Source organism: Magnolia sinica, chromosome 10 (genome assembly GCF_029962835.1).
Source record: "Magnolia sinica isolate HGM2019 chromosome 10, MsV1, whole genome shotgun sequence".
NCBI lineage: Eukaryota > Viridiplantae > Streptophyta > Magnoliopsida > Magnoliales > Magnoliaceae > Magnolia > Magnolia sinica.
In genome coordinates, this window is record NC_080582.1 from 82,295,487 (window position 1) to 82,367,575 (window position 72,089).

The 72,089-nt window shown below is 41.6% G+C and overlaps 4 protein-coding genes across 4 annotated transcripts; all 4 read right to left on the reverse strand.

Moving 5' to 3' along the window:
* Positions 1 to 29,130: 29,130 nt before the first annotated feature.
* Positions 29,131 to 46,218, reverse strand: LOC131217167 (protein YIP4a-like). The gene is made up of 4 exons (XM_058211964.1): positions 45,858 to 46,218; positions 43,441 to 43,922; positions 30,296 to 30,370; positions 29,131 to 29,569 (listed from the first exon to the last, which is right to left on the reverse strand). The coding sequence occupies exons 1-4, from the start codon at positions 46,045 to 46,047 to the stop codon at positions 29,309 to 29,311; spliced, it is 1,008 nt and encodes a 335-aa protein (XP_058067947.1). The 5' UTR covers positions 46,048 to 46,218; the 3' UTR covers positions 29,131 to 29,308.
* Positions 46,219 to 48,831: 2,613 nt separating this feature from the next.
* On the reverse strand, positions 48,832 to 49,825 carry LOC131257569 (uncharacterized). Its single transcript, XM_058258355.1, has one exon. It carries the CDS (start codon positions 49,771 to 49,773, stop codon positions 48,832 to 48,834), a length of 942 nt encoding a protein of 313 aa, XP_058114338.1. The 5' UTR covers positions 49,774 to 49,825.
* Positions 49,826 to 59,275: 9,450 nt separating this feature from the next.
* On the reverse strand, positions 59,276 to 60,501 carry LOC131257570 (beta-1,3-galactosyltransferase pvg3-like). The gene has a single exon (XM_058258356.1). It carries the CDS (start codon positions 60,325 to 60,327, stop codon positions 59,365 to 59,367), a length of 963 nt encoding a protein of 320 aa, XP_058114339.1. The 5' UTR covers positions 60,328 to 60,501; the 3' UTR covers positions 59,276 to 59,364.
* Positions 60,502 to 69,769: 9,268 nt separating this feature from the next.
* Positions 69,770 to 70,783, reverse strand: LOC131217168 (uncharacterized). The gene has a single exon (XM_058211965.1). It carries the CDS (start codon positions 70,734 to 70,736, stop codon positions 69,798 to 69,800), a length of 939 nt encoding a protein of 312 aa, XP_058067948.1. The 5' UTR covers positions 70,737 to 70,783; the 3' UTR covers positions 69,770 to 69,797.
* Positions 70,784 to 72,089: the final 1,306 nt, after the last annotated feature.

Genomic DNA, 72,089 nt, shown 5'->3' on the forward strand with positions numbered 1-72,089 from the left:
TGTTTCCTGAAAAAATTAGCACTGTGGACGAGTCCGTACTATGCCTTTATTTTTCATCGTCTGAGGAGTATCTCACCAAAGTGGATTTTTAGGGTAAGGAGGTAGGTTTTTTTACGAAAATACCCCTACCTATTAGGGTAAAGCAGCTGGAAAGAGCAGGGGTATTTTCATTTTTTTGGATTCATCCGTACGAATAGTAGTCTAGTTTGATAATTAAGGTTTTTTTGGGTCGAATGAAAAAAGATAGGTAGTACATCGAGTCTATACTAAAAAAGTACCCTTGTTTCCTGCAGTCTAGCCCACCTAGTCTTTGGGATTGGATGTACAATAGTTAATGTGGGCCCCACAACACCCCGTACCAACCCTAGTTGTGGTGGCACTAGTACCATGGAGGTATTGGTGGTGCTCCTTCAATCCAGAAGGCATATATTCCCATGAACGTGTCGCGAGTATGCTAAATGATGAGGTGCTCCTTCTCCCATTGTACCAACAACAATGGTCCTGGGGTGCGAATTTCATCCAAGAAAAGGTCAATTTCCAATAGGGTTGTACATCGAGCCAAGTCAAGTCGTGGTGTGCTAAGCTTGGCTTGACTCGTCTGTACTTTTCTCGAGCTTGAGTTCAGCTTTGAGCTTACCATTGGAGCTTGGCTTGCTTGCCAAACCTTTTGAGTTAACCTCGAGGTGAGCTTTTGGATCGAGTCGAGCCTGCTCCTAAATCGACCCAACCTGTATCCGACTCGACCCAGCAACCCAACCCAACCCAACCACCCGACCTAAATGACCCAACCCAACTCCCAAATTAAATATTCAATATATATATATATATATATATATATATATATATATATATATATATATATATATATATATATATTGTAGACACCCCACCCAGGCTATCATAAACAAGGACAATACGGACCATGATCAACAACCCGAACCCGAAACCCCAATCCAAACTGTACCCGAACCCGAAACCTCAATCCAAACCATACCCAAACCCGAAATCTCAATCCAAACCGTACCCAAACCCGAAACCCTAATCCAAACCGTACCTGAACCCGAAACCCCAATCCAAATCGTACCCGAACCCGAAACCCTAATCCAAGCCATTAGAACTTCCCAAACCCAGCCTAAAAACCCCAAATCTAGGACCTATTCGAGCCAAGACAACCTAGTAATATACTCGGCCGAGCAAAAAACCTGAAAAAAGGACCGCCGAACAAACCAACACGCCACACAAGGACCATACGTGCGGGCCCGAGCCCGGCCCGAGCGGTAGTTGGACTACTACTGGCAATAGTTTGACTACCGCCAGCGGTACTCTGATTACCGCCTCTCGCCGGACGCGTGTGTCCTCCGAGCAATAGTTGTCCCTTAGCCTGAAAGTCAACTTTCCTCTAAATTTACCCCTCTAGGGTTTACTATTTACCGTTTTACTAGCCTCAAGAGCCAATGGGAGCGTGCCACGTGGCACTCCTCTCTCCTTAACCAATCACGAGCCTCTATTACACCATTTTAACCCTTACCTACCCCCTATTTATCATAGAGTCATTGGAGAAGGCTATAAATAGCCCTCTCCTCTTCTCATTTCCACACAACACAAACACAACAACAACTCATCCAAGAGAGAGTGGGAGAGAAAGAGGGTGAGGGAGAGAGTGAAGGAGAGGGAAGGAGCTCTCAAGCCTCCATAGTTTTGATCTTTTAAGCCATCCCCTAGCCTCCCTCTTGACCCCTTCCACCTCTTTAGCCTTGCCCAGTTCGGTCATGGTCCGGTCCATGTGATGAATTATACGAGTTCAAAGCCAAGGATCCAATTATTTCATACATAGTCATGACATTTATTCCCTTCTCAACCCCCATGCTTCTCTAGATTTCTAGTGAACGTATGCTTTGTGACTTATCGTACATCGAATTCTATTACACCAGAAATTCTTAGAGATCTAGTCCACCTTTATTTACCTTTGCTGCATGAGCATCATTACATCCGCCTTATAGACACGTCGTTGGACGTATACTATGTAGCTTGCCAAAATTTGGGATCTTGCTATATCAGAAATCCGCGTATGTGCCTAGTCCCATCTCGACCGCAGCATCCATCGCCCCTTGAGATTGTTTTACCACACTAAGTAGAGACCATACATTTTGTGTGGGCAAAGAGGGTGCCTAACACCTTCCCTCTTTGTAACCGAGGTCCCTTACCCGGAATCCTAGATCGCAGGCCAGGAGTCAATCTAAGGTAGGAGAACCTTCAGATTTCTCCAACATTACATATTCCGCGAGTTCTAACCGACTGCAGGATTTTGAGATTAATTAGCTAGTGGCGACTTCAACATTCACAAATCAGCCTAATCACCCCCACCACCAAAACCAAACATCCAAATCAGCGTGGGCGCCGATTTTCAATGTCTACAGAATGACGACTCCACTGGGGATATGCTAGAGCACACTAGCTGAGACCCGACTCGAAAACGTGCGGTATTCCAATCTCAAGTAACATTCATCACTGCATTCATGAAAAAAAAAACATTTTTGGCTTACACTTGTTTGGGCATCAATCCTAGCCACGACCACTCAATCTCATGCAGTTATGATTGCCCATGAAGAAGAGCCGGCAGCTCTACCAGCTCCTGAAGCATCAGCATCAGCACCGATACCGGCACCGGCGCCGACATCTCCAACAACTCCAACAGATTTACCAGCTACTATAGCGATAAATGAGATGGCCCAAAATCTTAAAACATTGCAGGAGCTATTACTTCGCCTGGTACCAGGCGCCATACCAAACATGCAGGCAACACAACCCAGTGTGCAAAATAGCTCAATCCAACAAACTCCTCTTACTTTCTCTCTCATTCCTCCAGTAAATCATGTTCTTCCTCTTCATGCAGAATCAACCCAACATATAAACGGGAGCAACCCTCCCGCACATCTTCCTCCTAATAGGAGATCCAATCAATTCCATGGGGCGAAACCCCTATCGACTAGTCCCTCCAAAATTGAAGAGTTCCGAGAGCAATTGCAAGATATGCAGAGGAAGCTAGGAAAGCAGCATGGGGTGGATCTCCCATCGACCAAGTTCAGGGATCTTTGTCCCTTCCCTGATCAATGGTACCTCAAGACTTTGAGGTACCAAAATTCAAAAGATATAATGGTACAGGGTGTCCTGTGGACCATTTAAGAGTATTTTGTGGAGATCTTAATATTATGGCAGGTAATGACGGAGCATTGATCTGTTTGTTTCAAAAATCCTTAAAAGGTGATGTGTTAGATTGGTACACGTAATTAAACTACCATCAAATTAAAACTTGAGAACAACTTTCTCAAGCTTTCATTGATCGTTTTATATACAATCTTAATGTAGCACCTAAAAGGGCGTATCTTGCTGCCTTAAGGTAGAGGAATGATGAGTCATTATCAACTTATGTTGAACGGTGGTGGGCCATAACCGCTAGAATGAAAACACCCATTGATGACGATGAACAAATCTACATGATCATCCACTCGGCAAACCCGAGTATCTCTAGATACCTTGTTTCGTATCCATATGCCAACTTTACCCAACTCATTTGTGCCGGGGAACGAGTCGAAGCCGGAATAAGGGCTGGGACAATCTCCCCCTGGTGGCCTCATCAGGCCTCGCCAGTACAACAGATAGTGGAAGGAAGGCTTACTGGATACAAGAATGGTAACAGAAATGTTCCTGACCTCCATCCAACAGAAGAAGACAATCTTGTCGCCTCTACCCAAGGTGCTCAATTCGCTCCTCAAGAGGGACAATGGCAACAACAACAGCAAAGGAAGATTCCTCAGTACCCCAATCATGGCCAACAGATGAGGATGGCCCGGGAACCTAAGAAGTTTACACCGATAGCCCAAACTTACAGTGAGATACTAGCCACGCTAGTCTAAAGATAAATACTTACACCGCTATTGCCTAGGCTCCCCCCAAACCCTCTGCCACCAAATTATAATGAAAATGAGTACTATGCATACCACCAATCCTGAGGCCACACAACGAACTGTTGTTTCACCTTGAAACATGTGGTCTAAGATCTGATTGACAACCAAACAATTGTGGTTACCTCTCTTGTTGTTGCCACCACCAATTACACCCTCCAGAATCCCCTGCCACCGTATCAAGTATGCCCCAGTTCATCAGGAACCCCTACTAACAATATCAGTTAAGGAGAGTCAATCCAGTCCAATGCATCCATTCAATCACTGCCAGCCTAATAACAATACCCCCAAATCTACAAGGGGCACATCCTGCCAGTCCAATCCATTCGCTCTCAAATATGCAACGGGCATCTCCAGTCAGTCCAATCTCCATGCCCTTAGAGTCACCCCCAATCAATCTAATCCATACATCCTCTGTCTCGCAAGGGGCATCATCTGCCTATCTGACCCTTGCTCTAACTGTCATGCTCCAAGAAAATGCCCCTTCCTCGATCAACATACCGCATACCCTAACAAAATCAGGGCCCAGCTTCAATCATGCGGTGACTTTCTAGGAAGGACATCCTGCTACTCAAAGGGATTTGCCTAGCTTTACTCGGTCTTTAATCCTTCAAGAGAAGAGTCTAGAGAGAGTGGTTCCCACCTCTAAGAGAAAGGTCGAGGAAGAGATTAACGTCGAGATCTTGATTAGCCCCAAAGCATCAACCATCACTTTTCAGGTATTTGACATCACAACTTCATTTCATCTCCTCCCTGATCGGTCTTAAATCCATAGAGTCAAGGCTCTCTCTTCAACTCTTCGCCAAAAGGTCAAGTACATGTTCAGGGACAAGGCGCTGGCCATTCTGGATGATCCCGAACAAACCTTTCTGATAAAATCCATACAAAGACTGGAAAAATACAAACATCAGCCACACCCATAATACATCATAAGAAGAATTTAAATGGCCGCCTTCAACCTTCACTCTTACTTTTGGGCTCATGTTAGTTCGAATGTGAACTAAAACCTTAGGTTTCAACTGTGAGTGAAATTATTATTGATACATCCTATGATGTGCTCCATTTGGGCTTTTGATTTGCCTATTTTTATTCGTACTAAAAAATAATATATATATATATATATATATGTGTGTGTGTGTGTGTGTGTGTGTGTGGGCGCGCGCGCATGCGCGTGTGTGTGTGGAAAAGGTTCTATGCAGTCAAGCTCATAGGAACTTCCCATGAGGTCGAGCTGTGCGGGCCCCACCGTGATGCGTGTCGACCATCTACCCCATCAGTCAGATGCACCATTCCATGGTGGGCCTACGGCTTAATAATCAAGTCAATCTGTGACTTGTGTGGGGCCACACCACATACAAAAGTTGAGAGAGGTTGCCCTCCATTAAAACATTTATAATCATTTGTTGGGCCCACCAAGATGTGGTTCACAAATCCAGCCCATCCATTATGTGTGTCCCACTTGGATGAGGGGTCACACCAAGTTTCAGATGCATCCAAATTTCAGGTGGGCCCCACCAAATGCTTTTATACATTTTAGGCATGTCTTCACGTGATTTTAGATGGTATGGCCCACGTGGCTGATTTTTGGGAACCCATAATTTAAATGGGACCCATCAAATGCATGGTGTTGATGGTCAACACGCATCAGTGGTGGGGCCCACACAGCTTTACCTCATGGAAAGTTATATACACACGTCGCATGGAGTCCTTGCTTGTACTGATTTTCGTCCAAGGCCAGTCGCTATCTCCTTTCAATATTTATATGCAATCCAACTCATTGATAAGACACTAAAATTAAGGTAAAATATAAATATCAATCACATCCATGACATTGTGGGCCAGGAGAAGATTTTAATGGCGGGCGTTCAATCTTTTAGGGTCACGTTCATTCAAATACTCAAAACTGATGCTGACTCACTTGGCCTTTTTGGAGCCGAGTCATGACTTGACTGAGTCCACTCAAGTCACCACATTCTCATTTCAGACACTGCGATGGCATGATGCCAAACTGAATTAGACTCGAAATAATTCCTAGTTGACTCAGACGAGCCAAATCGGACTCGAACATGTGATTGATCCACCTCAAGGTTGTCCCACCATAGATGCACCATGCCCCAAAACACTTGTGATGCGTTTGGTTACACCACATATCATGAAATTTCATGATAAATGTGTAATTTGGTACAAAATGTTATGAAATTGCATGATATTTGGTACAGCCAAACACACTCAGCTACCAAAGTTGGTACACCCTTTTCATATTTCTCTTTTCACTCGATCCATAGGCCACAAATCCAAAGTTCAAGATTGTCACGTCAAGAAGATTTTGGAGCACTTTGGCGCAGCAAACTAATGGTCTAGATTTGCCGGCCGGCCCATAATCAGAACTGAAAATCATGCACGATTTCTCAAAAAAGTTATGCCTATTATAGGCAAACGGCACTTTTTAGAGGGTTATTTGATACTCTGGGAAAGTAGTACGGTTGATACACAGGCACTCTATGTTGTACACGTCGCACACAATTCATCAAGTTGAACCTGATAAACTGAGGGATGAACAGTAGCCATGTTACAGTCCTAAAATCCAAATGGTCATACAATATTCCTAACTAAAATAGGACCCTTGGATAAGAGTAGAAACTAGAAACGACCGCGAAGTAGGAAGCTATCACAGGGGAGGACGCGGCTTCGGTGGATCCCTAACTGTGGGGCCCACTTTGATTTTTGTACCTAGCATTCACACCGTCCATCCGTTTTGACAGCTCATTTTAGGGCATGAGCCCAAAACTGAAGTAAATTCAATTCTCAGGTAGACCAAATCACAGGAAACAGTGGTGATTGAATCCTCAACATTGAAAAATTCTTGAGGCCTACAGAAATGTTTATTTCCCATCCAACCTTTTTATAAGGTCACAAAGACCTGGATGAAGGTCTCACACAAATATAAGCTTGATCCAAAACTTTTGTGGCCCACAACAAGTTTTTAATGGTCAATCACCATTGTTTCCTGTGGTATGCTCCAAATGAGATTTTTATCTCCTTATTTTTTGGATTATCCACTAAAATGAGATGTAAAAACGGTTGGATGGCGTGGATGTAAGGAACATACATCACAGTGGACCACATAGTCAGGGATCCTACCCACCTCGGCGGATCCGGGGATCCACCGAAGCCATGCCCATGGTACCAAGCTACTGTGGGGCCCAAGACAACTGTACATCAGATCCACTCAGTCCATTAGATGTGAAGTTAGATTATGAGTCTTGAGTAAAAAAATCAGTCAGAACGGAAACTCGGGTGGGCCATACGGTAAGGAAAAGTTGGGAGGGGTTGCCCTACTAATAAAACCTTTCCCGGCCCAAATTTTGTATGTATGCCATCTAATCCATTCATCAGAGGCTCCCCAATAGGATGAATGGACACACCTAAAAACCAGGACATTCAAAACTCAGGTGGGCCACACCATGTGAATTCAAAAGTCTGAGGCATGATTTTACATTGTTTCCTGAAAAATAAGCACGGTGGACGAGGCCGTACTATGCCTTTTTTTTTCGTCGTCTGAAGAGTATCTCACCCAAGTAGATTTTTAAGGTACGGAAGTATGTTTTTTTATGAAAATACCCCTGCTTGTTAGGGTCAAGTAGCTGGAAAGAGCAGGGGTATTTTCATCTTTTTGGATTCGTCCGTACGAATAGTAGTCTAGTTTGGTAATTAAAGTTTTTTCGGGTCGAATGAAAAAAGATAAGTAGTACGTCGGGGCTATACGAAAAATACCCTTATTTCCTGCAGTTTGGCCTACCTAATCTTTGGGATTGGATGTACAATAGTTAATGTGAGCCCCACAACACCCCGTTCCAACCCTAGTTGTGGTGACACTAGTACCATGGAGGTATTGGTGGTGCTCCTTCAATCTAGAAGGCATATATTCCCATGAATGCGTTGCGAGTATGCTAAATGGTAAGGTGCTCCTTCTCCCATTGTACCAACAAAAATGGTCCTGGTGTACGAATTTCATCCAAGAAAAGGTCAATTTCCAATAGGGTTGTACATCAAGCCAAGTCGAGTCGTGGTGTGCTAAGCTTGGTTTGACTCGTCCATACTTTTCTCGAGCTTGAGTTCAGCTTTTAGCTTACCATTGGAGCTTCGCTTGCTTGCCAAACCTTTCGAGTTAACCTCAAGGCGAGCTTTTGGATCAAGTCGAGCCTGCTCCTCAATCGACCCAACCTGTATTCGACTCAACTCAACAACCCGACCCAACCCACACTCGATTCAACCCAGCCACCCAACCTAAATGACCCAACCCAACTCTCAAATTAAATATTCAATATATATATATATATATATATATATATATATATATATATATATATATATATATATATTGTAGACACCCCACCCAGGCTATCATAAACAAGAACAATACAGATCATGATTAACAACCCGAACCCGAAACCCCAATCCAAACCGTACCCGAACCTGAAACCCTAATTCAAATCGTACCCGAACCCGAAACCCCAATCCAAACCGTACCCAAACTCGAAACCCTAATCTAAACCATGCCCAAACCCGAAACCCCAATCCAAACCGTACCCGAACCCGAAACCCTAATGCAAGCCATTAGAACTTCCCAAACCCAGCCTAAAAACCCCAAATCTAGGACCCATTCGAGCCAAGACAACCTCAAAATACACCCGACCAAGCCAAAAACCCAAAAAAAGGACCACCGGACAAACCAACATGCCACACGAGGACCACACATGCGGGCCCGAGCCTGAGCCCGAGCCCAGCCCAGGCGGTAGTTGGACTACTGCCGACGATAGTTTGACTACCGCCGGCGGTACTCTGATTACCGCATCTCGCCGGACGCGTGTGTCCTCCAAGCAATAGTTGTCCCTTAGCTCAAAAGTCAACTTTCCTCTGAATTTACCTCTCTAGGATTTACTATTTACCATTTTTCTAGCCTCAAGAGCCAATGGGAGCATGCCACATGGCACTTCTCTCTCCTTAGTCAATCACAAGCCTCCATTACACCATTTTAACCCTTACCTACCCCCTATTTACCATAGAGTCATTGAAGAAGGCTATAAATAGCCCTCTCCTCTTCTCATTTTCACACAACACAAACACAACAACAACTCATCCAAGAGAGAGTGGGAGAGAAAGAGGGTGAGGGAGAGAGTGAAGGAGAGGGAAGGAGCTCCCAAGCCTCCATAATTCTGATCTTTTAAACCATCCCCTAGCCTCCCTCTTGACCCCTTCCACCTCTTTAGCCTTGCCCAGTTCGGTCATGGTCCGGTCCATGTGATGAATTATACGAGTTCAAAGGCAAGGATCCAATTATTTCATACATAGTCATGACATTTATTCCCTTCTCAACTCCCCTGCTTCTCTAAATCTCTAGTGAACGTATGCTTTGTGACTTGTCGCGCATCGGATCCTATCACATCAGAAATTTCTAATGATGTAGTCCACATTTATTTACCTTTATCGCATGAGCATCATTACATCCGCCTTCTAGACACGCCGTTGGACGTATGCTCTGTAGCTTGCTGAAATCTTGGATCTTGCTACATCAGAAATTCGCGTATGTACCTAGTCCCATCTCGACCACAGCATTCATCGCCCCTTGAGATTGTTTTACCACACTAAGTAAAGACCGTACATTTTGTACGGGCAAGAGGGTGCCTAACACCTTCTCTCTTTGTAACTGAGGTCCCTTATCCGGAATCCCGGATCGCAGACCAGGAGTCAATCTAAGGTAGGAGAGCCTTCGGATTTCTCCAACATTACATATTCCGCGAGTTCTAGCCGACTGTAGGATTTTGAGATTAATTGGCTAGTGGCGACTCTAACATTCACAAATCAGCCTGATCACCCCCACCACCAAAACCAAACATCCAAATCAGTGTGGGCGCCAATTTTCAGTGTCTACAAAATGGTGACTCCACTGGGGATATGCTAGAGCACACTAACTGAGACCCGACTCGAAAACGTGTGGTATTCCAATCTCAAGGGACATTCATCACTGCATTCACGAAAACAAATATATATATATATATATATATATATATCTGGCTTACACTTGTTTGGGCATCAATCCTAGCCACGACCACTCAATCCCATGCAACTATAACTACCCATGAAGAAGAGTCGGCAGCTCTGCCAGCTCCTGAAGCATCAGCATCAGCACCGGTACCGGCACCGACGCCGACACCTCCAGCAACTCCAACAGATTTGCCAGCTACTGTAGCGATAAATGAGATGGTCCAAAATCTCAAAACATTACAGGAGCTATTACTTCACCTGGTACCAGGCGTCATACCAAACGTGCATGCAACACAACCTAATGTGCAAAACAGCTCAATCCAGCAAACTCCTCTTACTTTCTCTCTCATTCCTCCAGTAAATCATGGTCTCCCTCTTCATGTAGAATCAGTCCAACATATAAACGGAAGCAACCCTCCCGCACATCTTCCTCCTAATAGGAGATCCAATCAATTCCAAGGAGCAAAACCCCTGTCGACCGGTCCCTCCGAAATTGAAAAGTTCCGAGAGCAATTACAAGATATGCAGAGGAAGCTACGAAAGCAGCATGGGGTGGATCTCCCATCCACCAAGTTTAGGGATCTTTGTCCCTTCCCTGATGCAATGGTACTTTTGTGGAGAGCTTAATACTATGACAGGTAATGACGGAGTATTGATCCGTTTGTTTCAAAAATCCTTGAAATGCGATGCGTTAAATTGGTACACATCATTAAACTACCATCAAATTAAAACTTGGGAATAACTTTCTCAAGCTTTCATTGATCGTTTTGTGTACAATCTTAATGTAGCGCCCAAAAGGGCGGATCTTGCTGCCTTAAGGCAGAGGAATGATGAGTCATTATCAACGGATGTTGAACGGTGGCGGGCCATGACCGCTAGAATGAAAACACCCATTGATGACAAGGAGTAAATCTACATGATCATCCACTCGGCAAACCCGGGTGCCTCTGGATACCTTGTTTTGTATCCATATGCTAACTTTACCCAACTCATTCGTGTCGGGGAACAAGTCGAAGCCGGAATAAGGGCTGGGACAATCTCCCCCTGGTGGCCTCATCAAGCCTCCTCAGTACAACGAATAGTGGAAGGAAGGCTTACTGGATACGAGAATGGTAACAGAAGTGTTCCTGACCTCCATCCAACAGAAGAAGACAATCTTGTTGCCTCTACCCAAGGTGCTCAATTCGCTCCTCAAGAGGGATAATGGCAACAACAACAGCAAAGGAAGATTCTTCAGTACCCCAATCATGGTCAACAGATGAGGATGGCCCGAGAACCTAGGCAGTTTACACCGATAGCTCAAACTTACAGTAAGATACTAGTCACACTAGTCCAAAGGCAAATACTTACACCGCTACTGCGTAGGATCCCCCCAAACCCTCTGCCACCAGATTATAATGAGAATGAGTACTGTGCATACCACCAATCCTGAGGTCACACAACGAACCGTTGTTTCACCTTAAAACATGTGGTCTAAGATCTGATTGACAACCAAACGATTGTGGTTACCTCTCCTGTTGTTGCCACCACCAATTACACCCTCCAGAATCCCCTGCCACCGTATCAAGTATGCCCCAGTTCATCAGGAACCCCTACTAACAATATCAGTCAAGGAGAGCCACCCCCGGTCAATCCAGTCCAATGCATCCATTCAATCACTGCCAGCCTAATAACAATACCTCCAAGTCTACAAGGGGCACATCCTACCAGTCTAATCCATTCGCTCTCAAATATGCAACGGGCATCTCTAGTCAGTCCAATCTCCATGCCCTTAGATCCATCCCCAATCAATCTAATCCATACATCATCTATCTCGCAAGGGGCATCATCTGCCTATCCGACCCTTGCTCCAACTGTCACACTCCAAGAAAATGCCCCTTCCTCGATCAACATACCGCATGCCCTAACAAAATCAGGGCCCAGCTTCAATCATGCGGTGACTTTCTAGGAAGGACATTCTGCTACTCAAAGGGATTTGCCTAGCTTTACTCAGTCTTTAATCCTTCAAGAGAAGAATCTAGGGAGAGTGGTTCCCACCTCTAGAAGAAAGGTCGAGGAAGAGATTAACGTCGAGATCTTAATTAGCCCCAAAGCATCAACCATCACTTTTCAGGTCTTTAACATCACAACTTCATTTTATCTCCTCCTTGATCAGTCTTGGATCCATAAAGTCAAGGCTCTCTCTTCAACTCTTCACCAAAAGACCAAGTACATGTTCAGGGACAAGGCACTAGCCATTCTAGATGGTTCCGAACAAACCTTTCTGATAAAATCCATACAAAGACTAGAAAAATACAAAAATCAGCCACATCCATAACATATCATAAGAAGACTTTAAATGGTCGCCTTCAATCTTCGCTCTTACTTTTGGGCTCATGTTAGTTCGAATGTGAACTAAAACCTTAGGTTTCAACTGTGAGTAAAATTATTATTAATACATCCTATGATGTGCTCCATTTAAGCTTTTGATTTGCCTATTTTTATTCGTACTAAAAAATTTTATATATATATATATATATATATATATGTGTGTGTGTGTGTGTGTGTGTGTGTGTGTGTGTGTGTGTGGGTCACTGTGTGGGCCCCACCGTGATGCATGTCGACCATCTACCCCATCAGTCAAATGCACCATTCCATGGTGAGCCTGGGGCTTAATAATCAAGTTAATCCGTGACTTGTGTGGGGCCACACCACATACAAAAGTTGAGAGAGATTACCCTCCATTAAAATATTTATAATCATTTGTTGGGCCCACCTAGATGTGGTTCACAAATCCAGCCCATCCATTATGTGTGTCCCACTTGGATGAGGGGTCATACCAAGTTTCAGATGCATCCAAGTTTCAGGTGGGCCCCACCATGTGCTTTTATACATTTTAGGCATGTCTTCACATGATTTTAAATGGTATGGCCCACCTGGCTGATTTTTGGGATATCCCATAATTTAAATGGGACCCATCAAATGTTGATGGTCGACACGACACCACAGTGGGGCCCACACAGCTTGACCTCATGGAAAGTTATATACACACACACGTCGCATAGTCCTTGCTTGTACTGATTTTCGTCTAAGGCCAGTCACTATCTCCTTTCAATATTTATATGCAATCCAACTCATTGATAAGACCCTAAAATTAAGGAAAAATATAAATATCAATCGCATCCATGACATTGTGGGCCATAAGAAGATTTTAATGGCGGGCGTTCAATCTTTTAGGGTCACGTTCATTCAAATATGAGCTATCAAAACTGATGCTGACTCACTTCGCCTTTTTTATCCGAGTCATGACTTGACTGAGTCCACTCAAGTCACCCCATTCTCATCTCAGACACTGTGATGGCATGATGCCAAACTGAATTAGACCCAAAATAATTCCTAGTTGACTCAGATGAGTCGAATCGGACTCGAACATGTGATTGATCCACCTCAAGGTTGTCCCACCGTAGATGTACCATCCCCCAAAACACTTGTGGTGCGTTTGGTTACACCATGTATCATGCAATTTCATAATAAATGTGTAATTTGGTGCGAAATGTTATGAAATTGCATGATATTTGGTGCAACCAAACACACTCAGCTACCAAAGTTGGTAAACCCCTTTCATATTTCTCTTTTCACTCGATCCATAGGCCATAAATCCAAAGTTCAAGATTGTCACGTCAAGAAGATTTTGGAGCATTTTGGCAAAGCAAACGAATGGTCTAGATTTGCCCATAATCAGAACTGAAAATCATGCACGATTTCTCAAAAAAGTTATGCCTTCTATAGGCAAACGGCACTTTTTAGAGGGTTATTTGATACTCTGGGAAAGTAGTACGGTTGATACACAGGCACTCTATGTTGTACACGTCGCACACAATTCATCAAGTTGAACCTGATAAACTGAGGAATGAACAGTAGCCATGTTACAGGCCTAAAATCCAAATGGTCATACAATCCTAACTAAAATAGGACCCTTGGATGAGAGTAGAAACTGGAAACGACCGCGAAGTAGGAAGCTATCACACGGTAGGACGTGGCTTCGGTGGATCCCTAGCTGTGGGGCCCACTTTGATTTTTGTACCTAGCATTCACACCGTGCATCCGTTTTGACAGCTCATTTTAGGTATGAGCCCAAAACTGAAGTAAATTCAATTCTCAGGTAGACCACATCACAGGAAACAGTGGTGATTGAATCCCCAACATTGAAAAATTCTTGGGGGCTACAGAAATGTTTATTTCCCATCCAACCTTTTTATAAGGTCACAAAGGCCTGGATGAAGGTCTCACACAAATATAAGCTTGATCCAAAACCTTTGTGGCCCACAACAAGTTTTTAATGGTCAATCACCACTGTTTCCTGTGGTATGCTCCAAATGAGATTTTTATCTCCTTATTTTTTGGATTATCCACTAAAATGAGATGTAAAAACGGTTGGACGGCGTGGATGTGAGGAACATACATCACAGTGGACCACATAGTCAGGGATCCTACCCACCGAAGCCATGCCCATGGTACCAGGCTACTGTGGGGCCCAAGACAACTGTACATCAGATCCACTCGGTCCATTAGATGTGAAGTTCGATTATGAGTATTGAGTAAAAAAATCAGCCAGAATGAAAACTCGGGTGGGCCATACGGTAAGGAAAAGTTGGGAGGGGTTGCCCCACTAATAAAACCTTTCCCACTGTCTGTGGGCCCAAATTTTTATGTGTATGCCATCTAATCCATTCATCAGAGGCTCCCCAATAGGATGAATGGACACACCTAAAAACCAGGATGTCCAAAACTCAGGTGGGCCACACCATGTGAATTCAAAGGTCTGAGGCATGATTTTACATTGTTTCCTGAAAAAATTAGCACGGTAGACGAGTCTGTACTATGCCCTTTTTTTCCTCGTCCAAGGACTATCTCACTAAAGTGGATTTTTAAGGTACGGATGTAGGTTTTTTTACGAAAATACTCCTACCTGTTAGGGTAAAGCAGCTGGAAAAGGCGAGGGTATTTTCATCTTTTTGGGTTCTCCATACGAATAGTAGTCTAGTTTGGTAATTTAGGTTTTTTTCGAATCGAATGAAAAAAGATAGGTAGTACGTCAGGTCTATACTAAAAAAGTACTCTTGTTTCCTGCAGTCTGTCCCACCTAGTCTTTAGGATTGGATGTACAGTAGTTAATGTGGGCCCCACAACACCTCGTACCAACCCATGTTGTGGTGGCACTAGTACCATGGAGGTGCTGGTGGTGCTCCTTCAATCTAGAAGGCATATATTCCCATGAACGTGTCGTAAGTATGCTAAATGGTAAGGTGCTCCTTCTCCCATTGTACCAACAAAAATGGTCTTAGGGTGCGAATTTCATCAAGCAAAGGTCAATTTCCAATAGGGTTGTACATTGAGCCAAGTCGAGTCGTGGTGTGCTAAGCTTGGCTTCACTTGTCCATACTTTTCTCGAGCTTGAGTTCGGCTTTGAGCTTACCATTGGAGCTTGGTTTGCTTGCCAAACCTTTCGAGTTAACCTCGAGGCGAGCTTTTGGATCGAGTCGAGCCTACTCCTAAATGGACCCAACTTATATCCGACTCAACCCAACAACCCACAACTGATTCAACATAGCCACCCGACCTAAATGACCCAACCCAACTCCCAAATTAAATATTCAATATATATATGTGTGTGTGTGTGTGTGTGTGTGTGGGGAGGCTCTATGCCGGGGAGCTCATGGGAACTTCCCATGAGCTCGAGCTGTGTAAGCCCCACCGTGATGCGTGTCCAACATCAACACCGTGCATTCGATGGGTCCCATTTAAATTATGGGATATACCAAAAATCAGCTATATACAGAACTCAGGTGGGCCATACCATCTAAAATCATGTGAAGACATGCCTAAAACATATAAAAACACTTACTGGGCCCCACCTAAAATTTAGATGTGTCTGAAACTTGGTTTGACCCCTCCTCCAAGTGGGACACACATAATGGATGGGCTGGATTTATGAACCACATATCGGTGGGTCCAACAAATGATTATGAATGTTTTAATGGAGAGTAACCCCTCTCAATTTTTGTGTGTGGTGTGTCCTACACGAGTCACAGATTGACTTGATTTTTAATCCCTAGGCCCATCATGGAATGGTGCATCTGATTAATGGGGTAGATGTTGGACACGCATCACGGTGGGGCCCACACAACTTGACCTCATGGGAAGTTCCCATGAATTCAACCGAATACACACACACACACGAGTCAAGTTAAGATTTATTGTGATCAAATTCGGCTTGTTTTCGAACCAACTTGAGTTGCATGAAGCTTGGCTCGCCTCGAATCTTGGTTCAAGCCAAATCAAGTCCAGTCGGGCCGAGGGAGCTTTTCAAGCTAGCTTGGCTCTTGTACAGCCCTAATTTCAAACCACTAGATGGTTTGACCTGAATATCTGTTGGATTTAATTAGGAGAATAATTAAAGAGGCTGGTTTGGTGCATGTTGGTGCACCAAATCAAGTACTCCATCAGGTTCCATCGATATGTGTTGTGGGACTGCAAGCCTTGATCTCGGGACTCACCTGATCCATTCCTTGATCCATTTTCATGAGCATCCATTTCAATGGATGGGACCCATCTCAACATTGGCGGACGCTGATTTTCGCAGGAAGTTCCTGGTCAGGGAAGGTAGGTGGGACCCACCATGTTTTTTGTGAAAAATCCACCTCGTCCATCAATTTTTCCATATCATTTTAGGACATGAGGACAAAAATCAGGTGAATACAAAACTCAAGTGAACCACACGATAGGAAACAGTAGGGACTGAAAGACCACCGTTGAAATATTCGTATAGCCACGAAAAATTTTGTATCACGCTAAGTTTTTTTGCGTTTTCACTGGGATGACCTTATAAACGGATTGGATGGCATATAAACATCAAGACGGAGCCCAGCAAGGTTTCAATATAGGCATTTCATTCCTCAGTTCTCCCTCGTATGGCCACCTTGAGTTTTGGATCAACAGCCCATATCTTAAAATGATATGGAAAAACGGATGGACGGGGTAGATTTTTCACAAAAACCACGGTGGCTTCACCTAGCTTTCCCATGCAGAAACTTCTATGAAAGGTTTTCAGGAAATCCTTATCCTTGGCTATGTGCATGCACATGCATAGTAATACTCATCCAATCCAGCCAGCTCATTTTAGGGCATGAGCCCAAAAATGTTGCAGATCTGAAGCTGATCAAGTGGACCACACCATAGGAAATGTTGAGAATTGAACACCTAACATTGAAAACTTCTCGACTATGTAAAAGTTTTGGATTAAGCTGATATTTGTGTATACCGTTGATACGTGTCAATGCCATCTCATGAATAGGTTGGATGATAGAATCACATCTCTGTGGCCGTACAAAGGTTTCAAATTTGAGCAGTCGATACCATTAACCCCTATTTCTGTGGTGTGGTCCACTCGATGACCTCTCAATTTTCCTCATATTTTGGCTATCGGTGACCTAAAGATTTTAATGGTACGGTAACCCTCTTGAATTTCATGCATTTGGACTTTGCTTTTGAGGGACGAAGGTATTTTCCTCTCAAACAAGCGCTTTAAAAGTAATTAATAGCTACTTTTCCCTATTTACAAATGTAATTGAAAAAACAAACATTCCTTAAAATTCATTCTTAGGAGTAGGGTTGTACATGGAGCTTACTCGAGTCGAGGTGGGCCAACCGTGGCTTGACTTGTCCGTGCTCTTCTCGAGCTCGAGTTCAAGCTCACTCTTGTGCTTAACATTGGAGCTTGGCTTGTTTGCCAAATCTTTCAAGGCGACCTCGAAGCAAGCTAGTGGATCGAGTTGAGATGAGCTTACCTCGAGTCGAAGTGAGCTTGCTTCCAACCCAACCCAATCCCTCCCGACCAAACCCAGCTCTAACCCGACTTTCAAATCAAAGATTCAAAATCCCAAATCTCAATTTTAGAATTTGGAGTTTTTCTATTTTAAAATAATTACATAAAACAATCAAAGAGTAGATTTTAGATAGAGATACTGTCACGTCTCGACATTCGGGTACTCGAATTCCAGGTTCGTGAGTTTTAATATATTAATATTAATTTATTACAATCCGCATGATTTAATCAAATTTAATAGATATTCAATGCCATCTAAAAAGAAAATACTGCTGAAATGTTTATTAAATTCAACTCTCTTGATAGTTTTTTTTTTTTTTTCTACATCAAAATTTGAAATTTAAATTAACCTAAATAAGAAAAACTTAATTGAATTTAAACTAAACCTAATTTTCTAGAAAAATAAAACTAATAATAGAGGCCCGCCTGCTCGTAGTATTCCAGCTTTGCACCTATGTATTTTTGTAGTAGGGTGAGCATAACAACCCAGTAGGGTCATTTCTTGCCCAAAATTTAACACGTTCAGATTATATCAAAATTTTATAAACAATAGAGAAAAATAGAATACAGATAATAAAAGAACATGAATTTAAGCAATAAAATTGTAAAATTGTGATGCATGTGATACTTTACATGAATTCTCATAAACAATATATATCATTTCATACAACACCGTACCCAAGTGGATGGCCACATTATGATAACGCCCACGCACCAATACCTTGTGGTGATAGACCCATTTATACATCTGACGTATGTCCACGCACACAATTGTACTCATACGTCGTACACAAAGGAGACTCCAAAGAATCCAATGGATTCTAAAGTCTTTCACCCAAGGGACATAATCGCCCTGTTTGCTGGCTTTAGGGTCTTACACCCAAGGGACACGATTACCCTATTTGCTTAGGTTACATCCAACATATAAAAAGTGATGCTCAATAAATGCTAGACATATATATAAGATAAATCATTGTTTCGCAATCGAAAATATCAACAATATAAATTTTTATTTCTAATTAATAATTCTATATATAATTTTGTTGAAAATTTAATAAGTAGAATATTTAAATAAAATATTATTTTTACTATTATTAAATTTAGAAATTACTGATTTAATAATATATAAGAAATTTAAATTCTAACTTTAATTAAATCAGAAATTTTTTTACTTAAATAATATTAAATATTAGCATAAAATATTTATTATTTTTATTCACTAAATTCTAAAATTTAAATTTTATTTTAATTATCACATAAACTTAACAATATATATATATATATATATATATATATATATATATATATATATATATATATATATATATATATATTTAGATATTAATATATATAAATTTAATAAATTTATATAAATAAAGTATTTTTACAATTTAAGGATTTATTTATATTTATTCACTAAATTCTAAAATTTAAATTTTATTTTAATTATCACATAAACTTAACAAATATATTTTTATTTATTTATATTTTTATGATATTAAATTAAAATTTAATAAATTTAATAAATTATACAAATAAAGTATTTTTACAATTTAAGAATTAATTTATATTTAAATTTAACTTTAGATTTAAATAAATCAAATTGTACTCTAATTTATTAAATAATTCCAAAGCTGTTGAATTTGATTATTTTAATAGCAAAATTTATTTAAATTATTAATTTCTAAAATAAATTAGATTATAATTTGATTGATTTAAATCTACAGTTAAATTTATATTTGAATATTAAATTAAAATTTAACTATGAATTAAACCGATTTAATTCAACAATTGTTTCAAGATATATTTTAAAATTTTAACAATTAAACTAAATAATTGAATAAATTTTAAATAAAAAGATCAATCACATAATAATTAATTTAAGCAATATTACTATTAAAATTTTGGAATAAAATAACATAACAATTAACTGAAAATGTTAAACTTAAAGTTAAGATCACCTAACTTAAAATTTTGATGATTCGGCCCCTACTCCAATCTCTTTCTCTTGATATACAGGGTTCTCTCTTTCTCTCTCTCTTGTCTCTCTCTCTATCTTTTTTTTTCTCTCTCTCTTTTTTTTTAAAGGAGTTGAGTAACGAAATGAAAGAGTGGGGAATGTGGACGGTTTTGATTGGTGGAAGGGTTCAGTGCCTATTACCATACGAAAAAGAATGAAGAAGGGAGAGAGTGGGTTGGTTGGCGGTGACGTGGACGTGCTTCCGCACCTCACTAGAGATAATTCATTCTTTTTTCATTTCTTTTTAAAAAAAATTATTTTTATATATGGTGGGTCCCACTAATGATGATATAAATCTACTCTGTCCATCATCTTGGCCTGGCCATGAGAGGACATGAGGCTAAAAATGAGGCTGATCCAAAACTCAAGCGGGCCAAACACAAGCAGACAGTGGGGTTGGTTCCCACAAAAAAAGGGTTGTTACAAATACATTACTGTAGAGAGAGAGAGAGAAAGAAAGAGAGAGAGAGAGAGAGAGAGAGAGAGAGAGAGAGATTTTGATAGTAGAGCTCGGGCAAAAGAGGGTTGGGTGTGACTAGGGGTGTACATCGAGTCGAGCTAGCCTCAGATCGACTCGGCTCGAACAGTGGCTAACCTCAGCTCAAACTCAGCTCAGCTTGGTTCTCGAGCCTGACTGGCCAGCTCGGGTCAGTTCGGTCAGCAGCTTTGGCTGAGTTCGAGCCAAGATCGAGCCGAGTTCGTCATTGAGGCATTTCCACAAACACCTGAACTGCAACTTCAAAATCTCACTGTTTTACAAACAAGGGCAATGATTTTACAGATATTTTTTCAAACACCTTCTAAGTAACATTTTTTTTTAAAAAAAAAGGTATTTGTTTCATGTACATACTTTCCTTACCACCAACGAAACCTTCCTTGCCACCAACCACATTTCGTTGAGGCATTTTATCAAACAGTTGGTGAGCAACATCGATGGCAAAGTAATCGAGTCATCGAACTAGTTGGATTCAATTCGAGTCAAGTCAAGCAAGGGCCTACTCGAACTCGGCTCGAACTCATTTTCGAGCTTAAAAAATCAGCTCGACTCGGCTCAAACTCAGCTTCGAACCGAGTCGAATTGATCTTTTTCGAGTCGAGTCGAGCAAGCTAACCGAGCTAGCTCGGTTCGTGTACACCCCTAGGTGCGACGGGATAGGTAAGAAAGGAACATGTAGGATAGGATAGGATATATATATATATATATATATATATATATATATATATATATATATATATATATGGAAAAGGTTCTATGCCGTCGAGCTCATGAAACTTCTCACAAGGTTGAGTTGTGTGGGCCCCATTGCGATGTGTGTTGAACATCAACACTATACATTCGATGGGTCCCCTTTAAATTATGGGATATCCAAAAAATCAGTCATATATAGAACTCAGGTGGGCCATACCATCTAAAATCATGTAAAGACATGCCTAAAACATTTAAAAGAACTTGATGTAGAGAGGGTCACGGACAGTTACATGGCCAAAATGGATCAGAAAAGGCTCGGTCGACGACAGAAGTGATCCAAACCGTCGGACCTTAAATCAGGCGTATCTCGCAATCCGGAATGAGTTATCGAACGTAAAATATATGATTTTGGGGTAGAACAAGCTACTTTAGCCACCCAACCCGGCCATGCTGGGTTGCGCAAGTCGGATTTGCGAAATACCATCAGATCGACGGTCGTTTCCTTATTTTAATTCCGTTTTTACTATAAATAGTAAGTTTTAGTTTCATTATAACTTTTCATCCGTTGGGATTTACGAGTTGTTCCCAACGCGAAAAGAGCTTAGAAAAATTAGGAGAATAGCTTGGCGAAGCCAAATAGGACACTATTTTTGGCCAAAAACCTTGCGCACTAGTAGACATCACGTTTATAAATAGTAAGTTTACTATTTATAGTAAGTCGCGAATTCTAGGAGTTTTAGTCATAGTTTGATTCTGATTTCTCTCGCATTGCTTGGTATCCCTATTTAAAGGGTTATGAACTCGTTTTTTTTTTCATTCATCAATCAATTTCAAATTTATTAGAATTTATTCCTATTTTCTTGCTTTCTTTCCTCGTGGGTTCGAGAAGTCTCTGTGAGGAGTCTAGAGAAGTTCTATGGATTTGGAATAGTTATCCTCTTGAGGAAGACAGTGCTCGACCTCACGTCCTTCCCTGCGTTAGAACTTGGTGGGGCTCACCTGAAATTTGGACGCGTCTGAAACTTGGTCTGACCCCTCATCCAAGTGGGACACACATAATGGATGGGCTGGATTCCACATCTCGCTGGGCCCAACAAATGATTATGAATGTTTTAATGGAAGGGTAACCCCTCTCAACTTTTGTTTGTGTGGCCCACACAAGTCACAAATTGACTTGAATTTTTAGCCTGAGGCCCACCATGGAATGGTGCATCTGACTGATGGTGTAGATGTTCAACACACATCACGGTGGGGTCCACACAGCTCAACCTCATGGGAAGTTCCCATGAGCTCCACCGCATAGAACCTTTTCCCGTATGTGTGTGTGTGTGTGTGTGTGTGTGTGTGTGTGTATTCCAGTCAAGCCGAGCTCGAGCTTCAAGCTCTACTCGACCTTAGCTCATTTTCAAAATGACTTGGATTATATGAAGCTTGGCTTGCACAATGGATGGTCCACATAAAAGGTAGACTATCCACATTGAAGGCGGGGCTCACACGGTGGACGATCCACATAAAAGGTGGGCCCCATGTGATGGATGACCCTGTATTAATTTGGGCCCACATATGGATTGTCCACATCAAAGGTCGACCCATAATGATAAAAAAAAAACACACATCCAAAATGGGCTGGTATGATGGACGGCCCACATCATAGATGGCCCATATTGAGGTGGTCCCACATGATGGGCAGTCCACATCAAAGGTTGGCCCTAATGATGAGTAGCCCATATTCAAGGCAGGCCCTGCATGATGGACAACCCACATCAAAGGTGGGGCCCACATGAAGGACAGTCCACATTAAAGGTGAGCTCCACCATGATGGGCAGTGAATATTGAAGGTGGGCCCCACATGATGGACAATAACATTGATGATGGGCCCTACTTGATAGATGACCAATATCAAAGGTAGGCCCTACATAATGAATGACCCACATCTAAGGAGGGTCTCCAATGATGGATATAACGTTCTGGATTTTCACTGTTTTGGATTTCTAGAAAATCCTTAAATTTTTTTATGTAATTAACTTATATTATTACTTACTGGCCATTAGCACTCAATGTTAGTTTATACATGGGTGGTACCAGTAAAGAACCGTACACAAGTCTGATTAATCAACTGCAGGAAGCCAACGAATCCGCCCGATCACTTAAACACCGAATTTAGCCACATGATTTGCTCACACAGAGCCCAAATTTAACCGACCTACCACTGATTAATCAAGACAATCGTAACTAAATTAAATGATCTACTCGAAGCCAAGTTAGATAGGGCCCGGATCTTCACTAAAAGACCAAATCAACCCCGTTACTCTTTGAGTCTAAAACCGACGGTTTAAAGTAATCATGACCAAATCTCCACTTTCGCTAGTTATAAATAAGCCACACTATGAACATAGTTAATCCAAACCCTAATCATTGCCCATGAGAAATCTCAATACCTAATTCATTCCATAAATGCCCCGATTTTCCGAACAAGCTCTAAACCGCTCATTAGTAGGTCACTATTCAAAACTATAGAATAATATCTGTCTTACTAGGCTCGATGTCCATCGGGAGAGTCGAACCTAGGTAGTGTCCAGAACCGCTCAACTTAAGCCGAGAAACGAGTGCATGAGAAGTGCAAATACCCTAAAGGAATAAGTTAAAACTTAAGTAAATTGAGTCGTCCACTCTTACGTAAAGTTGAGAATTTCGGACCATCGGTTTACAACCAAACTTCACACGTAGAGTAAAGATATTTCCTTACTCATATCCATATAGCAGCGGCCCAGATCGACCATCGGTGACCATTAAACAGACTTCTAATCATATCTGTCGATCGGCGCATCCAAATGGCGGGCCGATCATGTCCATACGTAGATCATCATTAGTGCTAACTATCTTACAGTGTATATCAATATATATACCCCATAGTGGGCCCAAGATGTTAGAAAAACTCTCCTATAGGGCTACTATAGTAAAAACTCAACCATTGAGGCTATTTACGCCAAATCTGGCACTATATAAGGGCCTCATTTGGGCGCCCCCTTCTCCCATACGAATTTTATGCCCTACCTTGGGTGAAGGAGAAGAGAAAGAGAAAGAGAGATGGAAAGAAAATGAAGAAAAAGATAAGGGAGAGGGTGATTGTATGAGTGAGGGAAATCTTGATACTTATAGGGTTGGTATTTCCTCAACCAAACCGGTGGCTACTACAAACCTCCACCAAATCCACCCATGCCAAGAATCGGAGGTAAGAATGATACATTTTCCCTTCAATTAAGTAACCTAGTGTAGATTTCTAGTTATTAATGTTGTTTTTCTTGATCTTGATTTAGGAATTGGTTGTTTTACCTAAATCCCCAAATCCTAAGTTTTCAAAGAATGAAAATCTCCTCTTAAGGTGCAGACCATTATCCTTTGGTGGCCAAGTACTAATTTTAGGCTAAATTTAATGATTTTGGATGCTAAATTAATGAACATACGAATTCTAAGGAAAAATCCTAAATTAGGAATCCATATGATGAGTACACCCAACATGCATGAAATGATAAATGGATTGTTTGATCGTTATTCTCAAATTGTTTGGGCGTGAGATTCGTGTTGTGTATACATTCTTGCATCTAACATCTTTGCATATTCTTCTATATTGTATGCTTGATTGTAATTTCCCACACTATGGATAATGTGTGATCTTTGCTTCTTAGGTAGTTCAACACCACCTGCACACATATCTAATTTATGCTATTAAAAGTAGTCACATGCATGTTAATATCCTAAAATCTTATGCTTGGATGTGTTGTATGTTTTATTCCTTTTGCACTTAAAGATAAACTCTTGACTGCTTAGAACATTATTAAATATAGCCCACCCTTTGGGTTAGTCAGAAATCTGAGATTTGTAAGGGTAGTCCCGTTAGTTGGGCTGCCTATGACTAGACTGACTGGTGCGGGCGGACACGAATGGGCGACAATGGTAGGACTACATGGGTTGCTTGCACCCAATGTCGTACATTACGTGTTCGCTTGAATTTGGGCGGTATACTTCACTAACTGACCAACCATGCTCGTTAACCATGTTTACTCATGCCTGTCTGGAACTTGGAACACCCCTCACCCACTGATGCCTACTAACAACAACAAGAAAATAATTTACAGTCTCGTGAGTTGGGCATGGTGGAATGAAACACTATGTCCGAGCTGTCGGCCTACGCTAGGGTGATGAGCCTCCCCGTAGTGACCGCGAGTGATCCCGCTTCCCAGCACTCCCCACGTGCTTGCAATCAGGGGTGAGGACTCCGATAGGATCAAGGATCGCGGGATCTTAGCCTCGCACGTTGAGGGGTCCTGGCTTCGCAAATGGATGAGGGCATTGATATCGTCGGGGTGTACCAATTTTCCCAACATGCTAGATGAATGGAATTAACTAAATACTCGGTTAACATTATTCATGCATCGCATTAGATAGGAATTGGTGACTCGGCAGTTGAGGTCGCAATGAGGGAGTTTTGGTCTTGCGTGACCGTGAGACGAAGTTGCTCGAGGGAGTGTTGTGGGTGAAGTCATGCATCATAAATAACTCATGCATGCGCATTAACAAAGACTAGTTAGTGATTTATGAATTTATGTTTTTTATTAAATCCATTATGAAATTGTTATTTGATGTAACTTATGACTAATGGGCACCCACTGAGTTAGCTACTCACTCCCACTCTGGGACGGTGTTTTAAAACACCAACCAGACCCTTTACTAGATGTAGGTGAGGCGGAGCTCGACGAGCCGAGCGAAGTAAGCATGGATGAGGAAGAGGAGCTTCCCTGCTTCCAGACTTTCGGCATATCCTTTTAGTCTTATTCGGGCTACCGCAGGGTATGGGTCAAGGCTCTGGTCACTTTGGGTCATGTATGAGTGGGACTAGTTCCCTATTTAGATTATTTGGAATTTGTGGTTTGGATATTTTTATATTTAGTAGCACTTGATATTGCTTTATGACTTACTTATGCTTCATGCCTTGCTAAACTCTCCATTATTTATGAGATCATCCAAATGTAATTAAATTTTGGAGCCCATTAGAACACCCGTAGCGCTTGGGAATTCGGGAGCCGAGTTCCTACACGGCCCCTAAAAACCCGAGGTATTACAATGGATGACCCACATCAAAGGTGGGACCCATACAATGATTGGTCTACATCAAAGGTTGGGGCCATATGATGGATGGTGGATATGAGGGGTATCAAACAAAACAAACTTGAGGGATAATTGCTTATGATGGTAGAAACCAAACATGCTTTTCCATTTTTTGATTAACAAGTATGTTCGTTACCAAATCTACTTATCTACTCGTCGACTGAATAAATAGAAATCAAGAAAAGATACTTATAAGATAAGTAGCTCACCAAAGTAATTTACCATCCAAACACCCCTTCGACGTATCTCTGTGATATTTTCAAAATCTCAGAGATTTCGGTCGCACATGGTTGTAAGTAACAGAACTTACTCTAATAGTCACGTGAGTCACGTGTAAATAACAGGCATTTAGAGGCCTGTTTGGGTGGAACTTCTAGCATATTAATGGCCACATGCAATGAGTTCAGTGAGGTTTTTGGCTTCATAACTAGCTTTGAATAGTGGAATTAATCCATAATTAATGTTGAATCAATGGCCATGAGGCCCTCTTGATCCTGGCCATTCATGATTTTTTATTTTTATTTTTTTAAATCTTATCAGAATTTCCAAAAATCATGAAATTAGTGCTCTTTTGTTGTTTCATGATTTACGGAAATTCCAGCAAGAACATAAATCTCAAAAATCACGAAATAATTTGATCAACTGCACTTGGATGAATCCAAACACAATCATTTTGGCAAGTGGTGGCCCACCAAATACCTTGTTCCAGCAATCACAAGCGTTCAAAACAGCTCACAGCACTTGGATATGTGCTTTCCACCGCTGATTAGTGGTCTCAAGCACTCAAACTGGATGGGTTGGGCCAGATCGAGCTATCCAAGCCCAACTGAAAATTAAAACCGGCGTGGGCCTATTACAGGCCATCCCATGACTATTATAGTCCATCTGAGCCCGAGCTCAGCCACTTGCCTTTGTGCAAGATCTGGGCCGTTCATTAAGTGTGACCTATCATACATGTGTATGACAAAAACGCCCTTGAAATCCTAAATGGGTGAGGCTGGACTGATGGGCGCCCTTGAAATCCTAAATGGGTGAGGCTGGACTGATGGGTTCATAAACAAAACCCAAGGCCAACCCATTTATTAAATGGGCTTAGGCTCGACCTTTGGTCCAGCATTCCAGCACATTCCAGCCCAAGCCAGCCCAAATCAAGCAAGTGGGGCCCAAAAGCACAGCGGGCTAATCCAGCCCTACCGCTCCATCGCGCACTTTTCTTTTGCTAGCTATCAATTGGCTAGACAGTAATTTCTACAGTGTGGCCCACTTGATGAGTAGATGGGGGCTGATTTTTGCATAAGGTGACCCTCATAGTGGGTGGACCATTAATTATGGTCCAACAGATTAGACTATAGATTTGATTATAAATTCACTTAAAATCCAACAAGTCACACTGGGCAAAGATGATCAGAGCCCATGCCCGGGCTGGCATGGGCCGTCTTGTGATATGGTCTGAGCATTTCTCAAGCAGACCAATCACAGGCTCAATTCATGATGGGATCTTACTGGGGCAGAGCTTGAAGATGCTTCAGCCCCAACTGGCCCGGTTCAAACCTAGCCAGGTCTTCTTACCCATGTTCGGTCAATTAATCTCAGAAACTATTACAGCTTTCCCCATATATCATCTGACCAAACAAACAAAAAGGATGCACCTTTGGGTCCCCCTAGCGAGCCCGGGGGGGTCCACCAAATGGGTCCCCCTAGCGAGCCGGGGGGTCCACCAAATGGGTCCCCCAGGTGAGCGGGTCCAGTGAAGATTCATCTTTTTTCTCAACAATTAGCCATCCCTTAACATATCATTTCACATTAAGTCAGCTCACAGACCATGTTAAAAACCAAAGGGAAGATATGCAGCTCATGTCACAAGAAAATGCAATGCTGCTTCCTCCTACAATACACAGGTTACAAAAGAGCAATGAGTGGAACCGTTTATCTGGTGGGCCATCACCTGGATAGGCCATTCCCCAAAGTTCAGTATGTTGGGCTGTGGCAGACATCCGATCGGTTTGACTAGTGGTCCGTATTCAACAACCATTGACTGATGACTCCTCTCAATTGGATCCGACTCATCCGAATCAACTCGAACTCAGTTGATTCTGAACTTAGCCAAGTCTCAACTCAACTCAGGACTGAACGAGTGGATCTGAGATTTTTTTATTATTTTTTTTTTTAAAAAAAAAAAAACCAAGCTCTCAACTGGATGGTCAGAATTGCATCAATTTTCAGCCTATAGGCCATCCATGGGATGGTCCACCAGATCAACAGTCCTAAGTACTCAATATGTTTGCCACACGCATGACACAAGGAGAAGGCAAGCCTTCTACAACTGTTTCAGGGAGTTCCTGCAATACAAAAACCCCTGAAGTGCCCACCGTGTTGTCCGTGTGAAATCCATGCCATCTATAGACGAAAGTCGAAAAATGAACCAGATCCAACACTTAAGTGAGCCACACCACAAAAAAAAAAGTGGTTATGAACACCCACCATTGAAACCTTATTGGGCCATAGAAGTTTTTGTGCAGGCTGATATTTGTGTTTTCCCTTCTTCCTGGTGGGAAATCATCTTATGAACAGGTTGGATGGCATATAAACATCACAGTAAGCACAAGGAAGGTTTCAATGGTCAGCATTTCCCTCCCCGCTGTTTCCTGCGGTGTGGCCCATTTGGGTCTTGTACCTTCTTCATTTTTGGTCTATCATCCTAGCATGGGCTAATGAAACTGATGGACGGAATGGAATTTACATGAACATCGCAGTGAGCTCCACAGGCTTTGTATTGCAGGAAACTAGCTAGATACCCATGAGAAAGGACCTTCATAAACAAATACAAATCATTGGATATATTAAACATGTCTATACAATTGTAAACCAATGCAAACTAATGAGATAGAATCTCAAACAAAAATAAGATTTTTTAAATTAAAAAAAAAAATCAAAATTGTTAAAAGGAATAATAAATAAATAAATAAATTACCTTTGGAGAAGAGGTGGAGAATGAGAAAAATGCCCATTTCCGTATTCGACCTTTAAGGTTTGACTGCTTTCTGGGAAAGATCATCAATGCATTAATCAATGGCGATGATCAGAAGGGCGACAGAGATATACATGAGGAAGACTGGGTAGAGCGAGAGAGCTTTTCTTCTTGGTGCGACAGCAGCGCTCATGAACGGGTATGCAGCCCATGAGCTCCATGCAAATGTTACCGCCACCACGATTATCTTGAGAATGACATTGTCTTTAAGCATGCAGAGCAGTGCTCCCATGTCGAGAGGGAATAGGCAGTAACCCAGAAGGCTGAGACTCTGGAAGAAGATTATCTGCCCACCCTAAAATCAAACAACCATGGACTGTCTCAATCATGTGTCATGCATCTGTATGTACACCATTTTGAGGGAGGAATTATGTGATCCTTGATTGGAGTTTGTAGACATTGTCTGGTGGTCCAGATCATTGATCTGATAGGCCCTAAATTTGGGGTGCAACTCGGGTGGGTTGGGTTGGGTTGGGTCGGGTCAGGTTTGAGGGTCGACCCAACCTCAAAGAGGACCCAACCCAAAGTCCTATATGCTCGACTCAACCAAACCCACCTTAACCCGACCCAAATACATGTGATTATTCCCAACTGACCTAACCCGAGACCAACCCAAATTCAAATCATGTTGGTGTTTTCCAACCTGAACTGAACCCAAAGACCTTGACAACCCAACCCAACGTGACCCAAACTCGGGTTGGGCCAATCGGGTTTTGATTGACTCGAATCCAAGTTGCAGCCATAGCCCTAATCATTCTATTAGTAGCAGGAAAATATAAAATTAGAAACAGAAAGACAGGAGCCATCCACACTCAACTGAGAATGGGCCAGAGATTGGACAGCTAGTATTTTCAGAGGTTTTCGGGGTGTGTTTCATCCATGGTGGTTCTCCTCAGATCAATGGTATTGATCCTAAACCATGGACCCACTAGCACAAACAGAAAACCGGGAACACGATGCATATCCTACATAATTCCACTTTGCAAGGAATGGAAGCAGTCTAGGGCTAAAAGATGCTTACCAAGAGCACCACATTCAATGTGAGAACTACAGCACCAGCAGCAAGGACAGCAAATGCCACAGCGAAAACCTCCGACTGCCAAGATTTGGAAAACATAAAAATCAGATATAAAGTTTCTGTCAAAATGCATGTCTATGGCAGTGTCATGAACAATCCAAACATCCATTTCAGAACACAAAAATAACGTTTCCAAAATTTAGAGTCCCATCAGAAGTCCCTGGAAGTCGGATTGATTCTGATATTTCTGCAAAATCAGTCCACCTTCCACTTGGGCAAATCAGGAAGGGGGGAAATGCATAAGGTTCACTCCTGCTTTCCCATTTTCTCCACTCCAAATCCCAAGTGAGATGGCCATAAAGGCTACCCTTGTGGCCGTTGCAATACGGGCCATAATGACCATTAGGACCTCTGATAGTACACACACACGCACACACACTTAAGGAAAAAATGTATAGGCCCCATATCAGTCCATTATGGTCCTGTATCAGCCCATTACGTGCCCGTAACGGCCATTACAGGGCTTCTTTTTTTTTTTTTTCCAATTCAGGCATTACAACCCTGTACCGAGTAATAGGTACTACTGTTACGTAACTGTTTTTTAATAACTTGCCAGATGGTGAACCGATAAAATTCAAACATTTACAGTTGAGCTTTTCCAGAGATGAGATGCATGGTGTCGATGTCTCAAATCCTAATGGCTTTTTATGACTGATCTAGTACTATTGCTTTTCACAGTTTATTTAGAGAGATACAAGAGTTCTTTGTAATATATCTGATTAAGATTCTCATCAGGGAGGAATCATAGGGTCCTATGCATCAGGAAACATGTAGTTTGCTTACAATCAGGATTCCTTACATATGGGTCCCAAGGTGTGTGTGGGTCTCACCATGATGTAAGACCCACATTCACTCCATCCATCATGTGAACCTCCTCAAGTTCTCCAAGGAGCCCAAAAACCATGCTGATCCAAGACTCAAGTGATCCTCACCATGTACAATCATGCCCAAAACCTATATGATTGTGTGGTGTGGCTGACCTAAGTTTTGGAATAGCCCAGTTTTGGGGGGTGCTTATTCATCCTAGTGCCATGCACCTTTTGAATGGATTGGATGTCATATAAAAAGCAGGGTGCCCCCACATGCAAACTGAAAGTTTTTAATGGTGCCATCCCCATTCGTACTGTTCCTTGTGTGGATTCACCATTCTTTTTTATCAGCCTACTTTTTGGGATATGGGATGAACTTAAAGGGGCGCGCCTTATGACAGATTGGATGTGGGCCCTACATCAAAGCGAACCCAGATACTGCAATGTACAATAGGCTTATCCTAGAAATAACAGGCCTATAATACTATTATATAAAATTATTGAAGTGACAGATTGATAAAATAAAGCCTAGTGTTATATCATACAGATGCATTTGTGGAAAATGGTCTATAAGTCTCAACATTCCAAATGTATATTGGAACTTAGTCAATGATCAAAGTGTAGGAACACAATTTCAGCTCACCCAAATTAACTATCGTGATTACAAATGACACACAAACTAGATCATGTGATCCAGATTGAAAATTGTAAGGTGGTCAACGATCCAGTTAACATTGGTGGGGCCCATGATTCAGTAGCCCAATCCATTGACCTGATGGTACTCAACCTGGATGAAGTATGCAACCCCCCCAAGTATAGGGTTGTGATGTAGTAATAAACTCGGTAAGACCGAGGTCGAATCCACGAGGACTGATACCTGTACGTTTCTGAAACCAAGTAGAACTAGAAATAGATTAAGATGCGATCTAAACAAAGTAGAATTTAAGAAATAATTATGGAATAATTATCTAAAACTTTAAGGAATTCAGAGAAAGGAAACTAGGGATTCAGAGGATCCACTTGTAGAGATCAGGGAGATCGTATGCCAGGATCACAAATTATGGAAATTTATTGAACTGCCATTGATATAGGTTTCAAGAGATGAAAGGTGTATGAATTAGAATGGATTCCATCACCAAACCATGCCCAGGAGACAGAGTAAACAATAGAATTAAACTAATTACCAACCAATTAACAATGTATGAAGATCAGGAAGGTACTGTCATCCTACCATGCCCATGAGACGATGGTGAACAACAGGGCTTCCTGACGTCATAAACATTAAAAGGGGAGAGGAATATTCAAAGCCATTGCAAGCCCATTGTAATTTCAGTCACAACATGCCATTAAAAACTAAAGATATTCCCATAAAATTAAGTCAAAAATAATCTCTTCAATCTTAATCAAAGGGCACCAGCAACATCTCTCCCATCAGGCTACAAGCTTCACCCCTTAGCCCTAGCTGAGAGGTTTAGCCACTCATGATTGGCCTAAACCCAAAACAAATAGAAAGGAAAAGAAAATGAAAAAGAGAATAAAATGAAGAAAAATTCCTTATCTTTTCTCTCTCATCTTCTCTCCCTGTCTTCTTTTCTTCTGTCTGTCCTCCAATCCTCAAAACGCTGCCAGCCTTTCCGCACTTCCTGGAGAACAACCACCGTCTAGCCGCACTCCTCTCGTGCACAGCAGCAACTCTCCACGTCCCTGTCTTTCTCCCAAGCCGTGCAGCAGCAACCCACCATTCTTCTTTTCTTCTTCACGCTGATCCCATTCCCTGGCCTCTAAGCATTGCTGGTCACGTCCCCTCCCGCTCCAGCGTTCAGCAGCAGCCAAGGTGCCTCCACGGCTGCCCTTCCTCTCCCCGTTTCTCCTCCTCCAAACGCTTTCTCTCTCTCTTTTTTTTATAGCACCCTCGTCGGCACCCAATTTCCGACCTCCATGCGGAAGTTTTTCGCATCAGAGACTGTGTTGGAGTCGGAATAGAAGAGCTTTGGCAGCAACTGAGTTCGTCTGCGCAGTGAAAACGCAAAACGACTTGCGTTTGGAGTGTCTTTGCGGCGTGATATCGACCTATCTGACAATTCTGAAAGCTTGGCTAGGGTATTGGCCTCCCTGTGGACACAATGGACGGTATGGATCACTAAAATTATCGATGACCGTGGCCCACTATCGTCCGCAAATCCCGGTTTTCCCGAACGCGCGTAAGGCGTACGCAGAGGTGCTGACGTGTTCGGTGGGCCCCACAGAGGTATTTTCTGGGAAATCCACCCCGTACATTGGATTCAGGACGAAATTTCGGTCAAGAATGGGTAGTTTTGAACGTCCATTGACGCGGAATCAGAGAAGAAATCACCCAAATATCAATTTGAACGTTGCAGGACAGTCCACTTATGGCCTCTGTATCGTGCACGTGTGCTTGCATGGGTCCAAAAGTTTAGCATGGGTTTGAAGAACTCATGGCCCTCTACAAGATGGACGGTTTGGATTTTCTACTGGGACAATGTGTGGGGCCCACTAGCGTTCGCAAAAACGGACCGCGTCCGTTCGTCTCGCCGCGTGAAACGGAAATTCCGTTTTTAGGAAGAGGATGCGGGTCAGCGCTGCTGACCCGCTTTAGCTTGTTTGGTGCGGCTCGGGTACGTGTGTACCTCATATACACACGTTGTGTATGTGGGGCCTATTGTGATGTTTTATCAAAATCCAAACCATCCATTTGTTTCCTCATCTTATTTGAACCGCCGAGACCAAAGTTGAGACAGTTCCAGATATCAGGTGGGCCCAGAATCAATGGTTTATGGGCTGATCTGTCAGTTGGGGCACTTTCATAGTGATCCGATGGCTGAAATTTGATATGTACGGCTAATTTATGGCCCTCAGGCCATGTATAAAGTTTTGAGCCAATCAGATGGCGGGAACTATGTGATCTTGCATTCTTCACCAATTTCGGGCCTCTTTAATGTGAATGGCCTGATTTCCTCGGATCCTTGATGCATAATTCCATCGATCTTCGTCCCCTGGAGTCCGTCCCTTGCCTTGGGTATCATCAGAGCGTTAAATCCATGGTTTAAGCACCCTTTTTCAGTTCATGCTTGTAAATACACTCTGCATCACAAATACAATTAAATCCGGCTATTAAACGGTATCATGCTTGTAAATCCATGCAATAAATGGGTCTGATATGCAATATTTGACCCTCAACTATGCAACCCCCAGATTACAAGACCCCAACCCCTCAATAGATGGATAAGGTTTTAAAAAGATACAGTAACAGTCCACATTTAATGTAAAAAGAAGGCCCAAGTAATGAAGGGTCGGGATCTTCAACGTAGCAGATTTCCAACGCATGCAATGAAGGCCATCAGATCAGAAGTATAGACCACCAATTCATGGACCTACACATAAGAAATCCTATATATTAGCAAATTATACATTCTAATATTCACTGATCAGCAGCGTGACATAGTCCCTCATCAGAACCACCAGTGTTTTCTTCATAGATTCATGAGAAACAAGGGACACATGAAAAGATACAGACAATCAGTAGTAATACTAGGCTATCGAAAATGTGCTCGACCTGACATAGAAACATCTATAAACCAATGCGGGACTCCAAGAAACACCTGACCAATGGAAAAATTTTGTACAACCAATTACAACAGAGAAAATGGAAAACTAAAAATAGGAATCTGGCCCACCATCATCAGAAGCTGGGAGACATGCATACACTGACTCTCCTAGCACGCATCATGAACAAACTTCAGAATCTTGCCCATGAAGGCTTAGTGCACTGTGCACCAACTTTCAGATACCAGAACTGAACTTATTCAATAAAGAGGGATGGAAATATGTATATGAGGAACCACGCCAGGCTTGTTGTGCCTCGAAAAGAATAATTTTGCTAATCACACACACACACACACAGGCGCGCGCGCGCGCACGCACAACCACCCAACTACACATGCCCACACGCACTTTCTCCAGCATCGTGGGCAATATTCTCAAACATGTATCAATTGTAGAATAGAGAGTTGGTCCCATGTAAATCATATCATTAATGAAGGCCCCATGGCTTTAATAGGAAGTTCTTGAAAGTTAAAAAATTCGAAATAATAGTCTCGATATCCAGCAGGTTGGGTTGACCCGAAGACTTTATTCTACTTGACTCGATATTTAATAATTAAATTAGGAATCATATTACTATAATTATAGATTCTTAGAAATGGTACGAGTATAAAAATAGCCAAGTTAAATCATAACAGCTGCAGTTAGCCTGCTGGTAGACACTGTTTCCTTGACTACTTGAGGTCATGAGCACACTAGCAAGGTTCATAGTGACTTGGCTCGATTTCTGGCCAATTCAAGTTGACTCAGCCACAAGTTGAGCCACCAAGTTTTAGAACAATGCTTGAAAGATGCATAACCTACTTCAACAATGTTTGAGTTGAAGAACTAAACACCCTCTCCAAATGAATTGAGATTAGACTGTTCTTGCCTTCCGTGCATCTATGGCTAGCTGCACAAGCAATTATGCAGATCGAGGGACTCAAAAAGGTCTCAAGTACAAGCTCAAGTAACAAGACTATTCCTGCCAAAACATCTCTCTAGCATTTTCAAAACACTCAATGCAACTAAGGAGGGAAAATGAAGACCAAATGCAAAAGCTTACAACCCGAAGGTGCAAGTTCCTAAAACAACATTTATGAGGCACCTAAAGAACTGTTAAAGTCAGGAGTGCTTAAGGTTGGCCATGAGATAGAGATATTGGAAATGGAAGAGACACGAAGAGCAGAGAGCACTAAAAAAAGATGAATGATGAGGGTTAAGAGTATACGAGGTTGGGTAACCAGGAAGGTGTTCCTAAAAAGCCACATCTAGAAAAAAAAATCATCATTATCCACCATCGCTGATAAGATCTTCCCTAGAGAAACTTCATTTTATAGTATAATTTTTCATTTTCATCTCCTCTACCAAATCTAAGCTTTTGGTAGAATGGTAGCTAAGCTACAAACCTAGCATCATCTCACATGCTGAAAATCGTCTGTGATGTTAGTGGGTACACATTGGGCCCATAGTCCAATGATCCAGACCATTGATATCATGACCCATGCATCCAGATCATCATACACTTCGGTCCCCAAGTCCATTGATCCATACCGTTGATATTATGATCCATTCATCTAGACCGTTGTACACATGGGGCCCATAGTCCACTAATGCAGACCACTGATATTGTGAGATGAGTTTACACTGATCCAAACTATTAATACTGCCAAACAAGTGTCTAGTAATCTGGACCGCACAAGGCCAACACAAAAGATAACCTATAAAAATGTTTCCCTCAAACTCAAGAATTCTTCATTTCCAAACCCATTATTACCACCCCATATCCATTTGACCAAGACATCCAGTTTCCATCAGATATCCGCCATGATTCCTGAACAAGAACTAGGAATTTCAGCAAGCCCAAAACACCGACAGCAACAGAATTTCACATGAAAAGAAATTTGTTGTAAAGGAATCCATCATTATGGGATTGAACAGCTATGGCCACTTGAGCAATATTGCAGACCAATCAAAACCAGACTACAAACAAGGTAACGGCTAGGTTCGATTGGTGATCAAGTGCCAAAGGTTGCTGGCCATCAGAACAAAGAAACAAGAATGTGGCAATCATGGTTGTCGTTAGCATGCTAGAACCCATCAACTTGAAGAAGAAAGTAAGAGGTCTTCATCTTCTTCTACTATGAGAACAATAACATAGCCCTCTGACACTCAACTTTCAGCTGCCAACAGCTCATTTGAACTTCCTCCATGAGAAGAGATGGCACCATTCATCTCTCATGTACTTAACAGTGCACCATATGTGTAAACGAGAAAGATGCATGAACAACAACCATGTCGGCCATTGGTTTGGGCCAATGAAAGTGCCAACAAGGCAATGGGTTTCTTACAGGTATTAGGAAATTAAAGAAAACTATATGTAGACACTGGAAGAAAAAAAAAAAAAAACGCTTTTCCAAAATATGTTGCAATTGGATAGAGCAAAAGGGTTTATTTCGAGTCAAGGGATGATGGATTAAACAATCTTCGATCAGTGCATTTCATAACCCATTGGAAAGCTTATTCAATTCTCTTTCATACAAAATTTGAGTTTACTCTGATCCGATTAGTATCGAGAGAGATCCAATCTAATTACTAAAACTGTTGAAGCTGATCAAGGGAACAATGTGGGTCACGCACTAAGAGCTTTAGGACGATATTTTGTGGGTTAAATGGCATTCAATGGTCATGATTTATAGCAAGATGAAAAGATCATCCAATTATTTTTTCAACGAGCCCAAGAACACCTCAAACAGATTAGTATTGAGGGAGATATGCATGTTTTTCCAGGACTGTGTAGTGATTTCTGCAAATGACGTTTTAATTGAAGATAGGTCATTTGATTAACCAATCAGCAGACGATGCCACTTAGCACTCCAATGAGTGGGATTCACCCGAACCCCTTCAGTAGGGCACAACTATCATTTTGGATTAGGTGGATCAATGGATCAATTAGACATGCCATGTAGCGTAAGAGTCCTCTCTCTCTCTCTCTGCAGGACATGGAAAATTAAATATGATATGCAAGATTGCAGGCTTAGATCACACCAATTCAGAAACAATCACAAAAAATCCACAACCCAAATGAAAATCCAAACATTCAATTAAAGGGGAATCTATGCGGGTCCAAGCCGACACAGGCTAGGACTGGACCAATAAAATTATAAACCAAACAATGTCAAAGGGAAATAAAATCAACTACTCATGCATAAAAATCAGTCCCTAATCCAAGGGATTCCCTAATTTCAATTCAAGGAACCCTAAGGTAATAAAAAGGGGCAAATCAATTAGGGATCATGTAATATAGGGTTAGGATTCATGAAAAAATTGACTATGAGAGGATAAAGAAGATAAAAACCTGAACCAAAAGATGATCCCGCGTGTGGACAGCAACAATGGTCCAGATGGACGTGCGTGTGATCCCGGCCGTACGTGTGTGGGGCCCACTATTCAGAAAAAGGCCACCTTGGCCCTGGTCGGCCAGGGATGGACTCCAAAACCTCCAAATTTCAGCTCGATCCGATGTACGGTTTGTGCGTAGTGCTCTGCCAAAGTTTCAGCTCGCCTGCGGGCTGAAATCTGGAAACCTGCTTCAATGAAAAAATCTGATGCAACAAAAGGACAAATTCGAAGTACGGATGGTGGGGGAAGATGGAAAAAAAAGATGATGGAAGATGGGGGTGAATGGGGATCGATGTGGCTTCGCACCACGGTAGTTAGCCCTTCGAAAAGGGAGGGCTTCGCACCCACTTTTGAATTCTTCCACAACTCACGAAGAGAGCAGAAAAATAAAGCAGGAATTTTTTTATTAACTTCAATGAATGAAAAGAACTACAAAGGGTGCCTATTTATAGGGAGAACCCTATACCCAAAAACTCGCACCATGTGCGACACCTATTACTTGGCGATGAAGTAAACTAAAATAAAAACTAAACAAGAAAATCTAAAGCATTCACGATGTTCTAAATAATAACAATAAGCAAAACTTAAAATATAAAACCAATCCGACGAGTGGGCCACGATCATGAGATCCCATGGTGGGCTTTTCTTGACTATCGAGCCACTTGGCCTTTTCTGAATAGTGGGCCCCACACACGTGCGGCCGGGATCACACGCACGTCCATCTGGACCATTGTTGATGTCCACACGCGGGATCATCTGTAGGTTCAACTTTTTATCTTCTTGTATACTCACATAGACAAAATTTTCATGAATCCTAACCCTATAATACATGAACACTAATTGATTTGCCACTTATTATCAACTTAGGGATACTTGAATTGAAATTAGGGAATCCCCTGGATTAGGGACTGATTTTTATGCATGAGTAGTTGATTTTATTTCCCTTTGACATTGTTTGGTTTATAATTTTATTGGTCAAGTCCTAGCCTGTGGCCTGGAACCGCATAGATTCCCCTTTAATTGAATGTTTGGATTTTCATGTGGGATGTGGAATTTGTGTGATTGTTTCTGAATTGGTGTCATCTAAGGCTGCAATCTTGCATATCATATTTAATTTTCCATGTCCTGCATCACTAACTCAATGGGCTATCAAACAGGATGAATCTCGCATCATTTGGTGCCCCAAATTAATCCCTTTATCTCATAGCCCAGGCCCCACATCGCATAGGTTAGGACCTCGGCCGAACCCCCTTCGTGGGCCCCAAATCACATGGGCCGCCCACCCCGAGTGTGTCCCCGCATCCTACGGGCTACCCCACTCGAGCCTGGTGTGAAATGCGCATTAATCACCTCTAGTAAGGAGTCTCGAACATGAGACCTCCTCCGTGGGCTGCACCCACCCCGAGTGTGACCCTGCATCCTACAAGCGACCCCACTCGAGCCCGGTGTGAAAATGCCTCTGCATTAATCACCCCCGGTGAGAAGTCTCGAACACGAGACCTCCTACTCTAATACCAATTTGATGCAGGACAATTAACCACTTGCTCTAAAAGCTCGAACTGTTAGAATATAAGAATCCTAGGCTCTGATACCAAATTTGATGCAGGACATGGAAAATTAAATATGATATGCAAGATTTCAGGCTTAGATCCTAACAATTCAGAAACAATCACACAAATTCCACGTCCCACATGAAAATCCAAACATTCAATTAAAAATGGGAATCTATGCAGATCCAAGCCGACACAGGCTAGGATTGGACCAATAAAAATTATATACCAAACGATGTCAAAGAGAAATAAAATCAACTACTCATGCATAAAAATTAGTCCCTAATCCAAGAGATTCCCTAATTTCAATTTAAGGAACCCTAAGTTGATAAAAAGTGGCAAATCAATTAGGGATCATGTAATCTAGGGTTAGGATTCATGAAAAATGGCTATGAGGGGATAAAAGAGGATAAAAACCTGAGCCAAAAGATGATCCCGCGTGTGGACAGCAACAATGGTCCAGATGGACGTGCATGTGATCCCGGCCGTACGTGTGTGGGGCCCACTATTCAGAAAAAGGCCACCTTGGCCTGGTCGGCCGAGGATGGACTCCAAAACCTCCAAATTTCAATTTCAGGATCCGATGTACGGTTTGTGCGTAGTGCTCCGCCGAAGTTTCAGCTCGCCTGCGGGCTGAAATCTGAAAACCTGCTGTAATGAAGAAATCTGATGCAACAAAAGGAAAAATTCAAAGTATGGATGGTGATGGAAGATGGAAAAAAGATGATGGAAGATGGGGGTGAATTGGGATCGATGTGGCTTCGCACCACGGTAGTTAGCCCTTCGAAAAGGGAGGGCTTCACACCCACTTTTGAATTCTTCCACAACTCACGAAGAGAGCAAAAAAATAAAGTAAGAATTTTTTTATTAACTTCAATGAATGAAAAGAACTACAAGGGGTGCCTATTTATAGGGAGAACCCTCTACCCAAAAACTCGCACCATGTGCGACACCTATTACTTGGCGATGAAGTAAATTAAAATAAAAACCAAACAAAGAAATCTAAAACGTTCACGATGTTCTAAATAATAACAATAAGCAAAACCTAAAATATAAAACCAATCCGACGAGTGTGCCACGATCATGAGATCTCATGGTGGGCTTTTCTTGACTATCGGGCCACTTTTTTGAACAAAAACTCGACTTCTAGCTAGAATGCCCTCTCTGGACGTCGTCATGAAGCCAGATCGATGGTGGGGTCCTCCTTTTACCTACGTATGTGCGTAGGGGTGGTGGTGTGCGGGCGTGCGTGTGCACGATGTCCTCTCTCTCTCTCTCTCTCTCTCTCTCTCTCTCTCTCTTTCTCTCTCACACCTGAGATTACTCAAATCCCATAGCAGATCATGACATTCATCAATAGCCAACCAAAAGGTCCTTCAAATAGCAAACTGTGATATTCTTCTACAACAGATCAACCTGCTCTTCAACTAATCATCTTCAACAGCTGAGCTTCAACTGATCTTCAATCCATCTTCATCTACTTCTCTTCATCTTCATCTCCTTTTCTTCTTCAATTGCTATTAGATTGTTGATCATTCAAAGGTTGCTGGTCATGATTTAGATGCAGGTTGCTGATCACAATCCAGTTCAGATCGCTGGTCATTCACTTCAGATTGCTGGCCATCCAGTGCAGATTGCAGCTCACTTCAGATCATTGGTCATCCAGTGCAGATTGCAGCTCACTTCAGATGCAGATTGGAGCAGATTTCTATGGCAGGTTACAGCAGATTTCCATAGTTGATTAAAGCTCAATTGCATAGCTAATTGCAGCTCATTCCCATGTCGGATTGTTGATTACTATCCATTAACACCTGCTATCCACGGCTAGATTGCTGGACAATTTTAATAGCTGATTTCTGTACATATGTTCCAGCTGTACATGTGTTGTAACTGTCCATGTAGCTATCCCTATTGATGTCCTTGTAGCTGTCCAGATTGCTATACTATCATAGTTGCTACTAAACTAACTATAGCTGCTGCTATACTATCATAGTTGCTACTATACTAACTATAGCTGCTGCTATACTATCATAGTTGTTACAATATTAGTTGCTGCAATGCTATTCATTGTATTATATCAATTGCTAACCATTATAATATATCAATTGCTAGTCCATTGTGTTGTATTAATTGATACTCTCCGCATGATATCCTCCATATGATATAATCCATATGCTACTCTCTATAGGATGCTTTCCCCATGATGCCCTGCACATGATATCTCTATATTATTTTGTTGTCTCTACTATGTATAGCTACTCTCTCTCTCTCTCTCTATTGCATAGCTAGTCTATTATATTGAAAATCATGCAAGCAGCTTGAAGATCATGACAGCAACTTGAAGATCATGATGGCTGAATGTGGATCGTCGCAGAAGATGAACAATCGATCGTCAATCGTTGGAGAAGATTGTAGCCGGTCATAGATCATTGAAGATGATCAGTAGTAGCTTGAAGGAGCTGATTATGATCAACAATTGAAGAAGCAGATGATGATCCACAGTTGAAGGAATGATGATCTGCAATTAGCAATTGAAGAAGTAGATGAGCCACAATTAACTATTAGTAATCTCAAATCTGAGATCTTCTATCTCAGATCTGAGATAAAAATAGAGAAAGTGAGAGAGGGAAAATGAGAGAAACAGATAGAAAAGGGAATGAAATGAGACTCCCCTATCAAATGAGATGATTCTACTTCTATAAGCAACCAAGGAGACAATTATGCCACACGACTCACCCTGATTGGTCAACTTAATCCAAAATAACAGTTATACCCCACTTTGTTGTATCCCACTCACTGGAGTGCCACATGGTGATGTCTAATTCATTAAGATCGAATGACCCATCTTCAATTACAATGTCATTTACGGGCTGCACTACGCAGTCGCAGGAAAACATCCATATCTCCCTCAAATGTTGATTTCTTTGAAATGTTCTTAGGCTCGTTGAAAAGATAATTGAATGAGCTTCCATTTAGCTATAAATCATGACCATTGAATATCATTTGACCAACCAAACACAGCCCTAAAGCTCACAGTGGCATAGCCCATACTATTCCTTTAATCAACTTCGCAAAGTTACAGTAATCGGATCGGATCTCTCAATACTAATCATATTGGAGTAAACTCAATTTTGTATGAAAGAGAACAGGCAAGCTTTCCAACAAGCTCTAAAACACGCTAATCAAAGATCATTTAGTCCATTATCCCCTGACTCGAAATCAACTCCTTTGCGCTATCCAATTACAACATATCTTGGGAAAGAGATTTTCCAAATGTGGTGGTGTCAACAATATCCTATTAGGCAGTCTGCACGTGAACGAAACAGGAGGAGAAATGAGTTTTTGCATCTTTGCGCTTACTACATGGTCCACACCATCAAGGCATTTCGTCATTTTCAAAAAGAAGTATGATTGTTAGGCTATTTGAACATAAAGTCATAAAATCATATGCTTCCCATAAAACGTGAGCATTAATATGGGAAGTTTGGTTTAATTATGCCATAAACAAGAGGCAGTACATAAGATCCCTATATTCTTTTATCAGCAATAAAATAAAGAACATATGTCATTAATAATCCTGATGCAAATTGAAGACAAGCTAGATATTGGCTGTTCAACTGGACGGAAAAGTTCAAGAAATTTCTCAAGAATCACAACAAGTTATTCTATAAAATTACAGGAAATGTGACAATCAGTAATTTGATGCCGAACAAGATGCAGGTCTTACCTTTTTCACCGATGCCGACCACGACAGGATAAGACCGAGGAAGACGATGAAAAAAAATGGCCCCCAAAGGTCCCAATCCCTCAAAGCTTTCCCAGGGTCTTCACGATTTGGGTTTGGGAAAACCACCAGTTTCAAATTGCTGACGATCCGGGACATGTCTCTCTTCACGGTATCCCACACAGGCTCAGTTAGAGTGTCGGCAGGCGAGCCAAACCCGCTGGCCGCAATATTCTGCCGAGGATTAGCAGGTTGAGGAGGCGGGACAGGTATGGGTGTAGGCTTCTGAAATGCAGACGGAATGTTCGATGATGCCATGAAGGGCGACGTTGAAACGGGAATGGAAGCCCGAGGCGGGCTTGGGGGTCTGGCAGGCGAAACCGTCATTGGCCCAAATCGGACACTGGCATGTATGAGGTTCTCAATCTCATCAACATCAGATTGGGAAGTAGAGTGGAGGGGGGTGGTATTGTTTTGGGACATTGCTGTTTTGATGGGTGAGAAATGGATTTCCCAAAACCAACAAAACCAACTAACTCTTTCAGAGACGAAATCAAAATCGGCATAATCTCATAAAACATGTAAATCTAAGAACATGAAGTAAGCAACATATCGGATTCTGAATTTGATGAAAATTCAACAAAAATCAAATGTCAGATGAAACAAGTATCAGGAAAAAAAAAAAAAGCACGAAAGAAAGAGTGGTAACAACAACCTTAAGGGCATGTTTGGAAACATGAATTCCAATTTTTGAGTTCTTGTTTAGATAGCGAGTGGAAGTATCATATTCCTTTCACACAAGTTACCTAATTTCTTATATCAAGAATGCAAATTATTGTTACCTTAAGGGATCAGCGAAATGATTGCTTGCTAGAATCAATATCCAAACAACCCAAATTGTCACAGCAAAGGAAAAACACTTTTCTATTGTTTGGCATGGAATCCATGTTTCCGAACATGGCCAAAATGATAATGAAAATAGTCTAACCATGAAGTCATGTTAGGGATGCTGATCTTACTTGTCTGGAACAGGGCACACATGTATGAGACCAAGTCTGCTCATAAGGTGGACCCCACCATGTGCATGACCATGTCTAGTCGGAAAATCTTACCCACTAGATTGAGGAAAAATGATGGGTGGTTAAGAAGAAGCAGACTAACTAATGCAGGGGCATTTTCACACCAGGCTCGAGTGGGGTTGCCTGTGGGATGCAAGAGCACACTCGGGGTGAGCAGCCCGTGTGAGGTAGGTGGCTCATGTGAGGTGGACCCCACCCGTGTGAAGCGGGTGGCTCGTGTAAAGCAAAACCCAAGGGTCGATAATCAATGCTCGAATCCAGATGTAAGGAGTGCTGATCTCACTCATGTAAAAGGGCACACATGTATGACACCCTGGTCCACTCCCCAGGTGGGCCCCACTGAGTAAGTAACCGTGTCCAAAAGATCAAGTCAGCTGGACAATTGTAACCACCTGACTTAAGGAAAAAGATGGACAGTTAAGTGGGACCGGAATCATCTACAACACTTAACATGTTTTATATGCCAATCCACTCTGTCCATCAGGTGGGAACCATTATTTGAACTATACATGCAAAAGATCAGCCTGATTTAAAACTCTGATGGGCCACACCAATGGGAACAATGTAAAACTGCTCCTAAAACCTTCACACGGTGCGGCCAGATATTTGGATCAGGCTGGTTTGGGTATTTTCACTAAATCATGGTGAGTTACACCTGATTAACGGGTTTGATGGGAGAAGCACACCATGGTAGCCACACACACACAAACCTATGGTTGGCATCCTATCCCCCGTTGCTCCGTGGTGTGGCCCACCCGAATTGTGGATCTTGCTGATTTTTTTGCCCAGGTCCTAGAATTGAGGATAAAACCTGATGGACGGAGTGGATTTTGCATATACAACATGGTGGGACCCACAAGCTAGATTGCTAGATTGTAACCGATTCCAGGTCGATTAAGCATAAGCGAATCAACCGTCTGTCTACATTCGAAGCTCGAATCCATACATCGGAATTGTCCACACGACCTGATCTTCATAGACACAGTCCCATCTACGGTGGGGCCCGTCTAGTGAACGGCTCAGATCTCACATAAGCGTACCGCAATCGAAGTGCACGGTTGAGATCAGGATTCCCGTAATTCAAAAACCAGATTGCAAATTCAATAGAAAATTATCAAAAATAAAATCGGATCGCAGAAAATCACCATAAAATTAAAGAAAAATCGGAAAAATCGACCTGATGAAAGAGAGAAAAGATCTCAACCGTCGGAAAAATGAGAAAACCAGGTGTCATTTTCCATGAAAAAGGCGTCAGTGACGTGTCAAATGGGAAATGAGGAGAATGACATGCGAAGATCTGAGCAGGAAATCGAAAATGAGGAGAGGAGGAAGAGACAGTACCAGAAAGTAGTCGGCTTGTTTTCTGTCCGTCGCGATGGACGGATTTCCTCTTCCTGTGATTTTCTTTACAGAGAAGAGAATGGAAGGGAAGACGAGGAACTTCCGTGTATTGAGGGGGGAGTTTGTTGATACTCCGGCTAAGTACGACGCTTGATACGCAGCAACTAGAAATTGCACACGTGGCATACATTCACTCAAATTAAACGGACTATATGTGGGCCCCACTGTCTCTATAAGATTGGTTGAGTAATCGTAACTTCTGATTTGTGGACACTTGTTTGTTGGAAGAGAACCATTGGACAATTTCCATTTTTAATCCGTCCGTTAAATGACCAGCAAAAGCAATCCGACCGTCAAATAATCAAATCATCTTAATTTTTGTCTCATGATAGAGTCATTTTGAATTTTTTGTATGTCACGTATGCAAGTTCTAACTAACTAATCTCTAAAACTGCCTGCGTATCATCCGTCCACTCTGACGGAGTAACATCCAGATCGTTGATTTTATGCACCATACTTCGGATGGGGCATGGGTCAAAAATCTCCACATTTGATCAATGGCCCAGATAGACCATTAAAAGATAAAGCAGCCGTTCGGATAAGGCCAACGGTTTGATGTCTCAGCTGCAAGGCGTGTGAGGATTGACAGGAATGCAAAAAGTAGGCCGGCTGGCCTGAGCCTGGCCCAGGATCACTTGATTGGGCTAGCCCAGGACCAGGCCCAGGTGAATGTTCTCAATCCATCAATTCATCAGGTGGGCCACATCAGCTTGCAAGATGAATGTGTTGCCAAACCAATGATCTGAACGTAATACTTTGTTGGGTAGCACATATGTATAGTCATCGACCAGACCCAACCTGATTTAAACGGCTACTAAGCATTGTTTTACTAACAGATCCAAAATGGTAGACAGAACTTGATGTAAAGCAGGTCGCGGATAATTTTATGGCCAAGATGAACCAGAAAAGGCCTGATTGAAGATGAAGATGATCTGGACCGTCAGAACATAAAACGGACATATCTCGCAAATAAGTATAAGTTATTGGACGTACCATATGTGATTTTGGGGTAGGACGAGCTACTTTAGCCACCCAACCTTGCCATGCCGTTGAATTTGTAAAATACCATCCGATCTACGGTTGACTTCCTATTTTAATTTCGTGTTTATTATTTATATTAAGTTTTAGTTTGAGTTTAACACTTCATTGGTTGGGCTTTAGGAGGAGTTGCATGTAGGAGTGTACATCGGGCCAAACCGAGTCGAACTGGGCTCAACCCAGCCCGGCCTAGTCACCGGGCCAATATGTCCAACCCGAACTCGGCCCGGTCAACAATCGGGCGAGTTCGGGCCAATTTCGGACCTGCTCCATCTACAAAGGGACCCACGATTTGGACGACCTGGATTGTTGTAAATCTATGACACATGTGAGGTGGATGAGTCACTGTCACTTTAAAGATGAGCGGAGAACTATCCCAGAAGTCAAGAGAGAGATTGAGAGAGAGAGAGAGAGAGAGTTTTAGGATTTAGAGTCGGACGGCGTTCTCACTTCTCTGTCTCAAATGGTTAGGGTAAGGATATATATATATATATATATATATATATATATATATATATATATATATATATATATATATATATGGCCGAGTTGGGCCGACTCGGTCTAGGTCGAGTCGGGTTTTGAACCGAGTTAGGTTGAACTAGGACCTGTTCAAACTCGGCTCGAACTTGGTTTCGAGCTAAAGAAAATGACCCGTCCTTGACCGAATTCAGTTTTGGGTAGAACCGAGTCGAGCAAGTTAACCGGGCTAGCCCAGTTCATATTATTTTTGGCCGAAAACCACATGCACTAGTAAGAATCACAACCATTTATAAATAATAAGTTTATTATTTATAGTAAATCCTAATTTCTAAAAGTTCTAGTTATAGTTTAATGCCGAAACTTCTCCGAGGGTTTGTAGCCTTATTTAAAGAGCTGTAATATCATTTTTCATTATCACTAAAATCATTTTAAATATTTTAGAATTATTTTTATTTTATTTTTCTCATTAATCTGGGTTTCATGTGAGGAGTTTAAATAGGTTCTTCGGAACAGTTATACCCCGAGGAAGACTCTGCTCAACCTCACCTCCTTTCCTGCGTCAGAACTGGACCTGATTTCTAAACAGGTCTAAGAAATTGGATCCGGACCTTTTAATATTGGATCAGGCCCACTGGATACTCTGAACCCTGGTGGCCATTGATAACCCTACCAGAAGTTCAGCTGGGTTCTTGACGAAAGGGCCGGGCTGGGCTCTCATCTAGATCAAATGGGCTGAATGTGGCTCTAGTCATTTCAGACCCCAGTTTATAGGGCTGGCTCAAAAGACTAGGCTCATGGGGGCCATATCTAGATGAAACATTGTTCCAAACTCATCCACAATCGGTGGAATCGCTACCGTGCGGTCCATATATAACTGGACGATGATGAACGGTCTAGATCACCAAAGGATCAGACCCACCTATACAGTTGTTGGGCCAAAGAAAATTTCCCTTTGGTTAATCTAAAACTCACAAATCCATAAACCAAAAACTGAAAGGTAGAGGTAGTCAACGTTTTTCGGCACACCCTATCCATGATGGGCCCATTAGATCAACGGTCTGATCAATAAACCATGACCAGGAGTTAATGCAGTCTTGTTCTGATTAGTGTAGCCAATTATTCAACGGTCTAGATCATTAATCTACTGCACCTCATGATGGATAGACCATATCCCAACATTCTCCACCGTAGGAAAATCCAACCCTTCGATTTGTTGCCTCCAAGTAAACGGTCCATATTCAAATAGAAAATCTCCCTATGGTCCATCTATGGAGGATGCAACATATCAATGGTTGGATTACCGATCCGTGGGCCCTACTTTATAGCACCGAATAAGAAGAACATATGATATGATACATTTGATCAAAAGAATAAGAAGAACATAACCCTATAATCAACGGATACGATACATTTTAGATGGTTTGAGCTGATCAGTGACGTTGAAATACTGCAAGGTCCGGATCCACTTCCCCTGATCTTTAAGCCGATGGACGGCGATCGTCTCCGCCACGAACTCATGCGAGCATGCATCCCTACTAACGTTGAGTGGATAGTCGTACATCGCTGGCTTCGCATTGTACCGGTTCTTCCCACGTCCACCTTCCTGTAACCATTCTCCAACGACTTTATCTTCATGGCCCACCGAATGATTCTTGGCAATCTCGGACGATCCTATCCATTCAATCAAATCCCATGAGAGAACATACCCCATGCCCGACATGTAATGCCCGATCGGGTCCATTTCACGACATGGGATTACAAAACCATAGTACATATCTTGCCTTGGCAATGGGATTAGCGATTCTACCAACGGATCCAACCTAAAATAAATATCGTCGTCGGCTTTCATTACGTAATCGTACGGATAATCATGACCGTCGATCTTATCGAGTATGTTGGGCAGGCTAGATAGGTAAGTGTAGGTCTTGCCGGCGTTCATGTTCTCGGTGCAATTGAGGATGATGATGTCGTTGTGGTGCATGATCTCGAGTGCAACGAGGACCGTTTGATCTTCTTTGGTGAGGTTACAAAATACGAACTTTAGGTCTACTTGGGCATTTTTGGGGGATTGGATGCCGTGGACAAGGCGGAGGAGGTTGCGGCGTTCGTAGTGGTCTGGTCGGGTTAGGACTCCGATGAGAAGACGGAGAGTGGAGTGTGGAGGGGATTGGAAATGGATGGAGGTATTGGATTGGGTGATGTTGGATAGATTATGGAATTGGATCTTGTTTGTGGATGAAAAGATGCAAAGGAGAGTGATGAATAGGAATGGAGAGAGTGTAAGAGCGGTTTTTCGGGTAGAAGGAGATGGTTCGGAGAGTGTCCTCATCTTCATTGTAGGGACTGGATGTGGGTCTTGAGAGATTTTAATGCTGATAAGGGTCTTGAGAGAGAGAGAGAGAGAGAGAGAGAGAGAGAGAGAGAGAGAGATGAATTCATGGTGTTTGGTATTGGAAATTTGGAATGCAATGCATTCTATGTTCTGTGAGGCCCACCGTAACCTACGGTTACCAGGAATCCATGCAAACCCTAAGTGCTCTGGGGCCCACCGTGATGTTTGTGTTATATCCACTCTATCTATCGGGTTCTCCAGTCTGTGATGGGATGAGGTACAGAAAATTAAAGCAGATTCGAAACTCAAGTGGTCCACACCATAGGAAACAGGGGGATGGCAAACACCCACGGTTGAAACCTTTATGGGGCCCACCGTGATGTTTTATATTCCATCCAACTCGTTCATAAGGTGTTTCTCACCGGGATTAAGAGGAAAAAATATATATAATCCTGATATGAAACTTCTGTGGCCCCCAACAGTATTTCAATGTTGAACTTTCAATACACATTTTTTCATGTAGTGTATCCCATTTGAGTTTTTTATCTGCCTGATTTTTAAAATTTGGTCGAAAATGGACTGGAAAAACTGATAGACGGAGTAGATATAACATATACATTCTTACGGGTCCCACAGAGCTTAGGGTTACAGGGAATTCCTGTAGTCCCGAGTTATAGGGAAGTCGCGTCCTACTTTCAGGTACTAACGCAATGCTACGAATCTCGTGTGCTTTCCAGTAGTCCATTATTTTTTTATTTTTTTATTTTTTTTCTTAGTTCGGTGGAGAGGCTTTTTTAGTCGTCTATTTTGACTTGTCTTTGATAATGGGTTTGGCGAAGGTTGTATTATTATTTTTGAATTTTGGACAAGTTGTTGGTGGATTATCAGCTTTACACGTGGCACAAGCATTCAGGACCGTTGAGATCGTGAGGCCCATTGATGGATGGAGAATGTAGCCAGAAAATCACAATGATTGGATATCCTAACCATCGATTGGTAGTTATAAAATGGACGGGACATCCTAACCATCCATGGGTGGTTACAAAATGGACGGTCAACATAAAGTGGTCAGCAATCAAAATTCAACGGGTAAAACCAGAGTCCAGACGGTTGAAATTGTAAAATCAGTGTGATTTTTGCAAAACAAAATCAAGCTACTATTTCAACGGTTCATATTACGATAACTACTAGTTAGATGTCAATTAATCGAATACTTAGAGCAATATTTCCACTAATAGCCATTACTATATGAATCATTTGAAGTGGGCCTATCATCTGAAGTGGGATGCCACTATGTGTAAGTACTTAAATGATGTACTAAATATTATTCCCGTTGGAAGGATATCTTTTGCCTCACCTCATCGGAAGACACGTCACCTAATAAAAGTAGAATGATGCAAAGCCATACACACATCTACTAATTAAATGCAATGATGAATGACATGTAGCCCTAATATGTGTGTCACGTGTAATTGAGCCAGCATGTTGAGAAGGCTATAAAAAGGCCCACCAAAATAGGAATATGATCATAAATCTAGATATGCTTAACAAGACTGTCTCACACATTCCAAAATGAGATCGAGAGACAATCGATGCTCTCGCAAAGATTATGAAAGTTTGAGAAGTAGATTCTTTTGAGAGTGAATGGGAACCAAGGATACTGCGATGGATCCAGACCCCAATAAGACTAATCTCATAAAATTCACGGATCCTTACAGTCACACTGGTAAGAGATCTAAAAACAATTTCTAATCTGCGAAGACTGATGGGGTTTTTTCCCCGTGCTCGACCAGTCGTGAGCCTTATAGAACCGGTCGAGGGCTGGTGCACGACCAGTCGTGAGCCTTATAGAACAGGTCGAGGGCTGGTGCACGACCAGTCGTGGGGTCGAGCCCTAACTTAACTCAAAGTCCAGCAACTTTGGGCTATTTTTCTCCGGGGTGCTCAACCGGTCGAAGGTGGTACTCAACCGGTCATGGGTAACGCTCGACCGGTCGTAGCCTAGTCTCGACCGGTCGTGGTTATGCAGATTCGTTCTGCAATTTTGCGGATTGCGGATATCTGAGTCCTTTCACAACTGGGATGCAGAAAGGAGTTTCCTAAAGCTATAAATAGGGGTTCCTAGGATTTTTCTAAATACATGAAAAACACAAGAGGGCTATCAAATGTGTGAGAGAAAGAGAGAGAGGAAGCTTGTAGAAGGGAGGTTATGCTCGTGGAGGTTATCTATTGTTCAATTTATATCTCAGCGCTTCTACGTCCTCATAATCGGTGAGATCTCTCCGTTTTTCCTTTTATTCTCTCATTGTTTATCCACTGCTACGTGAGTGAAGAAGGTTGTAATTTTCTACTTCATAGTGGATTATTGATCTGGACGAGGTCTCGTGGTTTTTACCTCTTTGAGGGTTTTTCACATAAAAATTTCTTGTGTGGTGTGGTTTATGCTTTGATTTATTTCATTGTGTTATTATTCCATAATTCTGATTTGTTTCGGGAGGCTAGATCCTAAGGTTTTGTGCAAGGCCCCCAACAAAGTGGTATCAAAGCTAAGTTCATTGAACGGGTATGATCGGTTTTTTGAATTATGGAAGGTGACTCATCAAGGATGATCAGCCTCAATGGTTCTAACTGGACCATATGGAAGGCTAAGATGGAGGACTTCCTTTATTACAAGGACCTATATTCTCCAATTTTAGGCATATCAGCAAAATTCAAGGATATGTTTGATGATGATTGGAAGAAGATGGACCGAAAGGCGATGGGGTTTATTGGACAATGGTTGGATGATTTTGTGTTCCACCATGTGTCTACGGAGACCTCAGCCGCTAGCCTATGGCTAAAATTGAAAGGGCTGTATGAGAGGAAGACAGCCGGTAATAAAATTTTTCTGATAAGGCGCCTTGTGAATCTCAAGTTCAAGGATGGTGGTTCTGTGGCCAAGCACATGAATGAGGTCAGCAATATAGTGAACCAGTTCTCTGCTATGAAGATGGTCCTAAATGATGAATTGCAGGCTTTACTATTACTTAGTTCATTGCCTGACAGTTGGGAGACATTGGTAGTGTCTTTAAGTAACTCCGCGCCAGACAAAGATATTCATGGAACAGATGACCAGCTGTCTTTTCAATGAGGAGACAAAGAGGAAGTCTCAGGGGTCTACTTAACAAGAGGCCCTTGTAACACAGGAACGGGGTAGAGGAAAGAACAGGAAGGGCAGGAAGACCCGAGATAAATTAAGAGGCAAGTCAAGTAACAGAAAGGATATTGATTGCTGAAATTGTAGCTAGAATGGTCACTATAAGCATGAATGTCGTGGTAAGAAGAACGATAAGAAAGGAAAAAGAAAGGAGAAAGAAGATGAATCAGATTCCACTGCGGTCGCTTTAGATGGCGACGTTATAGTTATTCTTTCAGCAGACCATAATGTTTGTCTCATGGCTACGAGTCAAGACACCGACTGGGTGATTGACTCAGGAGCTTCTTTTCAAGCGACTCCACGCAGGGACTTCTTCACAAGCTACAAGTCGGGTGACTATGGGACCATGAAGATGGGAAATTCTGGCGTATCAAAGATCGTAGAGGTCGGTGATATTTGTGTGAAGACCGATGTGGGCTGCACATTAGTTCTCAGGGATGTGAGGCATATCTCAGACCTTCGTCTTAACTTGATGTCGATGGGAAGGTTAGATGATGATGGCTATGAAAGCCGGTTTGCTAGTAGGGGCTGGAAGCTCATCAAGGGTTCGTTGATTACAGCTAGAGAAAATAAGTGTTGCACCCTTTACAAGGTAAATGTCAGTGTATGCAAGGGTGGGTTGAACGTAGCGGAAGATTCAGCTATTAACATGTGGCACAGGCGTCTAGGCCACATGAGTGAAAAAAGGCTTCACCTACTAGCGAAGAAGTGGCTCCTTCCAGACGTAATAGGTACACCTCTCAAAACCTGTCTTAATTGTTTATCAGGAAAACAGCATAGAGTTTTATTCGTTAAAACTGTTTCTCATATTAATAAAATGCATGCATTAGATTTGGTTTATTCTAATGTTTGTGGTCCTATGAGGACAAAAACTTTAGGTGGGGCATTGTATTTTGTCACTTTATAGATGATGCATCTAGGAGGGTTTAGGTTTATACTTTGAAATCCAAGGACGAGGTCTTTAGTGTGTTTAAATTGTTTCATGCTATAGTCGAAAGAGAAACAGGTAGATCATTGAAGTGCATCCGCACTAACAATGGTGGTGAATACATTCGCAACTTTCATGAGTACTGCAAGTCCCTGGGTATACAGCATGAACAGACGGTTCCTAAGACCCCCTAGCATAATGGTGTAGCTGAGCAAATGAATCGCACTATTGTAGAGAGAATCAGATGCATGTTATCTCATGCGAAGTTGCCCAAGACATTTTGGGGAGAAGTAATGCACACGGCGGTGTATGTAATAAACAGGTCTCCATCGACCCCGTTGAATGGAGAAGTATCCATCGTATAGTCATCTCAGGGTGTTTGGATGCAGGGCATCCGTTCACGTACCAAAGGATGAGAGGTCCAAGCTCGATATGAAGATCAGGCAGTGTGTGTTCTTGGGGTACGGTGATGAAAAATTCGGTTACAGATTGTGGGATCCGACCGAGAAGAAACTCGTCAGGAGGAAAGATATGGTATTCTTTGAAGATCAATGTATAAAAGACATTGGTAAGCTAGAGAAGAACCAGCTTAGTTCAGGTGAGATAGAGGACATGGATTCGGTTATTCCTCCCGTGGTGCCTGATGACGGGGGAGTACAACAAGGTGTAGAGGATGAGGGAGTTCCTTTAGAAGATGGACCAGGGGAGCAGGCCCTACTTGGTCCACCTATTGAGCCACAGGTGAGGAGGTCATTTAAGGACAGACAGCCGTCCAAGAGGTACTTGTCGTATGAGTACATTATGCTGACTGAAGGGGGAGAGAAAGAAGATTATTCCGAGGCCCTAACCGACAAGCATAAAGGGGAGTGGTTGAAAGCTATGCAAGAGGAGATGGAATCCTTGCATAAGAATCACACCTATGATATGGTAAAATTTTCTAAGAGCAAGAAAGCTTTGAGTAACAAGTGGGTGTTCAGAAAGAAGATTGAGCAAAAGAATTCACAAATGAGGTTCAAGGCCAAACTTGTGGTGAAAGGGTTTGGTCAGAAGAAAGGTATAGACTTTGAGAAGATATTCTCACCAGTGGTAAAGTTGACATCCATACGGGTGTTGCTTGGGTTGGCGGCTAGCATGCATCTAGAGATAGAGCAGTTAAATATTAAAACTGTCTTTCTCCATGGTGACCTGGAAGAAGAGATCTACATGCACCAACTAGAGGGGTTCGAAGTCAAGGGCAAAGAGCATATGGTGTGTAGGCTGAGGAAGAGCTTGGATGGGTTGAAACAAGCTCCACGACAATGGTACAAGAAGTTTGACTCGTTCATGTTACAGCATAAGTATGACAGAACGGAGTCAAACCACTGTGTGTTTACGCGCAAGTTCTTAGATGGTGATTTTTTAGTTCTGCTATTATACGTTGATGACATGCTCATCATGGGAAAAGACATCAAGAAGATCGACAGGCTGGAACAGGAGTTGGGCAAGTCTTTTGCAATGAAAGACTTGGGCCCGACTAGACAGATCCTAGGAATGGAGATAACCTATAACAGAAGCAGCAGGAAATTTTGGCTGTCACAAGAGCGGTATATTGAAAAAGTCCTAGAGAGGTTCAATATGAATGCAGCGAAGCCTGTCAATACTCCACTAGATGGTCACTTCAGATTAAGTGACAGGCAGTGTCTCAAGACGAAGGCAGAGGTGGAAGAGATGCAAAAGATACCTTACGCGTCAGCTGTAGGAAGTTTGATGTATGCTATGGTGTGTACACGCCCAGACATATCATATACAATAGGTATTGTCAACTGGTATCTTGTCAATCCTAGCAAAGAACATTGGGCAGTGGTGAAGTGGATATTGCAGTATCTAAGAGGCTCATCCAGGTTGAGCCTATGCTATGGTGACAGAAAACCTGTATTAAAGGGCTACACAGATGCAGATATGGCAGGCGACATAGACTCCAGGAAGTCTACATCAGGGTTCATGTTCATGTTTGAAGGGGGGCAGTTTCTTTGCAGAGCAAGCTACAGAAGGTCGTAGCATTGTCAACGACAGAGGCCAAGTACATTGAAGTCACAGAGGCATGTAAAAATATGCTTTGGATGAAGAAGTTCTTACAGGAACTTAGCCTGAAGCAGGAGGAGCACGTGGTCTATTACGATAGTCAGAGTGTTATACACTTGAGCAAAAATCCAAGTCAGCATTCCAAGTCAAAGCACATAGAGATTCGGTATCACTGGATTAGAGATACTTTGGAACAAAAGGTATTATACCTTGAGAAGGTCCACACAGACGATAATGGGTCAGACATGATGACCAAGGCTTTGTTCAAGGGCAAGTTTGAGGTTTGTAGAAATCAGGCTAGCTTGAAGAAGGTAAATCCCTCTTGGGTCAAAAAGGGAGAGATTTGATGGGATTTTTTCCCCGTACTCGACCGATCTTGAGCCTTACATGACCGGTCGAGGGCTGGTGCACGACCAGTCGTGGGGTCGAGCCCTGACTCGACTCAAAGTTCAGCGACTTTAGACTATTTTTCTCCGGGGTGCTCGACCGGTCGAAGGTGGTGCTCGACCGGTTGTGGGTGGCGCTCTACCGGTCGTGACCTTGTCTCGACCGATCGTGGTTACGCAGATTCGTTTCGTGATTTTGCGGATTGCGAAAATCTGAGTCCTTTCATAACCGGGATGCGGAAAGGAGTTTCTTAAAACTATAAATAGGGGTTCCTAGGATTTTTCTAAATACATGAAAAACACAAGAGGGCTATCAAAGGTGTGAGAGAGAGAGGAAGCTTGTAAAAGGGAGGTTATGCTCATGGAGGTTATCTACTATGCAATTTATATCTCAGCGCTTCTACGTCCTCGTAATCGGTGAGATCTCTCCGTTTTTCCTTTTGTTCTCTCATTGTTTATCCATTCCTGTGTGAGTGAAGAAGGTTGTAATTTTCTACTTTATAGTGGATTATTAATCTGGACGAGATCCCATGGTTTTTACCTGTTTGAGAGTTTTCCACGTAAAAATTTCTTGTGTGGTATGGTTTATGCTTTGATTTATTTCATTGCGTTATTATTCTATAATTCTGATTTGTTTCGGGAGGCTAGATCCTAAGGTTTTGTGCAAGGCCCCCAACAAAGACCTCTGTGGCTAAGTTGAGATAATTAAAGAACAATTGTGCACCATGATCACCAAGGATCCTAAATCAGCAAGGAAATCCAACGAGAGTTTGCCTCTTCATAGCCTATATAAGGAGCACGTGATGAGGAGCTCCACATCCAGACCAAATGCAATTTCTCATACACGATGCAGCGTTGCTTATCTTAAATTAGTTCCTTCACTTCTATGTAGCCACACTACAAAATATTTGAGGTTTAGATTAGCTTAAATTGCTATTGTCTAGCGTCATCGCTACAGTACGCTTGGTATGATAAATATTCATGACCTACCGTCATCGGATTCCCGATCAACTGAGTTCTTACTTGAAAGATCGCAGCTCGGTCACATCCTACTGACCATTTACCTTGATTGTTTATCCACATAGGCGATCACAGGTATTTATTTTTCACTTATTTCTCTACTTACTATCTTTACCTACTGCTTGTATTGATCTTCAAATACATATTAATAAAATCACTATTTTTTAGCCTTCAATTTTTAATCTATCCATTGTTTTTCTATTGAAAAATACAAAATTTACTATTATTGGTGAAAGAAAAGTCCTTAACGCAAGGGAAAAACAATCCATTCAAAATGATTAACCCATATCCATCTAAAATAGCCTCATCACTATAATTGTCAGTCGCTAAGAAGATAGTTAAGCCATTGAATTCGGTCTGAATCAATCTAGCTCAACACAAGAGGCACCAACATTCAATTGAACTCGAGTTAAAGACTCTGACACACCCACACCTCCCTAATCGCACTCATTTAACCTAATACAAGCCTTTGTTAAGACATGCGGCTTCATGTTTGATTGAATTGTGCAAACAGTACCATGATCATTCTGATTGTGGGGGGAATTTATGATAGTCCATGCAAATAGACATCCAGAAAATATTGTATGCAGGATTTTATTAAAAATTTTCAAAATGTCACTCTAATTTTATATATTTTTAGAAAATCAATTCCATCTATATTTTTAGCCACACCCCATCATAATGCTCAGTTTGAATATCATTGTGCTAACAAAACCTCGAATTATCACATTCATACATATAAATTCAAACGTAGAAAAATCTCAATGTAATTCAAATAACCTATTCTTCTAGTTCTAGAAAAGTATTTTAATCCTGATGTAAAGAATGCCATCATTGTATGGAATTTCTTGTTTGTCGGGATGGACCAAAGTGGTTGACTTCCATCACAGCCGTCCGTGTGTCCATACTGCAAATGGTAGTGGTATTACACCGTACGTTAACTGTAGCTTGGGCAGCACTACTTCAACCCTTTCACCTATTAAAGGTTCTTTTTGGCCAACTTGCTGATTAATTTGGCAAGCTTGCACCAACACAGCATTTGAACAATAATATTAATAAAGGTGATAGAGTGATAGTTTAATACTGCTTTTTCGACCATTGTAAATATTTACCGTACATCTAGCATTTGTGAACATCAAACCAGATAGTTCTTATGTTTGTTGATGGAACATAATCAAAATATCACACTGATTGAATGATCCCATCCATCCAAATTAGTGGCTATCAAATGGACGGCTGAAAGTGAAATGATAAGTAGGTCCAAGTCCAACTGAGGAAAATAGATGGTTATCCATCAATAAGGTAGCCTTCTTTTTTATATCCATCCGTTTACAAGCCATGAAAAGAACGGTTAGATTCTCTCATAAAAGTGAGTACTTAAGATAGGCATCAATGATCTCAACCATCCATTTTATAGGTGATTGATCGAATATTAGAATCACATTCTTTTTGTTCCCATAAGTTTTTCAACAGGTGGGCCATACTATTTTGTTTTCTTTCATTCCTCAACCGTGCCACATGTACAAAAGAGATAGATTAAGGGTAAGAAGAACTGTCCTCTTGTTTTGTAATAAGAAACGGCCGGATTTTTAGGTCAGAAGATCTAAACATATTGACCCACTTGTTGGAAATCTCCTCACATGCACGTGTGCCATACTCCACACGTGTTTGCATGTGGATGGGAGGACTCTACAGAGACATGAATCTACAAACACCATGAGAGTATACCAACATCAATTGAATCTCAATGTTATTGATTTCAAAAAGCATCTGATTAAAAAATAAAATAAAAGACTATCATTATTTGATGAATTCATCGACCAATGGGCCACATTTAATGGGCAAAATATCTGCCTTGGGTGGTTACAATCATTCATATTTATCTCATGGTCCATCCACAACAGAGCCCTGGCTTGAATACATGCACCAACCTCAATAAAATCTCAATGTTATTAATTTCAAGACATCAATCAGAAGAATTGAGAAAGATTATCAACCGTGCATTAAGGGATATGGTACATTTTAGATGGTTTAAGCTGATCCGTGACGTTGAAGTATTGCAAGGTCCGGATCCATTTCGCTTGATCCTTAAGGCGATGGACGGCGATCGTGTCCGGAATGAACTCATGCGAACACGGGTCCACGGCGACATCGGCCGGGTAATTGTACATGGCCGGCTTGTTATTGTACCTGTTCTTAGCCCGACCACCTTTGTGTAGCCACTCACCAACGATCCGATCCTCCATCCCAGTCGTTTGATTCTTAGGTATGTCCGATGATCGGATCCATGCGACTAGATCCCACGAAAGCGTGTACCCCATACCCGACATGTAGTGCCCGAAAGGGTTCATTTCACGACATGGGATCACAAAACCATGATACATGTCCTCTCTTGGCAATGGCATCAGTGAATCGACCAATCGATCCAACCTTAAGTAGATGTCATCATCGGCCTTCATCACGTAGTCGTAGGGACGATCAGAGCCGTCTATTTGATCGAGTATCTCCGGTAAGCTAGAGAAGTATGTATAGGTCTTACCATTGTTCATGTTCTCAGTGCAATTGAGGATGATTATATCGTTGTAGCGCATGATCTCAAGTGCTACAAGGACCATCTGATCCTCATTGGTGAGGTTGCAAAACACAAACTTCACGTCCACCTGCACGTTCGCCGGAGATTGTATGCCGTAGACAAGGCGGAGCAGGTTGCGACGCCGGTACTTGTCAGGCAGTGTCATGATTCCGATGAGTAGCCGGAAAGCGGGCCTTGGAGTTCCAGCTGGGGAGAGATGAGAGCTGTAGGTGACGTTGAGAAAGGAGGAAGGTCGGTTGAGGCCCACTAGATTTTGAAGGTGGATCTCGTTTTTGGACATGAAGAAGTTGACGATGGCGACCAGTAGGAAAGAGGACAGCCCGATCATGGCCCAATTGAAAGAAATCGACCATTGGCTGGGGGCCGGCTTCATGGATGGTGATAGAACTGGTGCAAGGATGATGAGAGGATTAGAGTCTAACAATAAGAAGAAAATGGCGATCAGATGGACTCATGTGGCAAACCATGTTCTAACCTTCACGTAAAGCAATGCTTTTGTAGTAGCCCACGTTGACATGATAAAGAGAATTTTCTATATGCAATGTTTGTATGCTAACTATCACATACAATGCTTTATTTCCCAGCAATGGTTGCTTTTGTAGAACATTTAAGCCGTTGAGAATGTGGGCTACACCATAGAGATCAACTGGGGATAAAATCTTACTAATCCAACCATCAGTTTGACCACACCTGGATTTGGATCAAATCGTCGGCTGTACATTGATTTCAACGGTGAACTGATGAGTGGAATAACCTGATTTTCGTCCCCATCTGATCTTTATCATGCGGCCCACCTTTTACACGGATCTGATGTTATGGAAACGTGACACGTTGGCTGGAAAGAAATTGCTTGTATGTGAAATTTCTCAAACGGAGTTGTGTGTGAGCATATTCCTTTGGAAAAGGTGGACGGTTTGCTTGCATTCTTACCAAATGGGGTGAAATTCCGTTTATGCCCATGAGATGATGGAAATATTATAATTTTTTGAGTCTTAGACGAGGGCATTTCAGTCATTTTAGGTTCTCCGTATGCCAAAATTGCGTCCCTTTGCATGTGGCCGTTGATACAGAAAGGGATATTTAACTTTGAGAAATGATCAAGCGTCCTAGTTACATTGGGACACTTGGACGGTCCAATCATGTCCATTAGCTCCAGCACACATTCGATGGACGACCGTGAAAAAATCAAAGTGACCCAATGATCTTGCCCAGCTATTATCTGATCACTGATCTATAAAAATGGGTGGCCTAGATCATTTATGTAAAAATATGTCCAAAGCCAACATTTGAGCAATCTATTTGTTGGATTCAAGCATGGATTTTATGGTTATAAATAAAGAATCATTTTCATGTGGCAATCCTAACCATTAGATCCACAACTATGGCAGCAGATTACTATCTCATTGTATGTAATAACAGTAGCAAATGGATAAGCTTGCCCATACAGTTAGTTTTAATAGAGTTGTAAAGTTTGAAATTGTTATTTTAAAGTTGTATATTAATCTATTGTATATGTATATATAGGACATAAAGTTGTACATGTACAGCTATGTATATGTATTCTATGTGGGGCTATCAATAGTCCGGGCTCGGGCACGCCAGAATCATAATTTTGAATAGGCCTAGCTAAGAACAATTCAAAATCTAGGCCAAATACTAACTCCAAGCTTAGCTGTAAATAACCCTAATTTTATATTTTAATATTTCCCTTTTAAGTTAGAGCATGAAATGTAATCATGTTTATGTTGGAACACATATAAAGAAGATAGATAACAATCCACATGGATCACCACTCTCTCTCATATGACATACTTGCATATTAGATTTTTAAATGTTATTTGTTAATAAATTGAGTTTTTGTTGTCCATTAAATCTTCTCTCTCTCTCTCTTTTTTTTTTTGATAGCTTGTTAGTACGCCTGCATCACACTTCACTGTTAGCCACCCCCACTAGGGAATCGATGCCAAGACCTAAGTGTTGAAACAAGGTATCTTTCACTCAGTCTACCACTTGAGCTATGGATCTGGGTGTCATTAAATCTTCTCTTAATGTACTTTAAAAATAACTTTTAAGTTTAGAGAGCTTGGAGAACATTTATTTAAAAAAAAAAAAAATCCCCAATAATGAAATATGAACACGGATGAGTAGATGGGATTGCAACTATCATTTACAAGCATTTGGTGCACTACAACACCACTAACTATTGGGATGTAATTATTGACACTTTGGGAATCTAATCCCCACTGTTTCTTGTGATATGGTCCACTTGTGCCTTCAATCTACCTTTTTTTTAAGCTCATGTCTTAAAATGATTTGTCAAATTTTATTAACTGTGTGATAAAACATATACATTAAGTCGGCACCCTTTAAGAACACTTGTTTGGTGGAGTAAGACCATGGGATGGTTTTCATTTTTAGTTGTCTAATAAACTGTCCACAACCAAATAAGTTTAATTTTTTTATTCAGTATACATATAAAATCGTATGAAAAATTGTACGGTTTCATTTGAATACTTATATGCCATTTATACAAATTATAAGTGCCAGTCCACCAAAGTATCAAGATATTTTATCCGGGAAAATATGGGGAGAAATTTCCGACTTTAAAACCCACCTTTTACCCACCGTCTTTTCCAAACGCTCCCAAACTAAACCCTTATGTACGGACATACTATTTTCAGACGAAAATACCCTTGCAATCAGTATGGTTGAACCATCCATAAACATATAGCTACAAATTATAACCGTAGCTATTGGTAGCATAGCCATTAGGGTCGCAAGATTTTGCACAGTACACTCTATAAACCTACCGTACCTATAGCTACGGTTATATCCGTAGCTATAAGTATACAAAATGGACGGTGTAACCGTGTTAAATGCAAGGGTTTTTTGGTCTGAAAATAATGTGTCCGTCCAGAATGGCTTAGGCCCGTTTGTTAAATCTGAAGTCTAAAGACCGAATCTGAAATTTGAAGCCTGAATATGAAATCTAAAGTCTGAATCTGAAATCTAAAGTAAAAAAACTTGTTTGATAATTATAGCTGAAGTCTAAAAATTAAGTACTGAATCTTAAACAAACTGTTTGTTAACAAACATCTTAAATGTCTGAAATATGTTAATTTAACACATTTGTCTCTATCTCTCATTTGAAAATATTTTACATTATAAAGAAATTATTTTTTATAAAATGAAAATAAAATCATTATATTTAATTTAAATAAACTAAAATACTTAATAAAAAAATTAAAAATCATTATAAGGCCCTCAATTCCTCTTAGCGGGAAGATTTTATAGGATTGAACACCAGTAGCAACAAAACCTTCAAATAAGCCTATCTTATATTTATATGCTATCCAAACCGGATAAAAAAAAAATAATCATATTGATATAAAACTTTTGTGACCCCAAAAAGGGTTTTAATGGTAGACGTTCAATCCCCCGTCACTTTTTGCGACTTACCTTCTCAAGCTTTAATATAAGCTTGCCAAATGGATGGATGATTTGGATATAACACATACCTCATGATGGGACTCATAGAACTTGTTGACGTCAATACAGCAGGTATATAGTTGGTGTGAGATACACCAACCAATCCATATCCTACTCGGACATGGATTAGCTACTTACATGTTGAATTTGGCTACCGAAGTGACGTCAGGCATATCCAAATATGTAGTTGACCCAGTGCCGAGATTGATGCCTATAGTTGGAACCTTTCTAAGGCTCACCATTATTTTTATTTGAAATCCAAATCCAACCTGTTCACAAGTTAACACGGGCATGAAAGAAGGGAAAAACAAATATAGGCTTGATCAAAAACTTTTATGGCCTATTTAAGTTTTTAATGGTGGCCGTTATTCTCCAACTGTTTTCTGTGGTGAGGTCCACTGGAGGTTTGGATTTGACTCATTCTTTACATCGTTACCTAAAATTATATTTCCAAATGGATGGACGGCATAGATACAAAACATACGTCATGATGAGGCCCACATAACTTGGTGACGTAACTTCGGTGGCAAGTCTCACTGCTCAACCTGTCAGTATCCAATCCACGTCCACGGAAACAGATTGGCTGCTCCTCACCAGCCAATGGCTGATGGTCGGTGCTATGTGAGCCCCACCATGATGTGTGTTTCATCCATGTCGCTCATCTATGTTTATAGATCATTTTATGGTATGAGACCAAAAATGAGGTATATCCCAATCTCAAGTGGACCACATTACAGGAAAACAGTCTTGAATGAACGTCAACCATTAAAAACTTTTTGGGGGCTATAAAAATTTTAGATCGAGCTGATCTTTGTTTTTTACATTCATCTAGGTCTATATGACCTAATCAACAGATTGGATGTCAAATAAACAGTATATTGGGCCTTAAGAGAATTTTAATAGTGAATATTCAATCAATATTGTTTTCCTGTGGCATGGTCCACCACAGATTTATATTCCTCTCATTTTTTATATCAAGCCCTAAAATGATCTTTAAAAATGGATGAATGGAATGGATGAAACACATGCATTATGTTGGGGCATAATGAAGTTTCATAGGTGAAAAGTTGATTTTGTATTGCACAAACAATCTAAAAAGAAAAAATTACTGTAGTAACTTGAAGTAAAAATTTTTATTTAATGAAAAATTTGCTGAACGCATTTTGTGTTCACCATTAAACCAAACTCTTATCATGGAAAGAATTCAGTAAAAAACCTCTTAATGCTTTTCTTATTGCGCATTACCGATGCATTAATAAACACCACTAAACATGAAATATTTTCTCCAATTTACGTTAAGTGCAAAAATTCAGCGTTAACAAAATGGGCCCTAGTTAAGGAAAATAAAGTTTGGAAGCATTTGGAAAAGTCGGTTGGTAAAAGGTAGAGTTTGCTAGTGACGTTTGCCGACGCACAAAATTCGGGATCAAATGGTAAAAGGTAGTTCAGTGATCAAGACCGTTGATCCGATGGGCCTCACTTTAGATTGGTGACATATAAAGTTATCTAGAATATTCAAATTTTAATCTTTTGACTTTCCTCGTTGAATCCAAACATTTATGGCCTTTCACCTCAACCATCAAATCATAGCCATTGATGGAAGGGTTTGATTTTGCTAACTCGTAAACTTTTCGATGTATCCCACGTTTGTAGCAAGAACTATCAAGACAACGGTTCAGATCATCAGTGATGACTCCAGATGTACGCATCGTGTTGGTCAGAAAACGTCAGCAGACTTACGCCCGCCGCTGACATTAAAAAAATAAAAAATAAAAAATGGACGGTGGATTTAGGACTACCTTGACTGACAATAAAAGGTCCTGTGTCAGCTATAAATAAGGTTTTTATGCACTTGCATTTGAGGAGTGATCCATAGACCCGCGCATCAGACGGATAAGGTGCCTACTCATGCTGATGCGGCAGGCATGTAGCATATCTGAACAGTTCATCATGTGGGCCCATGCTGAATGGGACCTACATAAAAATGAGGCCGGTCTTCTTGTGAGGTGGATAACGTGCGTCTGAGAAATGAATGGTGAAGAAGTAATGACCATTGATCCACATCCATCCTATATGTATGGCCCACTTGATAAGTAAAATCGCTTGATTTTTTAAGTTAGGGCACGCTCACCGTTCCTTCTGTTTGCGAACGGCTGGATCTTCTTACAAGCGGATCAAGTTCACACACATAGAGCAACTGGGTCCGCTCCACACAATCCCGTGGATGTAGCATTTACCTTTTCATCGAGAGCTTTACTAAGCCCGCGCGCGTGTGGAGTAATGTATGTACACGCCGCACATGTGTCATCATAGTACAATAGGTCCAAGATCCAATCTATCCATAAAAACGGAACCAGTGTATTGATATCATAACCCAAGAATACGGTTGATCCACTGGTCATTTGGGTCACAATTTTCAAAAAAAAAAAAAGAATAATGTATGACTGTTAAAAGCCTTCCAGAAGTTTTCAACCAATCCACCTGTTTCCAATATTGGGATCACATGCTAATTCGGTCATATCTATTTTTTGGAAAACGTGTACAAGTTAAGATTTTAATTTGCTTCATTTTTGGGATATAGTCCTACAATTATCTGTTAACATGGATTAATGGAGTGGATAAAATAAATAAATAACAGTAGACCCCACACAGTTTACTCAGTATGCTAAGGATACTGAGTTACTCAGTACGCAATCCGCTTCCAACTGGGTCCGCTCCACACAATCCCGTGGATGTAGCATTTACCTTTGTATCGAGAGCTTTGCTAAGCCCGCGCGCGTGTGGAGTAATGTCATGTACACGCCGCACATGTGCCATCATAGTACAATAGGTCCAAGATCCAATCTATCCATAAAAACGGAACCAGTGTATTGATGTTATAACCCAAGAATACGGTTGATCCACTGGTCATTTGAGTCACAATTTTCAAAAAAAGAAAATGAATAATGTATGAATGTTAAAAGCCTTCCAGAAATTTTCAACCAATCCACCTGTTTCCAATATTGGGATCACATGCTAATTGGGTCATATCTATTTTTTGGAAAACGTGTACAAGTTAAGACCGACCTGATGAATGGAGTAGATCTTGCACCTATATGCCATGCTCTCACGTATATGCGCTGGCACATATATGTCTTCTCATTTTGTTCAGGTAGACCACCATTCCATTGGAAACGGATGGGCAAGTCCCCCTGGCTGATGGTCGATGCTCTATGGGCCCCCCCATGATGTATATGTTTCATCCCTTCCATTCATCCAGTTTTGAAGATCATTTTATGGTTTCCCAAAAAAAAAGAGGGATATAAATCTTAGTGGACCACACCACAGGAAAAATTATTGATTGGATATCCACCATTTAAATCCTCCTAAGGCCCACTGTATTGTTTATTTGACATCCAATATGTTGATTAGGTCATAAATACCCAGATGAAGGGAAAAAAACAAAGATCAGCTTGATCCAAAACTTTTATGGCCCCCAAAATTTTTTAAATGGTCAACGTTCATCCAACACTGTTTCCTTTAATGTGGTCCATTTGAGACATGGATTTAACTCGTCTTTGGTTTAATATTGTAAAACTATCTAGAAAAATAGATGGACGGCATGGATGAAACACAGACATCATGTTGAGGCCCACAGAGCAGCGACCATCAGACATTGGCTGGTGGCAGGGGGCGTAGCCAATCCGTTTCCAATTCCAGAGTGCTGAGTGCTGCCACTGGATTTTAGTGGGCGGGCCTTAGGTGGATCCCCGGTCCACCGTGGTGGGTGGATTCCTGACTGTGGGGACCACCTTGATATATGTAGCTTACATCCAGGCCGTCCATCAGTTTTTACAGCTCAATTTATGGCATGATAAATAATAATAATAATAATAATGAAAAAGATCCAAATCTTAGGTGGAGCACACCGATGGAAACTGTGGTGATTGAATACTTACTATTAAAATCTTCATTGGGGCCATCAAAATGTATATTTGCCATCCAACGTCACGATCACCGGCATGAAGTGATCATACAAATATCATTTTTTATCCAAAATTTTTGTGGCACACAATAAATTAATTTTGAATGGTTAATCACCAGTGTTTTTTGTGATGTGGTTCAACTGATATTTTTTGCTTCATTTCAATTTAAAGTAGTTTTCAAAACGGATATTCAATGCCCTTGTAAGGCACTTACATCACCGCAGATGTTACGCGGCTCGAATGTGGGCTTTGCTCCTCTTTTCATGGTTTCATACGTGGGTTCGTTTCTTTTCATTTTTTTAAACATGCGTTTCTATCAACGAAACATTGGTCTACTTTGCCTGGGAATAAAAGCATACTTTTTTTTTCGCCCTTTACATACGCACTCACTCCCACACACTCAATCACAGTAGGATTTCACTATAATAATGGATACTTGAATCCATGACGTTGTTTTTAGGTTTTATGGTGGGGACTAAACACCTACTTTTAAAAACTACTTATGGGAGCAGTAAATGTTATGAATGAAGCTGATATTCATGCTTTCCCTTCATGTCAGTTTATATGAACTTATGAGTTGGTTAGATGGCAAATAAACATCACGGGCCCAAGGAAGGTTTTAACTATTTGAACCATTATCACCACTGATTCATGTGGTGTAATCTTCTTGAACATTGGATATGGCTTATTTTTTGGCTTATGGTCTAAAAACAAAAACAAAACAAAACAAAAAAAAAAAAAAAACCCGGGCAGCATAATAAAAGCCAGATCTCAAAAGAGCCCATGAACATATTATTGCTCAGGCAGAGCAGGAATCCACCTTAGACAAAGGGCAAAATAGAAGAGGATTGGAATTGCTTGTACACCTATCGTTTTTTGTGATGTTTATAAAATGATGGACGGAGAGAATTTGCCACGATCATTTCCGTGGGCGCACACAGCTTCCAACCATGAACTTCTGCAATTCGATCCCTTCTGTTCAACTTTTATTCCTTCAAAGTCAAATGAATGCTATTTCGGCCGTATGTTGAAAGGTAGGCATTTATTTAAGATTAGCGAAGGCTAAAAGCATAAGGCCTTATTTAAAATTCCCATAAAAGACAAGTCCTTATAATACAAAAACTCAATAAATAAAGTAGACACCGTATAGTGCTATGCTGGTGAGTCACTTGCCACTATTCTCACAATCCCCCAAGCCCGCCGTGATCTTTGTATTATATCCACTCCATCCATCCATTTTTCCACCTCATTTTAGACATAATCCCAAACAGGAGAGAGATCCAAAACTCAAGTGGGCCACACTACATAAACCGTGGGGATTAAACAACTGCAGCAGAAACTTTCTTGAAGGTCACGGAGGTTTTGGATCATGCTAATATCTGTTTTTGACCATGTGAAAAAGGTGGATGGCATATAAACAACACGGGGGCCACAACGGTTTCAAAGCCGGGCATTTAAATCCACTCTATTTCTTGTGGTGTGGCCTATTTGAGCTTTGGATTTCCCTCATATTTATAATATTATATTAAAATGAGCAGTTGATATTGATAGACGGAGTGGATATAATAAAAACATAACATTGGACCCCACAGAGCGAGTCCTGCAACCCCAGGCCAGGGGCAAGATGTGTCCATACAGACCCGATTGGGCTTGCAGTTTGTACGACTAGGTCCCATGATCCAAAACCTTGATAGTATGGTCCCATTGGGGAAGCATCCTAACCCTTCAACAGATTGCCAAAAAAATGGACAGCTTAGAAAGAAACTATCGCAACGGTTCACGTTCAACAAAAAAGATTCAGAATATTCTTTTGCTAGAATCCTCCAAACCTCAATGGTTTCGATCTCTGCAACAGTGGCCCACTCATGCAATACATCAAACTAGAAAGAAAGATTATATAAAATTCCTTAAATCTACAAACATCCCCAGCTTTGAAATGCTCGCTTCTACTTTCAACAGTTCTAATTAAAGCTGTTTTGTTAGGTATTCCCACACTTAGGAAATTAGAATACACCAACTACGGATTCCCATTAAAGGGATGCCATACATTAAGCCAACCTTAACCTACAACGCCGATGCGTGGGGCCCACCCTGATGTGTACATGAAATCCAATCCGTCCATCATGTGCGCGCCCCGTGTTCTCCTCAGCACCCAAAAATCAAGCATAGGCCAAAACTCAATTGGACCACACCACACAGGAAACGGTCAGGATGAGCGCGCTAGCATTAAAAACCTTCCTGGTTGTGTATGGGCCCACCATGTTTTGTGCATACCATCCAATCCATTCAGAAGATCCAGTCCTTCACAGTGGGCCCCACACAGCAGATTATTAGTTACAAACCTTTGTAGTGAATCCGGACTTTTTAAAAAAAATTAATCAAGTTCTAATCAAGGAATATGATACATTTTCGAGGGTTTAAGCTGATCAGTTACGTTGAAATATTTCAAGGTCCGGATCCATTTCTCTTGATCCTTAAGCCGATGGACCGCGACCGTATCCGGCACGAACCCATGCGCGCATGGGTCCGAACCAGCTGGATAATTGTACATAGCTGGCTTAGCATTATACCTGTTCTTCCCACGGTTACCTTTATGTAGCCACTCTCCAACTAGCTTATCCTCCGTCCCGGCCACGTGATTCTTCGCCACATCCGAAGATCGGATCCACTCCACCAAATCCCAAGACAGCGCATACCCCATACCCGACATGTATCGCCCGATCGGATTCATTTCCCGACATGGAATAACAAAACCATAGTACATATCTTCCCTTGGCAGCGAAATCAGGTTGTCCACTAATCTATCTAGTCTAAAATAAACATCATCATCGGCTTTCATAACATAATCATACGGACGATCTTCACCATCCGTTCGATCTAATATCTCCGGCAAGCTAGAGAAGTACGTATACGTCTTACCGTTGTTCATGTTCTCTGTACAATTGAGTATGATGATATCGTTGTAGCGCATGATTTCAAGTGCTACAAGTACCTTTTGATCTTCCTTTGTGAGGCTACATAACACGAATTTCACATCCACCTGCGCGTTGGATGGAGATTGTACGCCGTAGACGAGCCGGAGCAGGTCGCGGCGCCTGTAGAGATCTGCCCTTGTCATGATTCCGATGAGGAGTCGAAGAGTGGGAGGCGGTTGGGATTCTCCCTTTCTAAAGATGAACGAAGATCGACCGATGTCTACTAGATTTTGAAGTTGGATTTCGTTCATGGATGAGAGGACGCAGATGATCGTGACTAGTAGGAATGAGGAGAGGATGAGGGTGGCTCGCTTGAAAGAAAATGAACGGTCGACCGTCGCTGCTGGCTTCATAGCTGGTGCTAGAACTTGTGAAAGGATTGTGAAGATAAGAGGGATATTAATCAGAAGAAGGTGGGATTTATGGTCACTTTCGTGCTTTTTATTAGTCCACGTTGACGTGGAAAATAGTAGGTATTGCTTTGATTTTTAGTAGATGGGGTTTAAAATTCCATTTCTACCCATGGAGACTTTAGAAAAAACATTGACTTCGTTGTCTCGTGGAAGGTTGTTTTAGTTATTTTAAAATGGAGGGTCACATCCTTAACATCAGCTGCATCGATTCTTTGTATGTGGAAAAGGACGCGGATTTCCTACAACATCTATTTTAGAGAGCCCGTGCAAGATCCGTGATCTGTGGCGCCTAACTTGATTTGTGTGGGAAATCCACTCCGTTCATATGTAGATACACCGTATGGTAACCGTACATAACAAAAATCAGATTATCCAAAACTCGTGAGGGCCATTGAGCGGGAAAAGTGTAAAGTACGACTAAAACCTACAAATCATGTGGTGTGGCCCACCTGAGTTTTGGATAAGGTTTATTTTGTTGTGTATCTTCATACTCGTTGGTTTTTTCACATGATGAAAGGGTTCGATGGCCCGAGAAGGTTCCTTTGGTAGCCAGTCCCATCTCAAAATTTCCCTGTGGTGTGGCTCACCTCAGTTTTTAATTGGTCTTAATTATTGTTATTAGTCCTAATATGAGGTTTCTAAATCGATGGACGGAATGGATGCAACAAAAACCTTACGGTGGGCTCACATAGCTCGATTGTTGCACGGTTTTTTCTACAACAGGTGTTGTAGAGGATTCTGGTCCGTGGGAAAATCGTTGTGGGGCAATGTGGGTAATTGATTGCGGGCGTTTAAAAAACGTTTGGTGACGCACGAGATTCTATAAACGTGTGACAGAAGCTAAGTGATCAAGGCCGTTGATCTGATGGATCTCACCATGGATGGGGGACATCTGAACGGAAGATCCAGTCCTTCAATCGTTGGACTTTTTCCTTGTTGAATCCAAACCGCTATTGTCTTCCTCCTGACCCGCCCATCAAATTTTCTATTGGCCCCCGATCTGTGATATCAGCTATTAAATCAACGGTTTAGATCATCAGTTACGGGACCCAAAAGCTCGCATCCTGTTGATCAGAAAACGTCAGCAACGGTACGTTTTTTACAAGCAAGACCCTAGGAAAAATGGGCGGCGGATTTAGCATTGCCTCGCCTAATAATCAACGGTCCTCGTTCAACTTAGATTAGGTTTTTATGCACTGGCAGGGGAGTTGTTCTTCGTGAACCCGCGCATCAGCCAGATGAGGTGCGAACAGGTGTGGATGCGGAACGTGTGTGCTAGATCAGAGCATCTCA

Excerpts from the sequence above, each read along its gene's own strand:
- LOC131217167 (XM_058211964.1), bottom strand. The coding sequence starts at position 46,047 with ATGTATGCCACGTGTGCAATTTCTAGTTGCTGCGTATCAAGCGTCGTA. Across the intron at positions 43,923-45,857 it reads AACAAGCCGACTACTTTCTG|CAATGTCCCAAAACAATACC; the intron begins GTACTGTCTCTT and ends CCATCAAAACAG. Across the intron at positions 29,570-30,295 it reads CATTGAATGTGGTGCTCTTG|GGTGGGCAGATAATCTTCTT; the intron begins GTAAGCATCTTT and ends GTTTGATTTTAG.
- LOC131257569 (XM_058258355.1), bottom strand. The coding sequence starts at position 49,773 with ATGAAGATGAGGACACTCTCCGAACCATCTCCTTCTACCCGAAAAACC.
- LOC131257570 (XM_058258356.1), bottom strand. The coding sequence starts at position 60,327 with ATGAAGCCGGCCCCCAGCCAATGGTCGATTTCTTTCAATTGGGCCATG.
- LOC131217168 (XM_058211965.1), bottom strand. The coding sequence starts at position 70,736 with ATGAAGCCAGCAGCGACGGTCGACCGTTCATTTTCTTTCAAGCGAGCC.